Source organism: Apium graveolens, chromosome 1, assembly GCF_009905375.1.
Source record: "Apium graveolens cultivar Ventura chromosome 1, ASM990537v1, whole genome shotgun sequence".
Classification (NCBI taxonomy): Eukaryota; Viridiplantae; Streptophyta; class Magnoliopsida; order Apiales; family Apiaceae; genus Apium; species Apium graveolens.
In genome coordinates, this window is record NC_133647.1 from 184,620,475 (window position 1) to 184,692,563 (window position 72,089).

General features: G+C 34.5%; 3 protein-coding genes across 4 annotated transcripts; 1 reads left to right on the forward strand and 2 right to left on the reverse strand.

Moving 5' to 3' along the window:
• Window positions 1-10,312: 10,312 nt before the first annotated feature.
• On the reverse strand, window positions 10,313-13,408 carry LOC141673252 (26S proteasome non-ATPase regulatory subunit 11 homolog). Of its 2 annotated transcripts, none has more exons than XM_074479982.1 (2): window positions 13,271-13,408; window positions 10,313-11,742 (listed from the first exon to the last, which is right to left on the reverse strand). In XM_074479982.1, the coding sequence occupies exon 2, from the start codon at window positions 11,716-11,718 to the stop codon at window positions 10,447-10,449; it is 1,272 nt and encodes a 423-aa protein (XP_074336083.1). In that variant the 5' UTR covers window positions 11,719-11,742; window positions 13,271-13,408; the 3' UTR covers window positions 10,313-10,446. The 2 variants fall into 2 exon arrangements, with proteins under 2 accessions (XP_074336083.1, XP_074336085.1); XM_074479984.1 differs by lacking the exon at window positions 13,271-13,408 and adding an exon at window positions 12,540-12,739.
• Window positions 13,409-19,879: 6,471 nt separating this feature from the next.
• On the forward strand, window positions 19,880-24,218 carry LOC141673260 (protein argonaute 7). The gene is made up of 3 exons (XM_074479993.1): window positions 19,880-20,504; window positions 21,209-22,427; window positions 22,525-24,218. The coding sequence occupies exons 1-3, from the start codon at window positions 20,123-20,125 to the stop codon at window positions 23,978-23,980; spliced, it is 3,057 nt and encodes a 1,018-aa protein (XP_074336094.1). The 5' UTR covers window positions 19,880-20,122; the 3' UTR covers window positions 23,981-24,218.
• Window positions 24,219-36,981: 12,763 nt separating this feature from the next.
• LOC141673265 (putative protein S-acyltransferase 22) lies at window positions 36,982-42,407 on the reverse strand. The gene is made up of 9 exons (XM_074479997.1): window positions 41,951-42,407; window positions 41,752-41,865; window positions 40,530-40,943; window positions 40,114-40,182; window positions 39,959-40,030; window positions 39,543-39,671; window positions 39,298-39,378; window positions 38,867-39,046; window positions 36,982-38,018 (listed from the first exon to the last, which is right to left on the reverse strand). The coding sequence occupies exons 1-9, from the start codon at window positions 41,990-41,992 to the stop codon at window positions 37,236-37,238; spliced, it is 1,884 nt and encodes a 627-aa protein (XP_074336098.1). The 5' UTR covers window positions 41,993-42,407; the 3' UTR covers window positions 36,982-37,235.
• Window positions 42,408-72,089: the final 29,682 nt, after the last annotated feature.

Consider the following 72,089-nt stretch of genomic DNA (forward strand, 5'->3'; position numbering starts at 1 on the left):
CTCCTTCTTCAAAGTGGATATATTCATATTGTTGAATGAGAAGCTGTATTTTGTTTTCTCTAACTTGCTCAGTGCCTTCACAGATAAGCTGCACAGTATCCCAAATTTCCTTAGCAGTTTGGCTATTGATGACATTGTCAAACATATCTTGATCCAGGCCATTAAACAAAATGTTCATGGCTTTCTTGTCCTTGTGGACCTCTTCAATATCTTCAACAGTCCATTCTGCCTTTGGCTTGGGAATAGACTGTCCAACAGCAACTGTAGCAGTAGCAGCTGTGGCCACCTTGTGTGGGATGTGAGGACCATTCTCAATGCAGTTGATGTAGCTTTCATCTTGAGAGAGAAGATGTAAATGCATCTTCACCTTCCAGTGATGATAGTTATCTCTTTCCAGGATTGGAATCTTTACACCAATATCCTTCTTACTCATGATGTTAGCAGAATAGGTCTTTAAACTCTTTGTATGTTAAGAGCTTACTCTGATACCAATTGTTATTCCCAGTGGACTAACAATGAGATTTACAGAAGGGGGGGGGGGTTGAATGTAAATCTCAAAACTTTTTCAAGTTTTGAGCAATTTGTAAGACTAAGTGTTTGAGTGATCAAATATGTGTGAATTGCTTGGAGCTGATGCAGACAGATATATATTTAAACACAAATGTAATGAACACAAAGAACTTAAAAACTTTTCTGGTGGATTTGTTGTTCCACCAGAGATGTGTTATTTCAGAAAATCTGTGATTCAAAATTAAATCACAGTTGCTTCCTAGTACAAACTAGATGATTTTCTCTCTTGATATTTCTAAACAGCTCAGGGAAAATTCACACCTAATTACTAGCTACTACTTGGTTTATATAACACCAAGTTTACAAGTGAAGACAAAGATAAAGTACAATAAGACAATAGTTATCCACTTGTTTCTGTTCCATTTTTATCCAGTGTAATATGGAATTATCTGTTGACTTTCCATTATGAACCAGACTAAAACGGCTGCTTTTTCTGCTATTCCTGAAATAGGCTACCACATCTCTGTCAATCCATGTGCCTCTGTCAGCTTTGTTAACTGTCACTATCAACTGCTATGAGACTGAGGATCCGTTGAAGCTTTCATCCGTTGATGGCTTTATCCGTTGATGCTCTAGCAGTTGAAGCTTTATCCGTTGAAACACTTATCCGTTGATGGATATTATCCGTTGAAGCATTAGAGATATCCGTTGAAGCTTAGTTTCTTATCCGTTGAAGGTCTTCAACATCCGTTGACACTTCTTCACTTATACAAAATTACAAGGCATGAAATATTTACAATTAGCCCTCCTATTTGTACATCCATTAGCAGTCAACATGACTGATTATCTCCTAACAACATCTAAGAATTACAGCTTGAAATCAGAAAGTGAGATGTGCTACAATACCAAACTTATTGCTAAGTAAGGCTACTCCTTCAACGGATAGACAAGATGGTCTTATCCGTTGAGGCTACAAACACTAGATTTCTACTTAAGTGTTTTGCTGAACTTATCATCAAACTAATACACATATTCCTAACAATCTCCCCCTATTTATGTCTATTAGAACTGTAGGCATAAATTTGGGTTTAGCTTGATGATAACAAAACACTTAACAAATATATAAACTGTAACAAAGCAGAAATTCAAAAGTGCTGCAAAAGTATATATGCTGAGATGAAATTGAAGAAATACATTGTTTCCAAGGGTGCTCCTTTAGCCTGAGCAAATTACTTTCTTTTCCTTTGATCCCTGGTTTTCTTTCCTAGCCTCCTGTCATTCTCCTCTATTTGAAGTTGAAGTTGTCTGTAGAATTCAGCTTCATCTTCTTCATTGATATCTAACTTAGATTGCATATCCTTGAGAGTTTCATTACTGGCAATCTTTAAATGATCTTCAATTCTGAAAAATCTTCTGACTCCTTTGTTGTCTCTGAACTCCATCAACCAATGAGGTGATTTGTGAATTGTAATACCTCTCTCTTGAATGAGTAAAGTTCTAGGCAAGGCATTGGGCTCCCTCCAAGTTTTCCTTATGATGGCAATCTTGTTGAGAATCTCAGTCCTGGCAGTTCTGGTAAAGCCAGAATCCTTATGTATGGCTGAGTAGACTCTAATCAAGGTAGAGTAGCCTTCATTCAGAATTCTGTGAAGAAGCCATGTTCTTTCCCCAGCTCCTTTGTATTTGAACACTAGTCTTTCTGGTAGCTGTCTGTAGGCAGGTATTCCCCTTACATCCTCCAGCTCATCCAGATAGAGTTTAATGTCTGAAAATTCTTTTATGTCACAGATGTGAACATAATCATCTTTAGAGGTTTGAGGTTTAGGCTTAGGTTTCTGTGTGAATTTGATTGAGGCTTTAGAGGGTGTTGATTTGATTCTTCTTTTCTGCTTCTTTGATGGTGGAGAAGAGGTTAGGAAGGTGGGCAATTTGATGGTGTCCCAATCAATTGGTTCCTCCTTGGGAATGATTGTTTCACCATGAATGTTCATGAAGTGGTCAGGTACAATGGGTTCAGGAATAGAGGGTAGCGGTTTGGATATTGATTGGGTTTCTTCAGTCTTATCTACCTTCTTTCTCTTTGCATTGACCTTCTTTCTTTTCCCTTTCTGCCATTCTTCCTTACTTCTTTCCTCCATCTCAGTACCAACCATATCCCCCATAGCTTCATCTTCACCTTTGTCTTCAATTTCTTTCTGTTCTTCAGCCTGACTTGACTTTAGCTATTTTTCAAGCTTTGCTTGTGCTCTTTTGTCAGCCTTTAGCTGTTTGGCTTCTTCCTTCAACCTTTTGGTTTCTTCCCTCTTGGCTATTGAGAATTTAGGATGTCCTTGCATCACACATATGCTCTTTCCCTCTCTAAAGATAATAGCCATGTTTCTCCTTACAGCCTCATCCATGGTCTCTTTGAGATATGCAATACTTCTACCTAAAAGCTTGTCCTCATCAGCTTTTGGAAGAGGAAAATCCACCTCTTTTAGAGGATTCTTTGTAGAGTCCTTATTGGATCTGTTGTTGGGCTTGAGAACCATAGGTTGCAGATCTTTGGAAGAAGTTTCTCCATCCTTATGCCTCCCTACTGGCTTGAGTTCCATAATAATTGATTCCACTTTTGTGCTATGCTTCACAGATTGTGATTGAGAAGTTGTAGAACCAAATATTAGTTGCATCTTTTCATCAATCTTCTTCCTTTGCTCTTTGACTTGCAATTCAGCTGCTGCTATCTGGATTAGATCAATTCCATCTAGCTTTCCTTTGACTTGAATTGGTGGAGAAGTTGTGATGACAGGAACTAGCACTTGAGAAATCTGAACTGTTGTAGCATCTTCTTCTTCCACATGATGTAATTTTCTTTATCAAATAGTGGAATTTTAACGGTTCCAACTTTTTGTGAAGTCATTATGAATTTTTGAATAAATAAAAATTCAAGGAGTTGAAAAATCATAAAAGTCTAGGATCTTGATTTGTTCGTTAATCAGAAGGCTCTGATACCAATTGTTAGGTCCCAATGTGTTTGTAGAAGGGGGGGTTGAATACAAACAGTACCGAATAATCGAATTAAATGCGGAATAAAAAATGTGAAACAAAATTCAAGTTAAATAATAATATTATTAAACTTGAAAGGTGTTACAACAACTGTATCGATTACAAGGAATTAATCTCAAATTAATTATCACAAATTTAGAATAAATTCGACATGAACTTTTTCTATTTTTGCAATAATTAGAATCAAATGCTAAACGCGATTTGAGATTAAGTTCTAGGGATTTTGATCCGCTAGATTGTTACACAAGAGCAAGATAAAGATTTCTAGTGGTTTGGATTTAACAATAAAAACTAGAAATATGATCTTGAAATATGCAGATGAAAAGATGAAATATTGCTGCTTGTTTTTCTTTTCTGCTTTGTTCTTGACTTCTGTGTTCTGGATAATTTTTTTTGTTGAATGGCTGCTTCTGTCTTTAAGTAATCAACCGAATAGAATAGAGCTGGCATGACAATCCTTTTGAACTAGCAAGACTTTCGGTGAGACAATCAGTTCAGCTAGTATGACTTTCGGTATGACTATCAAATGAACTAGCAAGACTATCTGATTGAACTAGCAAGACAATCCTCTTCCAGTGTAACTTTCGGCAAGACAATTATTTGTACTAGCATGACTTTCGGTATGACTATTGATTGTCATACCGATTGTCATATTAGTTCAATCAGATTTGTCTTGTTGAATTTAAATAGATTTTAATCCAATTTAAATTCTGAAAATCCTTAATATTAATTCTGAATTAATTAATCAATTAATTCAATTAATCAATAAATTAATCTTTACAGATATAATTTATTTTCTTAATTAAATTATATGACTTAATTAATTAATAGTGAATTAATACTAATCTTGAGCAGCAACCATTCTTCTGAAAATCTTCTGATAATCACAGTCAATTATGAATCAATTCCACCACTTCAATGTTGGCACTCGATGTACTGTCTGGTTCATGAGTGACTAACTTCCATGACGTTTCTTCATGTCTTGACTTTGATACTTGATTTTCTTCAGATTAAATCCTTGTAATTCTCTGATACCCTGACGAGATCTCTGTCACTTGATTAAATCCACAACCTTGATTATATTACTGAGTCATGATCAATTTCTTGAACTTCTTCCAGTGAATAAATTCCTCAAGTCTGTAGATGAACCTTGTTTCTGAATCCTTTGACATATATTACTTTGCGAGATCTCTTTGACGGTAGATCCATTATTTACTTATTACATTCTTATTTGAGTTGAGTTAAATCCTCGAATATACAAATAGGCTATGACATATGCCTTACAGGTCAGGAACAAAGCTGGATTGGTTGTTAAGGGCTATTGTCAACAAGAAAGAATAGATTTTGATGAAACTTTTGCTCCTGTTACAAGACTTGAAGCCATCAGAATTTTCTTAGCCTATGCAGGCCATGCCAATTTCAAGGTCTATCAAATGGATGTCAAGAGTGCTTTTCTGAATGGAGATTTGGAGGAGGAAGTCTATGTTAGTCAGCCTCCTGGTTTTGAAGATCCAAATTTTCCGAATCATGTCTACTATCTTTTGAAAGAACTCTATGGACTGAAGTAAGCACCTAGAGCCTGGTATGATACTTTATCAACGTTCCTTTTGGAAAATTACTTCACAAGAGGTACTGTGGATAAAACTTTATTCTTTAGAAATGTTAATGGCTCTAGTATACTTATTCAAATTTAGGTAGATGATATTATATTTGGCTCTACAGATGAAAAACTTCGTAAAAAGTTTGCCAAATTGATGCAAAGTAAGTATAAAATGAGCATGATGGGAGAACTAACTTACTTTCTTGGTTTACAAGTTAAGCAAGTTAGTGATGGAATATGCATTAGTCAAACTAAATACATTCATGATCTTTTAAAGAAGTTTGATCTAATGGATTGCACATCAGCAAAAACTCTAATGGCCACTGCAACTAAGCTTGAATTAAACACTACTGAAAAGTCTGTGGATATTTCAAGTTATAAGGGCATGGTTGGTTCATTTCTGTACTTAACAGCTAGTAGGCCAGATATAATATTTGCTACCTGTCTTTGTGCTAGATTTCAGGCTGATCGTAGATAATCTCATTTAGTAGCTATTAAGAGAATTTTCAGATATCTCAAGGGAACACCAAAACTTGGCAGGCTGATCGTAGAGAATCTCATTTAGTAGCTATTAAGAGAATTTTCAGATATCTCAAGGGAACACCAAAACTTGGCATTTGGTACCCTAGAGATTCTGGTCTTGATCTAACTGGTTACTCAGATGCAGACTATGCAGGTTGTAAAATAGACAGGAAAAGTACAACAGGAACCTGTCAATTTATAGGAAACAAGCTTGTGTCCTGTTTCAGTAAAAAACAAAATTTTGTTTCTACTTATATTGCTGCTGGTAGTTGCTGTGCACAGATTTTGTGGATGAAAAACCAATTGTTGGACTATGGTCTACAAGTGGATAGGATTCCTATTTTCTGTGATAACACAAGTGCAATTGCCATCACTGAAAATCCAGTACAACACTCACGAACAAAGCACATAGACATCAAGTACCGCTTCATAAGGGAACATGTGATGAATGGTATTGTGGAACTGCATTTTGTTCTAAGTGAAAAACAGCTTGCAGATATATTTACCAAGCCACTGGATGAATCCACCTTTTCAAGGTTGGTAAGTGAATTAGGTATGCTAAATTTTTCTTGAATCATTTCAGATATTGTGCAAGTTGTTATGTAGCCAGAAATTTAATTAATTTTTCTGTTTTGGATGAAATTTTGGCTAAGTCAAAATTTGCATCCCGATGGATGATCATTATCCATTGAGTTTGATCATCCGTCGGAATACAATTTGTCAATAAAATCAATTATTTTTCTGGAATATTTTATAACTCGACGGATAACTGATTTATCCTCATCCGTCGAATTGTCTCAATCCTAGCCGTTAATTCCCTGAACATTATCCATTGAGTATACTTATAGCTTGTAAGCATGACACGACGAATAAGTGACAAAATTTTTACAGTTTATTTATTTTTAAACGGCTATTTTGGGCAATTTTTATTGGCTACTTTATTTTACTTTATTATTTTTGTCAGTTAATTTCTGAGATAGTATAAAAGCAAATTCATTTTTATTCATTTCTTTTATCATTCTCAAGATTCAATTGCTCTAATTTCTTTCTTCTGAAAAGCAAACTCTCTCTCTGCAAATTCCAAATCTCTCACAATGGTACCTATAGTGAAAATCATGGCTCAAACCGGTTATATCTATGAGAAAAAAACTTCTCATCCTTGGTGAACAAGGAGATTCAACAGTCTGGTGACTACCACACAATGATGGATTTTGTGAAGAACTACAAACTCAACTATGCCATGCTGGAATCACCCACCATTTACTGTGAGGTTGTTGAAGAGATATGGACAACTGTAGTGTACAACTCGACAAACAAGACCATCACATTCACTCTGAAAGGTAAGCAGTTTTGCATAAATAGTGATATTATTAAAGCATGCTTCAAGATTCCTGATAATATTGTAACTGCTCCACACACAGACACTGACATTGTCTATATTCTTAATTCCATGGGCTATGCACTCACTACTTCTAAATTAAGTGAAATTAGGAGGTTGAGTCTTAGGAAAAAATGGAGTTATCTGTGTGATGTAGTAACTAATGTGTTTTCTGGTAAAATTAGTAACTTTGACTCTATAAACATTTCTATGCTTAACATGCTTTACATGCTAGTTACTTATAAGTACTTTAATTTCAGTGATTTAGTTTTGTTTGAGTTAGGCTTTAAGTTAGGTGAGATCAATAAGAGAGGTAAAAGTGTTTATTATGCTAGATTCTTTATGATGCTTGCTAACTATCTTATTGAAGATATTGTGATTGAGAACCCAACCAACAAGTTAAATTGTTGGGTTCAAGAAAAAAGGATAATTGCAGATTTAAACAGAACAAACCATCACAAGGAGGTTCCCTTATACTACTTTCCAGTAATAGAGGGACCTTAGATAAGTGAGGTAATTTCTTCTGTCTCCACTCTTCCAACCTCACAAATTTCTTTGCTTTCTAGTGTAACTATGGAAACTGTGTCAATGACCCAACAGTTGACTACCCAAGCTACCAAACCAACAAAAGTTCCTAAATCCAAAGCTAAGAAAGCGCCCTCTGATTTCTTTCAAAAGAAATCAGTTGTAAAAACCACCAAACCTAAAGAGGGGAGTGTGAAGGTGGGCAAGAAAGGTGAGGGACAGGGTGAAAATCAAAGAAGCCCTAAGGATAAGGTTGGAGAGGTGAGTGTTTTCCAGCCTAGCCACACTGCAGTTTTTCAACAAACTGAAGTGCTTAATAAGGATATTAGCTCATTACTGGTTTCATCCTCCCAAAAGGATGTTACCATTGAAACAAGCTCCCAACTAGGAGCACAGGCCAAGAGGGTAAGGGACACAAGTTCACCCCAAACTTATACCAGAAAGAAGAAACCAAAAACCCTTGGGGATGCACAGGGCTCACACACTGTGCAAACTGGTGCAAAAGACCCAGTCACTGCACCTTCTTAAAGTCAGGTTGATGTGGCTCCAATAAATGTGGAGTCACAACCAAAATCTCTAATAATTGAAGCACCTGATACACCAAACTCTCCCACACACTCATTGGATGTTGACATGATCAATACATCAGTTCCAAATTCTCCATCTTTAACTCTCTTGGAGAAGCTAGAAATCCATGCAAGTGAGCATCATCTTTTAGATGATTTGTTGGCTTACTTACCATTTCTTTCTGAGACTGTTGAGACATATGTGCCAAAATTTTCATCAATCTGCACAGAGTCTACAATAGTCTCCACTCCAAACTCAATTATTTCTTCTATCCTGATGGATATTTATCATCCTTCGAGTAGTGATTGTATCCCGACGGATAAGCTTAACAGCAGTCATCCGTCGGATAGTCAAACTGCTAACCCGATGAATATTCCTCATCCGTCGGGTGTCTTTGCACAACTTCAAATTTCTTCAATTCTTACAAGTACAGAAGACTTAGCAGTAGTGCAATCACTCTTAGGACTGAGGGAAGTGAGTAATTTGAGTGAGAGTCTGGGTTGCTCCCAGGAAAAAGGAGAGGAAAAGAGTGATCTAATGCATACATATCTCTCTAGTGGATACATTCAAATCCACCACAAAGTTTTAAAGACCCGAGTTTTTATTACTGTATATTTGATTAACTTGAATGAGTATTCCGCACTTTGCAAATCAAACAATTAGATATAAATTGAGTTAGAACCATTTTTCATAAATCTCAAAAAGAAACCAGAATTACATTCAACCCCCCTTCTGTAATTCTTGTTATATTGTTAAGGAATAACACTTTCCTCTAACAATGTGACGACTTAGATCTTATTCTCTCCATCCCATTTAATTCTTTTAAATTGGGTGAGTTAAGTACGAAGATTAAGTAAAAAATTATCATTTCAACCGATTCTTTACATTGGATGAGTTTAAGTATAAAGGTTAAGTAAAAATATAAATTAGTATTAAAAACTAAGAAAAATAAATGAAGTGATGTAGACAATCAATATTTAATGTATAAAATAAGTAAGATCGAGTAAAGTAGGGGATTTGGTTGATTTTTAAAAAGAAAAATTTCCTTAAGTACGTACTTAGAAATGGTACGTACTTAGGAATGGTACGTACTTAGGAGTGTTATATGAGTACATAGCGTCTTTATAAATATAGAGTGCGGTGCTTCTTAAACCCTAGCCCCTTGCTCTCTCCATTGATTATAGTGTCTTTATAAATATAGAGTGCGGTGCTTCTTAAACCCTAGCCCCTTCTCTCTCTCCATTGATTAGCCTCAAAAAAATTCTAAGGGACTTCCATCGATTTTCTTTGTTCGAAAGCCTCAATACTTTATTCCTTGTTCGTTTTTCTTGATTAAGTTTTCATTTTTTTAATAAGTTCCCAATTTATTTGGGTTCTGTTCGATCTCCACTTAATTATGAGAGACTCTGCTGTAAACGAACCGAGCTGTTCGTTAAACTCGTTCGGTTCGTTCGAGTTCGAGTTCGATAAACTCGTCCAATAAGCTTATCGAACTCGAGTTCGAACAACATTTTTTGTCCGATTATCTTAACGAGTTCGGTTCGTTAAGATTTTGTCCGAGTTCGTTAAAAGTTCGTCCGAGTTCGATTCGTTTACAGCTCTAGTGAGAGTTTAGTTTTTATTTTGATTTATCTTGTTGTTCATCATGTCTGGGATTACAAATATGCGGAATTTTCATGGTATTGATTCAGTGATAAGAATTTTTAAGGTCTCCGTCACATTTAAAAGTTTGAATTATTTTCGTAAATGCAAAGTATATTTGAAAATAATTGAGGTAAATTTAGTTTGTATTTGCTCATTTTTTATTATATTTGAAATATATTTCAACCGGACTAGTTATTATATTTGAAATATATTTTAACCGGACTAGTTCTGTTCTCTCTCAGACTCTCTCTGAAATCTAAGCAGTCAAGAGATTGTATTTTGTAATTAGTAGATGAACATAGAAGGTCTCATTACTTGGCATAAATTTTTAAATGACGTCACCTATTATGGAATAGGTATGCTAGTATAATCTATTGCCTATCTTCAACTGTTCTATCTTCAATTGTTCTAGACTTCATGTAAACACAGTTTGTAAATTGTAATGCTTTGTTAGGGTAGCAGATGATGACATCAGAATATTTGTAAGGTCTAGACTCCGGAGTAACAAAATCGCCAACAAGTAAATAATAAATATAACATAGCAATAATTGTTATAGGTTCACTACGCTGGAATTTGGCAGCAAGCCTGAGGCAGGAATCCAGTGAAGAACAAACATTAAACCAAAAGATGGAAGGAAGACTATGCAGTATATTTTTATGCCATAATTTTGGCAGACCTTGTGAAGAGGCTGTCAACAACCTTCCCAATGTTTGAAATGGTCTCTAATGTTGCGGGGTATATTGCATCTGATTTAGGATCATCAAATATCACGAGGCATCCAGCGCCCTGATCTAAAGTCCCTGCAAATTTCTTATCCAGAATCATCTGCGACAGTTTCTTCTCCACATGGTCTTCAGGTAATTCAATTAATTCTGCAATATGAGTGATCTCCACTCTCGAGAAGGGCTCAATCAACCTACAGAGGTTCTGTTCCAGCAGCGTGTCATAGAGGGAAGATAAGTGCCTATGCACAATAGGGTCTTCCTCTAGTTGTGCCTTAAAGTCCCGAAGAGCAGACTCAAAGAGTTTTAGAGATCGCTTTGAATGAGCATCTGCAACAGCCTTCATTGCATCAAGTTCTGGTCCTTGATAGTGCAATCCCACTTTCTGTGATGATATTATTCCTGCCACATCATCAGCCTGATTCACCATAATTTTGCACAACAGCATATACTTGAGACTATAAACTGCTTGCGGATCTTCAAGAGCATTGAAAGCTTCGAAAGCTTCAAAGAAATAGCTGTATCCGGTTTTGTAGTCTTTCTCCTCTGCATGAAGAATCCCGCTCTGCAAATCAATAGTTCCCTGTTGAGCTGGAGGCACATAAATAGCATTAGCAGCTGTTCTTGCGGCTGTGAGGGCAGCTTTGGCCTTCGGAAGATTTCTCAGAGAGAAATGAAGCTTGCTCTCCAGCAGATCAATCTCCACGAGTAAAAGCTTGTCATCTAACCTTCTCACCTCCTTAATTAGGCCTGAAAGGAGGCTTAACGCCTCTGCATACTCCTTGTTCTCCATCAAAAGAGCTGCAAGCCTTGCTTCAATTCGCTGACGAAGGAAAGTACGCTTCTCAGAACGGGTCCACTCAACAATTTCTTTACAGAGGGAAACCTGGAGATGAGACGTCCCTGGTATTTTAGCAACTGAATCAACAATCCCACGCACAATTTTAGCAGTTTTTGCTTTCGGGATCTTGGCAAAGAAGGACCTCAATTGGGTCAAAAGGTTACGAAGTTCCTCTGCCCTACATTGCTCTCTAAGAATATCTGAGAGGCTGGAAACTGCCTGCTCCTTGATTCGTAAAGCTTCAGAAGTGGAAGAAGGATCCTCAAGAACACGATAAAGAATGGAGATTGACTCCTGCGCATCTTTAGCTTCTGTAGCCTGAATCAGTGATTCAGTAGTTGCAGGAAGATATGATGAAGACATGACCCTAGTGTTAAGACTCAAAGTCTGACAAGTAAGAAATCAAGTGATCAGATACTATAATCAGAAATTCCTACAAGTCAGCTAAATGCAGTACCACAGTTTCATGTTCAAAAAGAAATGATAATACATTACAACAGTATCATACAATTCCATTCCAGGGATTACCAATCACAACGGTATTGACAACCAAAATTCACATTGATTCACATTAATTACAACAGTATTAATGCTTTCAACAAAACTGATACAAAAAAACGAGAAAATCACGGACTGCTAATAGCACAAGCATACAATTTCTGCCTACAAGTTTCTCCACAAAAGGTGACGATTATAAATTACAACCAAAGAAGTAATAAGTTTTGGCTACAGCAAAACCACATTATCATAGTCATACTAATGCTCCACTCCAAATATTAAAAATTGCAACAGTGCAAAAAAAATAACATCAAATTCCTAAGTAACTTGATGCGTCTACAAAATATGCAAGAAAATGAAAAAACATCGTTGACTGCTAATGGCACAAGTATAGTACTTAATTTACCATCACATGTTTCACACACGACGATTTAAATAGTGCACGATTTGAAAAATGATCCCTCTCTAGATCCTATTAACAAAACAGACCTAATATTCCTAGCATGAAGTGTATTGTATACCCCTTGTCTCTTTATTTAACAAGAGGTCGAGGGTTTGAGTAATATCTGCTAGTGCTAGATATGAAGAAGACATGGCCCTAGTGTTAAAGTTCAAAGTCTGTGAAGCATGAAAATGAAGTAATTACATTCAACACTTAAAAATTCCTACAAGGTCAAATGAAGTACCGCAATTTTATCCTCAAGAGGTAAACAAGTGACTGGCCAAAGCAAAACCACTTGTATCACACAGTTCCACTCCGAGGACTACAAATCACGCCAGTATTAACCAACATAATTCACATAAAGTTCTTACTAACATAATTATGAAACTAAAATACACGAAAAAAATCACTGATTGCAGATAGCATAACCATACGATCTTTGCCCACAAGTTTCACCACAAAAGGCAACATAAATTACAATCAAATAAGCAATATACGTATCTAGCCAGCGTAAAACCCCTTTTATAACAAAATTCCATTCCGAATATTACAAATCACAATAGTACATAAATCAGTCAAATCAAAGTCCTAACTCTGAATTAACTTAACGCTTCTATCAACCGTCAAAATATAAGAAAACGAAAAAAATATTGTGGACAGCTAATAGCATAGCAATTAAAAAAATAACAAAACAAATCTAATATTCATAGCATTGTAGCCCAACGGATACCTTGGCAAGAGGTCAAGGGTTCGAGTTTTAGTGGAAGCATGTTTGTGCGAGTACTTAAATTTCCGTAAACTATACATTACCCAAATAAGACAAACATCTACATCACTAAGCTCAATTCAAGTTGAATCACACAGATGAACATCGATCGCATTTCAAAATTTACAACTATATGAATTTAAACATGTACACATATATTATAAATGAAATTTAAGCATTAAAATCAAAGAACCAACACTAGAAATTACCTAGCTTTGAAATTTGATCGGTGAAATGCTTTATCTTCCTCTGCAAGCTTTGAACAATCCCTTCTAATTAAAATGACCTTTAAACCCTAACTCTGAAGTTAATTATCCCAATTTGAAAGGCCCCTGGTGTTGGGCCGTTTGAAAGTGAAGTGATGCATTTTTTGTTGGGCTTGGATTAGGCTAGTGAAACAATTTGGGTTGGGCCGAAAAAGTATTTACAAAAAAATGTGTGATTGGAAGTTACAATAATTCAGTAAAATCTTGATATATATAAATATTCGAGAGTTGAATATTTCGATTACTGGGGAAAAAATATTATGATAGAACATAAATAATATATTTTCTAACTGGCAAAAATTCAGTGGAGTCCGTTTTTTATTTCCGTTTATATAGACCGTTAGATGGGTTGAAATGGAGGTCTCACATTACATTATATGTGTATAAAATAAAACCTAAAACTAAGGACACGCAGTACTTTACATACATCAACTACTCTCTCAGTCCCAATTTATCTGTGCAGTTTGACTTTTGTACGTAGTTTAAGATGTATTCACAGCATAGTTCCGTTAATTATTTTTAATTTTTTTTTTGTGAATAATTATTCAAATCTTAAATTTTTATTAAAAAAATAAATTTGAAAAATAATTAACGAAACTATGCGGTCAATGCATCTTTAACTACGTGCAGAAGTCAAACTGGAGAGATAAATTGTGACGTAAGGAGTAGTTTTTTCTACCTTATTCCACCTAAATTTAGGCTAAGTTATGTATTAGAATTTTATTTTTGAATATAATTTTCATATATTATTTATTTATTTTAAATTATACATTTTTATTTATATTTTAAGGTACTACACTTTATTATGTTATGCACCCTATTTTTTAAATATATTTTTCACATAATATTTTATTTTACAAGTTGCATTATATTTATATATTTAGATTTAAAAGTAATATATTTTATAATTTTAAGTACACTCTATTTATAAAGTTCTACGATATGTTTTTGCACTCTATTTTTTAATATGTTTTTTTCACATAAAATTTTATTTAGCAAGTTGCATTACATTTTTTATTTAGGTTTAAAAGTACTACATTTTTATTTATGCATAAATACTTTTTTTTTCATTTACTCCACATCAAGCATATTACACTATAATTTATATTAGACTAAATTATGCTCTACAAATCTATTTTTGAATATATTTTTCACATAATATATGTTTTGCATTTAAATCATATTTTTATTTAGATTTTAAATTACTACACTTTATTTATTAAAAAAATCTACATTATGTTCTTCACTTTATTTTATACACTTTATTTTATTTTAGATTTTGAATTATATTTTTTATTAATATTTAAAAATAAAAAATTTTATAATTTGAAGTAACTCTATTTATAAAATTGTACAATATGCACTCTATTTTAACTTAGCTTTATAAATATTAATATGTCTCTATTTGTATTCATCTAACTGCACAATGTACAAAATCTAACATCTCCAGGTTTTCAAAATAATATAGATCTCCAGGTCTTCAAAATAATATACATTTCCACTGAATCCAACTCATTCTCAACTTATATTATTACTATGAAAATTGCATAATTTTACTATGTATAGACTATACTAGGAAAATAAATTGTGAAAATAACGTGTGTTCTTAGGGCTGTAATTTGAGTTGGGCGGGCCAACTCAGTTTACACCAAATATTCGTATGCTAATGAGCTGTTGATATTACGATAGAATGCAGCGTCATGATTTTGATCAGGTCGGATGAATTAGATGAGTATAGGAGACTGATTTCCCAGAAGATCATAACCTTGATCCATTTTACACGTACACTGGTAAACTCCACAACATTTTAGCTATCAAAATTTGACATCTTGGACTAAATATTGTCGCCTATACAGTTATTAACCTCTCATCATTGAACACTCCAAACATAAAATACATAGTACTCATCTAAAATTCAGTATGCATCGCAGAAAATAATCTATATATATATATCACTAGTATTATTATAAATTTATATAAATAACATCGCAGGAAAACAACTATAATACATCTCATCGTTTGTCAAAGTATAGCTATCATGCATATATTATATGCAACTATCATAATTTATATCGGCCATTTGGCCTCTCTGTACTGTACTACCATTGCAACATATCTCTACTTCTCTGCTTCTTAACATTAGAATTATATCAATTTGATTCTGACTACGTTCATGAAATATGACCTGACGACAAAATTTGTAATTTATTTTTAAAATTTAATAAACACGATAAGATATAAGTATATCCATATCCGCAATGTATGTATTTTGATTACGCTGCATGCACATATATATTACATGAGATATGATTTCCTCAGGTAAGTGAGTTAGTGTGTCATGCTACCTTAGATTAGTGATTAAACAAATAAAAAAGGTGAGCATAACTGTATTATGATATGAGACACTACTGTAGTTGCCTTGTGAGCAAATTATCACACACACAACACGAAGATGCAAGTATGGGGAATTATTATGAGGAAAAAACAAGACAAGGCACTGTTAAATCTCATTGACTTGTATGATTTGTAAACAGTTTGGGGGGTGAATAAATAAGTATTGGTTTCTATAGTTGTATACATTTCGGATGAAATAAAAAACTGAGGATGAAGCCTAGTTAAGGGCCACACACAATTATGAAAGTGAGAAGTTTGATGGCGAACATCTGGGAACACACCCACTGACAGTCCTTGCATTTTTTTATATACCCTCCATGTTCTCTTTGATTTTCACCAACATTTTTTTTTACCAACACAGTAGTATGTCAATATACTACTACTTATCAATCTATGCTTTCAGACTAGGTGGTGAAGAAAAAAATTGATATGAAAGCAAAACAGCGCAAAAATCGACAAATGGTAACATTAGTATGATTCGATTTAGATGCCTGATCGAATCCAAAGTAAATCGGACCGAACCGAGCCGAAATAAACCCTAATATTAGCTTGTGTTGTCTTTAAGAGTTCATATAATAATCAGGCTGGACATCTGCAGTTCATCATACTGTAGAAGTAGGACATATGCATATTGATTTATTTACATCCCTGGAACATGAAACACTTATGTCCATGCCAACTTGGGCATAATTACTGTTTAGCAACTTCCTTTGGTGATGCCAACTCATCACTACTCAGGCACAATGACTGTTTAGCAACTTTCCCGCTCCATTCCAAGCTAAGCTTGCATCTTTCATATAATTCTCCCCAGGTGATAAAATTATATATTAATTCTTTTTTACACCATAAACCGAATCATTGGTGAGACTACCAAAATTCTTTTTACTGGAATTAGACCTTTGATTCGGTTGCATTTACGATTTTTAATTACAGTATATTTACTGCAACAATTATCTGACGAGAATGCTACATATGAATATAGGTTTGTTAGTGCTTGTACCGATATATCTGCCTGCATATATAGACATTATTTGTAAGAATATCAACAATACTCCTATTATATGTGTTCGAAATGGAATCTTGTATGATACTATAATACACATGTTTGACACAGAAACATGGATCGAGGAGAGAGATTCCCCATGCCTTAGCAGGCACTTAGCTGTATGGCTGGTACCATGTATTTATATTCAACAGTAATTTTGCCTGTTTTGGGATTATATATGGCCTTGAAACCAATATGGGGGGCTGGTTTTATATACAGATATATGCTAGCACTATGAATAATGCATTTGGCACAAGGCCCTGTGATAATTCTTCATGTACTGCTCTTTGCTGAATAGTCACTCATCTTTTTAAAAATCATGATCCAGCCGTGTGTGTGCTTTTACCTTGAATCAAGACCAAACACATTTTATTTCATCATGTATACACTCCTTTCCTCAATATAGTAACCATGTTTGTCCTGTAAATAAAGTTTTTGTTTCCCTTGTTTATGTTTCTTTAGTACAGGGATGGGTGGCCGTAACCATAGGCGATCAAGACCCGCGTTTAGGGCCTCAACGGTTTCGGCTCTAGGCCGAAAATAATTATTGTTCATATAGGTTAGGATCCATGCAAAGCTTCTCCTTGAGATCTAAATCTAGTCAAGAAACCATTGTTGTGGGTAAAACAAAGTATGGAGAGTGCCATATATGCACTGATATACACATACCTAGTGGTGTGAATACTACATATTACACATTCACTTGTCACAACTTTGAAATTAGGCAGGCATGGATTTTTCCTTACCATTGCCCTTTTTTAATTTGTCCTCTTTTAATTGTTAAAACTTCATTTTCAATCATATCAATCTAGGAAAGGAAAGAAAAGGAACATGTACATTATTACAACTCCTTGACCAGTTGTATGTGTGGGGTTAAAAGCTCTCAAATTTATGATGATTATAGATTATATGACAACCTAAATGACTACTTTTAGGGTTTTATGGGTCCTTATGACTTTGGTAACACACTAATTATCAATTCAAAATTATTAATCTTAATCCTAATCTCTTTCCAAATGGCTATATGAGTGAATGATAAACAAAAAAAGAGAAATTAAAGTCTAAAATGGAAATGATATGGTCCAAGTACTCTATTATGATTTCAATCACTTTGCCTCTTACAATCATATTGTCCCATCAAGCTATCAACACATTCTTACAAAGTTTTAGATAGGTAGTAATTCAAAAAGATATAAACAAACCCATCTTTTTTTAGGTGCATGAATATGACCCCCTATATGCTTCTTATCCTCCCTATTTTCTATTTGAGCATGTTGACAAAAGATGGGGCAAAAGAGAGGCTAAAAGCCTAAAAGTAGATTATATGTATGTATAGATGAAGGAGAAAGGTTTAACTTGACACAAAGAAGATTAGATGCTTATGTTTTGTTTGTGAAGATGATTGTTATGATCTTCAAGAATCTTTTGAGTAATCTATACCAATATCTTCAGTTGGCATTGGGCATTGAGCTAAAAAAAAGTGGACTGAGACTGCTAGTATGAAATATAAATTCCTTTTGATTACTACCAAAAGTCTAATATACTTTGGAGTCAGAAAGCTAATGCTCCCTCAAAGTCTCTGTAATGTGCAAATTGCAGGTTCACACTTCACTACATAGTGTGTAATAGTTGATTGAATACAGTTAAAAAAATTGTTCAAAACCGGATTTAACCGAATTATTTCGGTCGGTTCGATCCGGAGCATAATATAGCTTTGCTTTTGTTCGGTTCCATTCAATCGAAGAAAAAATGATTATTCGGTTTTTCAGTCTATTCAGTTCGGTGACCGAACCGACCAAATGTTCGGCCCTAGTCTTGGTTGATGCCCATAATCCATTACTTTAACTATTTGTTAGTGAAATTTTTTGGATGATAAGTTTAAAATCAAAACTGGATTAAGGTAAGAGATCACGTTATTTTATTCGCACTTATTTTTTTTATTTATAAAAGTTTTCATGTTACAAAAATTATCTGGAAATAGATAATTTGTCTTATATAAATTTGGCTTCCAAGAGTTTTTCCCCTGAACTGTACACAACTATTGTTCATATCACATACTAACTATAAATTCACTACTTGTTTAGGAACTAATTTTAAAATTATATTCATTTACAATATAAAAACTAATTAGAAACTTGAGAAAAACACAATGCAATGACACTTAATGCAACAAATAAGTATGCCATTTAAATGAAACAAACAAGCAATCCAAAGTTAATATAACACCTTTAAACTAAAATAAATGTGGTGCAGTCCAAATATTCTATGGATATTGACTATCCTACTAATGATTTATCCTAGGCAAAACTTAATTAATCTGCAAGATGTTAAATGACAGATTTTCAATCCCCTAATCTATCATTATAATTATATAAGTGGCCCATCAACTCGTTAATTTTTTTCTTCCTCACTTGTCATGTAGTGAATAATCTAATAATTTATTTGCCGCAATGCATTTCAAAGCTTTAGAAATTGATGATAACATCGCCGTTTAGCACGATGATGTGCAATGTTAAATATAAAATTGTAAAAACTCGCAATGTGAAATAATATAAAATAGGCACAATGTGATTTTCTCAGTTTGTCTTTTGATATGAGGATTATAGTTCCTTGTAAGCATCGTTTAAGGGTCAATTCAAAGTAATTAATTTAAAATAGTCCAATCACTGTCTAGATTAGTACTAATATTTTATTGATTCTAAAGGTAAATTGAGCACTTTCTTATTTGACTTCAGCATTAGTGTCACTAATCAGAGGAAGAAAAGCCCAAAGAAGGATTCTGTGTTTAGCATTTTGTAAAAGAAACAAAAGGGCATCAGTGCTCACTTTACATATGCATGTATGTGATAATATTATGTTTTATTTTCTTAATATATAACTTAAGATTTAAAAAATTAAAAAACATCCTAAAATTATTGTGTTTTGTTATCAATTCTCAGTTCTCTCTCTAAACAAACTCCTAATGTGCAAATTACTCGGGCATGTTGTGATTCAAATCCTATTTGTCTCCTCATGGGTACATTTTCTACATAACTCAGGCTGCACAAATCCACTATTGTATATTACAAGCACCATTTTTTAAGTCCAGCTTTCTTACCATTTTGTCTGAGCTTTCCCCCAGCCAAACTCTCCTTTAAACAAACAGCTTCTTCAAAACCTCCCCTAAAGTTTCAGGCTTCAGCCCCACCTCTCTCTCTCTCTCTCCAAAATCTCTCTCTCTCTCTCTCTCTCTCTCTCTCTCCACTAACTACAGTTGCAGCTAATATATACACACACACAGACATCTTCACATCCTCATTATTTTCTCTCATGCAAACAAACATTTTTTCCCATTTCCTTTGTCTATCAATCAAGTGATGGAAGAATCAGAACACTCAAAAACAACCAAGAAATGCATACCCCAAACACCAAGTTTTAGAGCTAAAAATTGTAATCCTCATAACTATCAGTATCACTATCATCACCAGTTATATCATCATCATCATCACCACTCAAATACTACAAGATTTAATGGATTTTATTACCAAAATCAGTACCAAAACTACCCTGCTCTTCTTCCTTCACCTCAAACTATACCTTTTCAACTAGCTCCACCACCTCTTTTATCTCAAGTTCAAAACTTTAGAACAAAACCCCATTTGCAAAAGCCTTTGTTTAACCACTCTAATGGTTCTAATGCTAACCCTCCTTTGTCAACTTCCTCTGTAAACAAGGCTTCTAATTTGGCTATTACAACAGGTAAAATTTGCATTTTTAACCCTTTTGTTTATAAAGCTTGCTTCTTTTTCTTGTTTTCAATGTTAAAGCTTTTGTCTTGATGCATGCTTAGCTTGTAGAGTTTAGGTTTAGTTAAGTGCTTATGTTTGTTTGGTAGGTAAGAAATGCTAAATGAAATGTAACACCTTTCTTTACACTGTAAAGATATTTTCTTGACATTGTAGCCGTATCTCTCTCGTTCCCTTTACGGGATGTGTGAGGGTTCGAAACAAAAAAAAAAGATCTTTTCTTGATACTGAATGTGTGTGTGACGTAGTGTAAATTTTCATAGCAAACTATAGAGTAATAGTAGTCTTCAAGAATCAAGACATGAGTATACTTTGAATTTTCAATGACATCCCTGGGCCATCAGAAGTGTCTTTGGGGGGAGAGGTATTTTTAGTCTTTACTGTAAGTATATAATTTTTATGTATTCTAGTGTTTTTTTTACATATAGAATAGACTTGTTTCTGTTGATTCTTACTTATTAAGATGCTTAAGTTCTTGCAATTCTAGTGTTACCTTACAGGGTTTTTTAGGCATTGTGTTTTGTATTCACCGTTATTTAGATTTCAAATAAGCTGGTAGGGAGAGCGAAGAATCAAACCCGTGACCGATGAATCTTTTACGATATATATGTTTTGATTACTCTAATCAAATTATAGTTTTTGTTTGTCGTTAATCAGCTCCTGCAGCGCTTGACCAACAATCTTCTTTACCCCCAAGGAGAAAGAAAGAAGGGAGAAGAGTTACATTAGCTTTACCACAAACATTAGTGGTGGCAAGGAGACCAGATTCCGGTGGAATTGAAGGGCCGGTTATTTCTCTCCTGGCCAACCATTTTCTAGTCAAATTTGACCCTTCACAGCGTATCTTTCAGTATGATGTTGAAATCTCTCCAACTCCTTCAAAGGATGTCGCTCGATTGCTTAAGCAAAAGCTCGTGCAGGACAACTTAAATTTGCTCTCAGGTGCTCGTCCAGCTTATGATGGACGGAAAAATCTATATAGCCCGGTGGAATTCCAAGCTAACAAGCTTGAATTTTACATTGGCCTCCCTATCTCAACTGGCAAGCCGACTGGAAAGAATGCCAATGTAAAAGAAAAGAACAAGCTTTTTAGGATTAACATTAAGCTTGTATCAGATCTCGACGGAAAAGCCCTGACAAAGTATTTGAGTAAGGAAGGAGATGACTGGGTCCCTATTCCTCAGGATTATCTGCATGCTTTGGATGTTGTTTTACGCGAAAGCTCAACTGAGAAATGTATACCTGTGGGGCGGTCGCTTTACTCAAGTTCAATGGGAGGAACTACAGATATAGGTGGAGGAGCTATTGGACTAAGAGGGTTCTTTCAAAGTCTAAGACCAACTCAACAAGGACTAGCTCTCAATTTGGATTTTTCTGTGACTGCTTTCCATGAGAGTATTGGTGTAATCCCTTACTTACAAAAGCGAATAGAGTCTTTATCCGATCTTACTCAGAGAAAGACAAGAGGTTTGACAGAAGAAGAGAAGAAGGAAGTGGAGAAAGATCTAAGAAACATAAGAATCTTTGTTTGCCACCGAGAAACTGTCCAGAGATACCGAGTATTTGGCTTGACCAAAGATACTACAGACAACCTCTGGTTTCCAGATAGGGATGGCAAAATTCTGAGGGTAGTGAACTACTTTAAAGATCAGTATAATTATGATATTCAATTCAGAAACCTTCCTTGCCTGCAAATTAGTAGGAGCAAACCATGTTATCTACCGATGGAACTTTGTGTGGTTTGTGAAGGACAGAAGTTTCTTGGAAAGCTCTCTGATGATCAAACGGCAAAGTTACTTAAGATGAGTTGCCAAAGACCAAGAGAAAGAAAGGCAATTATAGATGAAGTGATGACAGGGCCAGTTGGTCCTACAAGGTTCATTTCAAATTCTCTTCTATTGTTGCTAAAAACTTTTTTATATGATCTTTAAAATTATTTGTAATACTTGGACTTGACTTTGTTATATTGACAGTGGCAATCAGGCAAAAGAATTTGATCTTCAAGTTTCTACAGAAATGACACACTTGAGTGGGAGAATTCTTCAGCCTCCCAAATTGAAACTCGGTGATGGAGGCCATGTCAGAGATTTAACTCCTACTCGCCGTGATCGCCACTGGAACCTAATGGATAGCCATGTCTTTGAAGGCACTCGAATTGGGAGGTGGGCATTGATAAGTTTTGGTGGAACTGCTGATCAGAAGACCAACATTCCAAAATTTATAAACCAGCTAACTCAAAGGTGTGAGCAATTGGGGATTTTTATTAACAAGAACACGGTTATTAGCCCCCAGTTTGAACCGATGCACGTGCTCAACAATGTTACTATATTGGAATCGAAACTTAAGTCAATCCACAGAGCTGCTTCCAATAATCTCCAGCTACTTATTTGTGTAATGGAGAAGAAGCACAGAGGATATGGAGATTTCAAGCGAATTGCGGAGACAAGTGTGGGGGTTGTGAGTCAATGCTGCTTGTACTCAAATCTTGCCAAGTTAAGCTCACAGTTTCTTGCAAATCTAGCTCTCAAGATCAATGCCAAAGTCGGGGGTTGCACTGTTGCTTTGTTCAATTCACTACCATCTCAAATGCCCCAGATTTTTCACCTTGATGAACCAGTGATCTTTATGGGTGCTGATGTAACTCATCCTCACCCGCTTGATGATTCCAGCCCCTCCATTGCAGCTGTGGTGGGTAGTGTTAACTGGCCAGCAGCGAACAAGTATGTCTCAAGAATGAGGTCTCAAACTCATCGCCAGGAAATCATCCATGATCTAGCTGAAATGACGGCGGAGATACTAGAGGATTTCCGCTGCAGGCTATCTGAACTGCCCAAAAGAATAATTTTTTTCCGAGATGGAGTGAGTGAAACCCAATTCTACAAAGTGCTTGAAGAAGAGTTACAAGCTATTAAACTGGCTTGCTCACGGTTTCCAAATTATAAACCTCCCATTACTTTTGCAGTAGTGCAGAAAAGGCACCATACAAGGTTGTTTCCAAATGATACTATTCCTTCCACTCGAAATCAATCCAATGACGAAAATGTTCCTCCAGGAACCGTAGTTGACACCGTGATAACTCACCCCAAGGAATTTGACTTCTATCTTTGTAGTCATTGGGGTGTGAAAGGAACAAGTCGACCAACACACTATCATGTTTTATGGGACGAAAATCGTTTCACTTCTGATGAATTTCAGAAGTTGGTTTACAATCTTTGCTACACATTTGTGAGGTGTACCAAGCCTGTATCCTTGGTACCGCCAGCTTACTACGCCCACCTTGCCGCATACAGAGGCAGATTATACCTGGAACGTTTCGACTCCACTATTTCCAACAGAAATAGCTCTACCATATCCCGAGCCGCCCCACCTAAGGCAGCACCTCTACCTAATCTTAGTGAAAATGTTAAGAACCTCATGTTTTACTGCTGATAATATATTTTTTTAGCAGTTGCATGTACATAATTCTCAATGCCAGTTGTGCATATTCTAGTTTAACATTGATGTAGGCTTTAATATGTTATTCAATAAGCCATTTTCCATGGCCATGGGTTCAGTCTATGTAGTTTCACTAATATGATCTTTTTTCATGATTGTTCTATTACAATGTTGAAGAGAGCCTGAAATTAACATCAATGGTAAGCCAAGTAGAAAAGATGATTTATGTTTTCTAATATTAGGTATGTTGTTAATATTTTAAATTAAAATTTTCAGACTTGTATCACATTCAAGTAGAGATCATTTATGTGGTTGTTATGGTAGTTAGAAGCTTTGTCAACTTAATGTTTTTACAGCAGGCCTATATTATTGTAATGTCAATTCCATCATGTATATTTATAAAAGGCTACAAAGAAATAGCTGGAACTTTGGGCAAAAAAGAAGAGATGCTATAGGCTTGTACTAGAGATAGAGTATTAAATGCATTGGACACAAAAGATTTGTTAACAGTTGCAATGGATCAAAGGAAAAGTATAGATCAATAGACAAAATAGTGTATGGTAGTATTGTTAGTGTCTGGTAAAGCATGACAGGTCAATTCTAGCAGAATGAAAGATACTACAAGTCTAGAATACAGGGTATGTATATTAATCTCAGGATCATATTGAAGGACTAAATATTTAAGTCAGACTTATATGTCATACACACACATGGTGAGAGTCTGAGAGATAGAGACTTGTGTTAAGTGTATTAATGTGAGGGTATAATTAATAATACAGCAGCTAGCACTAATATTTTGCCATGCATGCAACGTAAGAGTCAGAGAGCGTGAAGAGATGCAGAGTTTTTTTGCAGAAATAAAAGGATATATACAGTCATACAGATACATACTTACATACTGCTATCAGCTACTTGGTACTAGTCATCTTAATTATCTATCCACTGGACCTGGTACACTCCTATGATCCACTGGTTGCATCACTGCCCTTTACTAAAACATTTAATAAAACTCACACTATTTTACAGATGTGATTTAGACTTAGTCCATGGCTCCATGCAGAAATAAAATAGTTAGTGAGTTCAAGTATTCACGTAAAAATTAAGTGTAATACATTTTCGTTGTTAAATAAATGTGCTGCAATAGTGGTCTGTCATGTTCCTAGAACACTACATATGTGGTTATATATATGTTATGGGTCAGTAGTTGTAATTATTTATCCGCAAATAGGTTTAACACCTGAAATTTTTGTGAACACTGGGGTCACGTTACTCTATCCGCAATAAATTTTTGATTTTAAAGTTCTTCCCCATATGTTATGTTGGAGTACTAGTTCACATAGTGAGATTGTACAAGAACAATTATAAAGGAGGTAGAGAACAAAAGAAAAGGGCAAGAGATGAAGGGGGGGTGAGTGAGATATCTGACTTTCGACTTGCCCTTTTGTCTCTTCACATCTCTCTCTCTCTCTCCCCTCTCCATCCATACTCTCTACTCAATAAATGAACCCTCCCTGTTTCTGTCCTTTTGTTTATCTGAATATACACAGAAGATGAAATGGATGACAGGCTTTATTTTTATGGAGTATTCAGTAGTTGTAGTAGTAGTGTTGTGTGTTAAAGAAAATTAGTACAACACCCTGCTCCAGTTTGGTACAACACGGGCTGCAGAAAGGGGACACAAAGAGTGGCAGCTAAAAAGAAAGCTCAGGTCCCCCCCACCTCTGGTCCTAATCTCAGCCATTTCTACTTTTTGTACTCTACATTTCTTGGATTGCAAATATTACACTTCTCTTCTATCTCCTTTTATTTTCACTAAATTATAACCAAATTCATCCAAAACTTGTGCACGGGTCTGATATTGCCTCTTGTGTGTGGGGAACTAACATGGTTTCATTAAAATAACAACTAGTAATATTCACGAGGACCATTCTTTTCTTCTTTCTATATTTTTTTAACTAATTAAAGACAATTCCAGTTTTAACTTGTAGCTCCTATCATTTTATTCAATCAAAAGTCATTGACAGAATCTATCAAAGTGAGCAATAATAAACTGCACTGTGCCAAACTATACGGTATTGTTATATGTACATAGAAACATGAAAATAATATATTTTGCAAAACATTTTTTTAAGCATGTACTGTTTTTTTATAGAATTAATTATACACATGCCATGAGTCCAACTCGTGACCTCCAGCCGGGCGTTTGACACCTTCTTAAAAATATATATAACTTATAACTTAAAGTGGAAAAGTGATATAAACATCGTAAACTTAAAGTGGAAAAGTGATATAAACATCTTAACATTTAGGTGTTTGAATAATTTTATATATAAGTTACTCATATCAAAGTGTGTTTTTATACTTGTGCACATATTTTAAAATTCACGGACCACGTATTTAATTTTTAAAAAAATATTATAATTTACAAAAGAAATTTTAAAAACTTAAGACCCTCAGAAATGGAGGATTGAGTGAATATTTTGGGCTAATTGAAATATATAGGTGGATATTTTGGGCCATATTTATTAATTTAAATAAAATAATAATAATGATAGCTTTAAAAAATAAACATAATAATATTATATCGCTAATGTAAAATTAAAGAAAAATGAAATTATATATCCATATATTAAAATTTGAAAGGAAAGAAACAAAACGAAATGAAGTAGAGAAAGTACTGGGCGCCTGGTACCTCAACTTTCAAATTTGAGCATATAAGTTATTAAAAACTAGTTTTGATTTTTTGAAATATTTTTTTATATAATTTATCTTTTGAAATATTTATTATTTATTTAACTAATTTATAATAATATAATTTTATTTATTAAATAAATTTTATGTTTTTCATGAATAATGTATATTTCAAAAAATTATAATTTTTATACTTATATATTTAGTTATTATTCTATTGATATTGATAATCCAAATATAACATATATGTTATAATTTATTTTATTTCTTTCATTGTTTAATTTTTTTTCACATTATAAATTTGTAAATAGAATATTTTAATCATATAATATAATATGTTTACATAATTATATTTTTATTTATATATATATTTTCTTAATATTGTAGAATTTGATCAAAATTTAAAAAGTTGTTTGGATTTGTATCTTACGGCGTTTGTAATAATATTTTATAATTGTCGGTTCTAGTAATGATTTTGAAAAAAATAATTTACACTTAATTGTCATATTACTTTTAAATATATTTTATTAGATTGCTATTTCAATTTTGAATTGTAATAATTTTATTATTATTATTATATTTTACCTAATTTTTATGTTTTATAGGATTGATGTGCTATAAAATTTTTAAAAGACAAACTATAATTTTTCTTTGAATTTTATAAGATTCATGTGCTCCAAATTTTTTAAAAGATAAATTTATACATTCCATTTTTTAAAAAAATTGATCTAATTTGAACTGATTAATAAATACATTATTAATTTCACTTAGATTTATTTTTATTAAGATATATTTTATTATATTTGTATTTTAATTTTAAATTGTAATAATTTTAGTATTAATAATATTATTATTATTATATTTTTTCCTTGTTTTTATGTTTTATTGGATTGATGTACTCTGAATTTTTCAAAACAAATAAAACACATGTAATATTCATACTTAAATATTATCTAAATGTGTTTCTTATTTTATAAGATGAAAATAAAATTATCTATTCGAAAATATATTAAATCAAACTAGCATATTTCAATTTTTTATAAAAAATGATTCTACTTTAACTTGATTAATAGATGATTTCTTAATTGTTACTTATATTTATTTTTATTAAGATAATTATTTCTTATATTAGATATTTATATATAGTATAATACTTTTATTATTATTTTATATCATTTAAGAATATATATTTATAGTTCAAGTTGTTAATTAGTTATTTATTTTGTTTGTTATACAAATTATTAGCTATTATAATGATATATAATAAAAACTCTTCATCGCCTACACTTTAGCACCAACAATACCAAAACTCTCTTACTCTAATTATATATAGGATATAATTTGGAACTTTGTAAAATGCACGTGATATTTTATAAATATTTTATATGAACTTTTAATATTGAATTAAATTAATTTATTTTTTGGAAAAATTATAAAATAACATCTCTAACTCTATTTAATTGCTAAAACTTCTTCTATTGATATTAATTTTTTTAATTTATTTGTCGTTCATTTTTTGCTTAAAATGTTTATATCTTTCTTATTTTAAATTTATTAAATTTATACATATTCACCTATAAATTTATTAAAAATATACAATTAAATTATTATTTTTGTATTTTAGGCCAATTATGCACATGATATAATACAATATTAAGATAGTGATAGAAAATATGAGAATTTATAATTATCATAAATAAGTTTATAATATTATTTTTATTAGTATTAATTTGAATTTATTTACTTTACTTGATTTACTCATAAAATTTATGTTTTTTGTAATTTTTGATTTATTAAAATTTTATATTTTTGACTATAATTTTCAGATGGTGAATATTGTAAATTTTAATTTAATTTGTCTAATTTTTTATTTTAAAAAATTTTTAAGAAAAAAAAAATTTGGGTAAATTTTGGTGTGACTTCCGGTTAAACGTGATTTCTTATTTTATAGAGAATGTCTACTAATTTTATTATATAAATTATCATTTTTATTAATTTTTTATTTTAATGACTCCTGTGTATATAAAACATTTAAAATTTTGCTTATACTATTTTCACACCTAATATGTTTTTTGATTTGTTTTTTCGCTTTTTAGTTATTTTTTAATGTAATGTTTGTTTGTTGTAATATTTGGTGTATTAATTAATATAATTTATTTGTACATTTTTAAGTTTTTTTGTTATGTATTTGTTCTTCTTATTTGTTTGTTTATTTTTTTAATTTTTTTAAAATCTGTTTGCAATGCACGGTGATAGAGATAAATAAATCCTGATTGTGTAATTAAATATTACAGTAATTATACATGATTTGGGCTGTTAGGCCCAATAAGAAGATGTATGACATTCAGACCAAAAAGGTTAACACATTGATCAGGCCTGAAGGATCAGATCAGACCTGATGGAACAAAGAAGGTCCAAAAACCCTGAATATTAATTAATTTCGTAATTAATTAATAAGAGAAAAATCGGTTATTGAAAAGAGTCCCAAGAGGACATAAATCCTTGCAGATTAGCCTCTAAACAAGTCTCCTATACCAAGTCTAATTCAAAGACTACCAGCATCTATATAAGGGGTCTCACCCCACAAATCAGAACTACGTTTTTTGGCTTGATTCTCTAATTCACAAAGATACGTAGGCATCTCGTAAAGGCAGAATTAAGCTATGAAACACGAGAGCAGCCATTAAAGGCCTTGAGCTCCCGAACCTTAGCAATAAATACAACGAATAGTAACCTTAGCTTTTTATCCATAACATTTGGCGCCGTCTGTGGGAAAGCACAACAACAACCATGGCGAAAATACGGAGAACAGTTAGAGCCCTCGAAGGAGGAACATCAACGGGGACAACCCAAGTGATTTCGTCAACTGTGGAGGTACCTCCTCATTCAACCTATGCAACCACGCAAGGAGAAGCCCGGATAGGGGCAGCTGAACCTCAGCCACAAGGGACGATTCCCTCGGCTACTCAAGGTACGAATCCCCAAGTTCAACAACTACATGCACCTGTGAATTCTCGACCCATCGGGTACGAATATTCAACTGTTGTGACTACTAACCCCCCTTATGGGATGCCCCTTTACCCCGAGGTTGGAGGAAGTGGACATGCTGGACGGAGTGAAGCATGGGGGCGATCCCCCCTACCTACGAGGTTTGGCTCCTATCCTTGAGGATCAAGAATTTTATGGTCCTTACACTGAGAGAGACTCTGAATCTTCGGATGATGAAGTAGCCCCAAGAAGGAGATGTGCTGGCAAAGAGCCGATAGCTGATGATAGCCAACGTTCGAAGAGCACCCAAGGGACGAATCCCCAAGAAGTGCAGGAAAGGATCAGGGCTCACGAGGCTGAGATTCAAAGGCTGAGGCGCGGCTTGGAGGCGCACCAGTCCCCCAGACCCCCATTACCTCCTAGGGGGAGAAATCTTCCTCCTGTCATAGACCTGGATGGTCCAGTACAGAGAAGGGTTGTTGTCCCAAGGGCTGATCCAAGCAATCTTCTTCCTCTTGGAGATCCTGATGATCCTACTCCACCCTTCACTGAAGAAATAATGAATGCCCATATATCAAGGAAGTTCAAGATGCCAACAATCAAAGCTTATGATGGCACGGGAGATCCCTCTAATCATGTTAAGATATTCTCTAATGCACTGATGTTGCAGCCCGTGAATGATGCTATTAAGTGTCGGGCCTTTCCTCAAACCCTGTCGGGTATGGCTCAAAGGTGGTATAGTCGTTTGCCCCCAAACTCTATTGGGTCATTTAGAGAATTAAGTCAGGCTTTCATTAAACAGTTTATTAGTGGGAAAGTGCATGAGAAAAGTTCAGTATCCCTCATGAGCATTGTACAGGGAGCAAATGAATCCTTGAGAGAATACCTGAATCGTTTCACAAAGGAGGCTTTGAAAGTCCCGGACCTTGATGACAAGGTATCCATGATAGCACTACAGCAGGGAACTAGGGATGAATTCTTCAAGATGTCTTTGGCGAAACGCCCCCCTGAAAGCATGTTGCAGCTCCAAGATAGAGCCGGGAAGTACATCAAGGTGGAAGAGAGCATGAGGAAGACCGTAGTGAGTAATGAGCCCAGTGGAGGCAAGAAACGAAAAACTGACCTGGAATATATCGCTAAGGACAAGTATCCTAGAACCGAGCCAAACCCTGATTCAACCCCCAAGAAGGGAGGACCTGGGCAAAAGTTCACTGAATACGCTAAGCTGAATGCTCCTAAAAGCCAGATCTTGCTGGAAATCGAGAAAGATCGAGATATTCGTTGGCCTAAGCCCTTGAAGGCTGATCCTGCCAAGCTAGATAAGAGCAAGTATTGCAGATTTCACAAATATGTCGGTCATGACACCGATGAGTGTAGACAACTGAAAGATGAAATTGAGTTCCTCATTTGAAAAGGAAGATTGAATAAATACACTGGAGATGGAGGGGATAGGAATAACAATGGAAGAAAGAACTTTAAAGATCGTAGGAGGGACCAAGTCGATCAGGGGGGGAATCCCCAGCCTAGGGGACCTGTGATAAATACAATCTTCGGAGGACCACGACCCCGAGGGTCTGTGATAAACACAATCTTTGGAGGACCAACCGCTGCTGGGTTATCCAAGAACTCCAGGAAAGCGTATGCCCGAGAAGTTATGCATATTATTGGGGAAGCCCCGAAGAGGGCCAGGACAGGAGTAACAATGTCTTTTGATGATTCTGATCTGGAGGGTGTGAAATTTCCCCATGATGACCCGTTGGTTATAACCCCGATAATAGGGAACAACCCAGTGAGAAGGGTCCTTGTGGATAATGGTGCTTCAGTGGATATCTTGCTCCATGACACCTTTTTAAGGATGGCATATAATGACTCCCAATTGACCCCAACCGACATGCCAATATATGGGTTTGCGGGAGTGGAGTGCCCCGTAGAGGGGATAATTAAGTTGCCAACAACCATAGGGCAGGAACCAAGGCAAGCAACTCAGATGTTGGACTTTGTGGTGGTGAAGGCTAGTTCGACTTACAACGCTATCATGGGAAGAACAGGGATACACGCCTTCAAGGCAGTCCCTTCTTCCTATCATTCAGTTATGAAGTTTCCAACCCGGGATGGGATCGGAGAAGAGGAGACCAAAAAATGGCTAGAAGCTGTTATGTGGCCTCTTTGAGGGCAGATGGAGTTGGGGGGCAGGTTCTTCCTATTGAAGATCTGAATATCCGAGAGAATGATGAGAAAAGATGAAAGCCAGCAGAAGACTTGGATTTCAATTCCTTTAGCCCCCGAAGATCCTGAGAAGGTAACTTTTATTGGAGCAACACTCGAGGAGCCCCTTAGAGGGAAGTTGGTGAAATTTTTACAAGAAAATAGTGACGTTTTTGCATGGTCAGCAGCTGATATGTCAGGCATAGACCCAGAACTGATTACTCACAAGCTGAATGTGGACCCAAATCGGAAGACAGTGAAACAAAAGAAAAGAAGTTTTGCTCCAGAAAGGCAAGAAGCTATAAAATAGGAAGTGGATAAGCTCTTAGAAGCTGGTTTCATTGAGGAGATTCAATTTCCAGAATGGTTAGAAAATCCTGTAATGGTGAAGAAGGCCAATGGAAAATGGAGGATGTGTGTGGACTTCACTGATATCAATGATGCATGTCTTAAGGACTGTTTCCCGTTACCAAGGATCGATACTTTGATAGATGCCACTGCTGGGCACGAAATGCTGAGCTTCATGGATGGATTTAGTGGATACAATAAGATTAAGATGCACAAGGATGACATTTCAAAGGTATCATTCATCACTGACTTTGGTGTTTATTGTTATCTTGTTATGGCATTTGGTCTGAAGAATGCTGGAGCCACCTATCAAAGGTTGGTAAATAAAAATTTTATAGATCTTATTGGCAAGACGATGGAAGTCTATGTTGATGACATGTTAGTCAAGAGTCTAGTAAAGACTGGTCATATAACCCATTTGAGGGAAGTTTTTGAGGTCCTGAGGTACCACAAAATGATGTTAAATCCTACAAAGTGTGCTTTCGGAGTAGGATCTGGAAAAATTTTGGGATTGATGGTCTCCAAGAGAGGGATCGAGGCCAACCCTGATAAAATAAAGGCAATCCTGGACATGGAACCACAAAAAAATGTCAAGGATGTTCAGAAGCTCACATGAAGGGTTGCTGCGCCGGGACGATTCATCTCCAAGTCAGGAGACAAGTGCTTATCATTCTTCAAGTCACTAAAAAACATTAAGGACTTTGTATGGAGTGAGGAAAACCAGAAGGCTTTCGAGGAGTTAGAGAAATATATGGCCCAGGCCCCGTTGTTGGCCAAGCCAGCTTTGAATGAAGTTCTATTCTTGTACTTAGCTGTTTCAGAGAGTGCCTTGAGCGCTGTATTGGTTAAGGAGGAATTGAAAATCCAGAATCCCGTATACTATGTCAGCAAAATTCTGTATGGTGCTGAGTTGAATTATTCAACTATTGAGAAATTTGCTCTAGCCTTGGTAATGGCTTCAAGAAAATTACGTCCTTACTTTCAGGCTCATCAAATTGAGGGACTAACAAATCAACCCCTGAGAAATATCATTCATAGTTCTAAGGCTAGTGGGAGGTTGATCAAATGGGCAATAGAGCTGGGAGAGTTCGACATATAAGCCACGGACGGCAATAAAAGCCCAGACATTAGCAGACTTCGTGGTGGAATGTACCATACCCAACCAAGAAGTCGGGGGGCAGGAAGATAACATACCTCAAGACAAGGAAGATAAGGGGGATAAATAGAAGGTTAATAAGGAAAAAAAATATTGGGTTCTCTATTTTGATGGAGCATCAAAAATGAATTCAAGTGGAGCAGGTTTGGTTTTACAAAGCCCTGATGGGTTCTTAATTGAGTATGTCATGAAGTTAGACTTCCCAACCACAAATAATGAGGCAGAATATGAAGCTCTGATAGCTGGTCTTGGCTTAGCAGGGACACTTAGAGTCAAGAACTTGAAAGTCTGTGGAGACTCGAAGTTGGTCATATCCCAGGTGAAGGGAGAGTTTGAGGCAAGGGATGATACGATGGCTAAGTATGTCCGCCTAGTAAGGGCCGTGATGACCCAATTTGATGAATGCCATGTTGAGCACATTCCAAGGGAGGAAAATGCTAAGGCAGATGCATTGTCAAAGTTTGCTTCATCTGAGATGGAAGAAAGTTCTGGAAGTGTATACTATCGCGTTTTGAAAACACGGAGCATTGATGTTAAGCTTGTGGCTCCTATAGGCCTGGGGACATCATGGATTGATCCCATTAAGGCTCACATTCAAACCAGTTGGTTACCAAATGATGCTACTGAAGCACGAAAATTGGTTGTTCGAGCACTAGGATACTCTTTGATAGATGAAATTCTGTATAAAAGATCTTTTGTGGTTCCCTACTTAAGATGTCTCCGGCCCGATGAGGCTCGCTTGGCTCTTGAAGAAGTACATGAAGGCATATGTGGGCAACACTTGGGGGGCAGGGCCTTAGCTCATAAGATAACCCGTTTAGGCTTCTACTGTCCAGAAATGATGGCTGATGCCAAAGAATATGTGAAGAAGTGTGACCGCTGTCAGAAGCATGCACCAGTCGTTAGACAACCCCCCGAGATGCTGACCTCCATCAACTCGCCCATCCCCTTTGCTATGTGGGGAATGAATATATTGGGGCCTTTTTCCATGGCCATGGCACAAAGGAAGTTTCTAATTGTAACCATTGATTATTTCACCAAGTGGATTGAAGCCAAACCCTTGGCCAAGATCACAACTAAGCATGTTGCACAATTCCTGTGGGAAAGTATTATGTGTCGGTATGAAATTCCCCGCATCCTAGTCACTGACAATGGAACACAGTTCAATAACGAGGAAAGTGAAATTGAGCTATGAATCAAGTGAAATTGAGGAAAGTCTCCTATACCAAGTCCAATTCAAAGACTACCAGCATCTATATAAGGGGTCTCACCCCACAAATCAGAACTACGTTTTTTGGCTTGATTCTCTAATTCACAGAAATACGTAAGCATCTCGTAAAGACAGAATTAAGTTACGAAACACGAGAGCAGCCATTAAAGGCCTTGAGCTCCCGAACCTTAGCAATAAATACAGCGAATAGTAACCTTAGTTTTTTATCCATAACACACAGATATCTTATAAATAATTTATATGAACTTTTAATATTGAATTAAATTAATTTATTTTTTTGGAAAAATTATAAAATGACACCTCTAACTCATTTTAGTTGCAAAAACTTATTTTATTAAAATAATTATTTTTATTCTAGTTGTTGTATTGTTTTTTGAAAATTTCATATTTTTCTAATTTTAAGATTATTAAATTTATACATATTCACTTAATAAATTTATTATACCATATACAAATAAATTTTTATTTTTGAACTTTACGTCAATTATGTATAGGATATAATACAATATTAAGATAATGATAGTAAATATTAGAATTTATAAATTATCATAAATAAGTTGATAATATTATTTTCATTAGTATTAATTTGGATTTATTTACTTTACTTGCTTTACTCATGAAATTTATGTTTTTTGTAATTTTTAATTTACTAAAATTTTATATTGTCGACTCTATAATTTTCAGATGGTGAGTATAGTAAATTTTAATTTAGTTTGTCTACTTTTTATATTAAAAACTTTTTTTTAAAAAAAAGATTTTGGGTGAATTTTGGTATAACTTTTTTATTTTTTTTTACAACTTAATGTTTATTATGATTTTTGTATTTCTTTCTTTTAAGGTTGATAAGTATTATGATTTTTTTGCAAATCTAGTACATATGGTTTTTTGGTAGTGTTTGTTTTTTTGGTGTTTGTTTGTTTCTTTTTTCAATAGATAAGTATTAGGAATTTACAATCTTTGATCTTGACGACCATACCATATTACGGTAAACCTGAACTCCCTTACTCCAATTATATATAGAATATAATGATGATTTGTTCTTTTACCCAAACGGTCTGTGAAAATTTAAAAGGGCATCAATAATTATTTAAGTTGAAATGGGCAGATGTTTATTTACCCAAACAGTCCGTAAAAATCTAAAAGGCCATCAATAACTATTTAAGTTGAAATGGGCGGATAATTAGTAATCGCTATAAAAAAACATATATAATATTTACCAACTAATATTTTCGTTCTAACGGTGTAATTTCTGTCACTCGTTCTATCTATCGACGATGTAAATGATTTTGTACAAAATTTGTTCACATGTAACTATGACCGTATCTCCGAATTTTGTTGATATACAACTATGCCAATAGAACGGAAGCAAGTACACATTTTCCGTAATATACTTGTAAATTACGGAATAATATTAGTGATTTCCTAAAGTGAACCGATTGAGATGTCATTCGGTTCTAACGGTGTAATTTCTGTCATTCGTTCTATCTATCGACGGTATAAATGATTTTGTACGAAATTTGTTCACATGTAACTATGACCGTATCTCCGAATTTTGTTGATATACAACTATGCCAATAGAACGGAAGCAAGTACCCATTTTCCATAATATACTTGCAAATTACGGAATAATATTAGTGATTTACTAAAGTGAACCGATTGAGATGTCCATCAACACAACAGAAGAAAACAGAAAACAAGACAAAAGGGGGAGGGACATGTAGTATTTGTTTTTATTAACGTTTGCATATGCTAGTGAGCTGTCTTTCTCCTCCAAAATCCCTACTTTAATTTCAAAGTATTGTTTGTGTTTTCTCACACTGAGAGTTGCACAGTTTTGTCATCTTATTACATCACCTCTCATCATTTCAGATCACAAATAATTCCCTCTGCTACCAATCTTACTTCATTATTTTCAACTTCATTGTCTTATTTTATGGTAAACATACTATGCTTAAATTCAGGTATCCTGTTCAACATGGGCTGGCCCAAATGAAAATCTAGTACAGTTCTTACAGCTAACTTCTGGCTATGAAGCCCAGCCCAACTAAAGTCCCATCCCTTGAATAATTTACTCTCAACAAGGTCATTAAAATATTGATGCAAAACTGGTTGATGTTGCTTTTACCTCTGTAGAACTGTTAAATCCTTATGTTTTCAAGGAAATTTTTTTGAGCAAAAATTGTGTAAAAGTCATGCAAGTTGAACTGAAATGCACCATCTTTCTTCGTGGGCTTTGGTCTTTTAGCTTTTGTTCAGAACACTAGAATAGATACCACAAGTGAAAGTCTGCAAAATATAACAATAAGATGATTTCTAGCATTTCTCGCTTCATGATTAGAACTTAGAAGGTACCTCTACAATGGTGGAACACTCCAATCGACGAAAAGCAAGTTATCATCCATTTAATGCAATTTTACCGTTTATCTGTCTAGCGATGGTAACCATAAACCAAATAATGTTCTCCTAACAAAAAGTCTATGGCCTTGGTCATTTGGCTCTGATAGGCAATGGAATATTGCCATGAAGATGCCTATTGAAATTTTCTGAAGTGAACAAATCAAGACATGTGAAGAAAAAGAAAATTCACTTTTCAAAACAATGAGACTCTAGTTTTGTTAAACTTCCCATGTTCAGAGCTTTCTGCTGCTTCCGTAACCAGATGAACCTGGTCCCTTAACCCTAGCGATCCTCTCATCCTGAACGGAGTCAAAGAGAACGTTGCTCCAGTTTGTGGGCCTTTGAACAATCCTCGAAGGAACCCGGTCACTATCTTCTCCCCCAGATGCATCATATCCATCACTAGCTGAAGCTGATCTCGATAGAGGGAAACCAGGCTGAGCAAGAGCAGCAGATGATGGTCCTGTTAGTCTCCTTGCCTCGTCAAGTCCTGAAGATGAAATTCCAAATGGATGAAGATCTGGTGAGTCTAAACTGCTCTCAGGGGAAGAAGCAACAATTGCAGATGCATTTGGCATTGCTAGGCTTGTTCTGAATGCACTTCGTGCTTCATGCTGAAGAGGAGCCATACTTGTAGATGTCTCAGTAATGCTGCTTTCAGCAGTATCAGTTGAAACTTTGGTCAAGGTTTCTATGGGAAACTCAGCAGGGAGTCGAACTCGCGTACTACCTCGTTTTCTATTGTAGTCCTGTCTACCATACATGTGGCGGTCGTTGCTACCAAAGCTGTTATCCCTATCAAGCCTGTAAGGGCTGTCTCTTCTAGTGACAGGCTGTAGGATTTTAGATTTTCTTCTTGCCTCTGCAGCAGCTCTTGAAACATCTTCTGCATTTAAGCGAGCTAACGCCCATGGGCTTATCTTTACAGGTGCACTGCTCCTTTTCTTCGTCTCTTCTCCGAATGTCTTCTTTCCTAAGGAACTTACAGATCTCGTATCGGAAGGAACTACATCAAACTGGACAAACAAAAACAGGCATCACTATTACTACATACACCATTTCATTGACGTAAATTTGTGATCATGCTGTCAGTTCTTAATCAAGATACTGCTTAGAAATGCGAATAAATATTACTCTAATCTTACACAGTATTAACATGTTTGAGGCAGCTGTTGCTTTTCATAATATTCATAGGTGACAGAAGAATTTAAATGTAAAACCGATGATATCCGATGTGACTAGTAATCTCATAGTAGTTGACCAGTGAGTTAACCAAGCTTAACATATAAGATCCCATCTCAATACTTTGACTATCTGTTAGAAGTGACTGCTCTATTGTTCAACTAGCTTGCTAAATACCTCATATTGTTTGACTTGGCAGGAGGGTCTGAGCCTTTTGTTTTCTAATTAGGAGGGCCTGAGCTTAAATTTGCTAGATACATTTAATTTAACTGGTCTTTCCGTTGACTGCTGGGTTCAAAATTAATTGGTATGGTTTGCTAAAAGCTAGAGCAACAAAGCTTTTGCTAATTCAGAAAATGCAGAACAAGACTAACAGAATATTCAACATATGAATCACTTGGAATTATTGCCACCACGCAAAGTTTGTGCATGAGCTTATAGCGTGGATCGAGGAGATGAACTTCCCTACAGACCTTGTGATAGTGATCGTGGGTGACAAAATCTACAAGTATTTTAGGTCAGAAGAAATGTTCTCAAAATCAAAGGGTTAGCAGCAAGCATAAGACGGCCTTTTAACATCTTCACTATCCAATATTTAAAATAAATTCACAAGATTGCTAGCAGAAAAGCATGTGCAATTGTGCACAGTTCACTCTCGGGTAGATTTCTTATGATCTCATACCTGGTCTTCGACAAATAGCGGTGGTGGTGTACACCAGGCTCTTTGTTGAAAGGATCTAAAGGAGCTTGCACTGCTTAATCCTGTGAGGGAGCTGGCTTGCGACATCTGCGGACTTTGTTGACCTTCAACTCCTTGTTCTTGCTCTCTCAAAGCTATAATGTAATCATACGTGCTAATACCCTGTTAGCCAATAATCATACAGAAACTCGTTAGATATAATTACAGAGCTTTCTTAGCCTGTCACAGTTATTAGTGGATAAGTACAATTTTGAAGCTGCACCAGCCTTTCTAACATAATCAATAACTGTTAGTTATGCAAGACATATCAGCCAAAATTGTATTCAAAAGACTTACAAAGGCCGGGGATCTCGAATAAGTTCAGAGAAATGAAAATTTAACAATTTAAGAACCCAAAATATCAGAACACATACCTTCTTTATGAGAAGAATGTGAAAGAAGAACAGCTGCACAACCGGCAGAGTAGCAACCATTGCCAAAATGGTGCACATTGCCTATAATTTAGAAAACTCGCTTAAAACAGCTACAAATGAAAGTAAATTATTGTAACCTGTCTCACATAATGAGGCCCAAAAAATCTAATAACACTTATATTTCTGGACTATAACCAGACTCGTGTTATGGATAAAAAAGAAAAGAAAATCAAAATGATTCTCACCACCACAATAACATAGGGCACAATAGAGAAACTGCTTCCTAGGTTGGTGGCAATATCTACAGAGAATCTCTTGTGGTCAAGGAAACAGCGAATCAGTACCAGAATTCCAGTTGACCACTGAAGTATAAGCTGCAATCCCAAGTCCAAGTAGCATAAAACTTACTATTAGTCTTTTAGGTTATAGAAGACTATATTGCTCCACAATGTATTCATTTATACTGTAAGTAGTGCATAAGGCCCAGGAACCCGAAATAATACAAGTAACAGGATAACCCGTAATTTTAAACAATGTGCCAGTAACGTTGACACATAAGCAACATGAACTTTGTGATATAGAATTCTAGAATCATTTATCAAATTTATGTAGCTGACTACTGTTAGTGCTACAGGTTAGGCGTTTGTAAAGTAGTCCTTACCAGCAGAAGGGCAGAGACCATAAGTGAGAAAAACTTCCGATAGTTTCTTTTCCCTATACAGTTGTTCAGCCACTAACAAAAGCCAGAATAAACAGTCAAACAGATTTCTTGTCAAACTATGAGAAATTCTTCATTAGAAATGGATTTTAAAATACCCTGCAATGGTGATCAAATCGATCCACACATTTGTCACAAACTCTACAATGTTTGCTGTACTTGAAAACCTGCAAGTAGGCAATAATAAGAAATATACTATGAACATGTGTGTGGTATGAACCAAAGTATAAAAATAAGTAAGAGAGTCCAAATTATTCTTATCTAAATTACTTTTTAGTGTACCACAGTTGAATGTGCAGGAAGATATGTATTCCCTTTTCGGACTTAATTGTAATGCTTTTTAAATTTTGGAAACTGTGTCCTCTTGCTAAATTCCCAATATATATTTTTTCTTATTTAAATGTTTACATTCCAAAGCTTCTACAGATGCCTCTATGGTCACAATCAGAAAACATCATAAAAACAGAGATAACAATGTGGACATCAGGACATATTGCAAAACATAAAAACAGACCTCAACTTCACACAGACTGCAATAGAACATGCCGTCTTCACTAGCTTGCTCTCCAGAAGATTCATCATGTGGATTTGAACAGTTGCACACATAAGCGCAAGGAGTCAACAAAGCCAACAGAACTTTAAAACAAAATGACTGTTGAGATGCAGAAGCAATCTCTTCCATCTCAGTTGTCCGATCTTCTGTTGCTGTATCCATGTCTTTTACTTCTTTGTTCAAGGCTTTCACTCCAACTGTTGCAGCATTGGCATCGTGTATTGAGGAAGTTGATTCACCATGAAGTTTAGATTCCTGGAGCCGATCATGTTTTTTGTGCTCCGGAACGTTGACATATTTTTTTGACTTGAAAACTCCTGGATCAGCAGGATCAGCTGCTGCACACCATATATAGAGTCCAAAAGCACATACGATCTGGAATAGGAGTATGTTACATCTTATCCCATTGAACAAGATTAAATAGAACATTATGGGGGAGGGGTAAGCAACATAACTTTTAAGTGAGATTGCAGAGAATTACGTGGGCTACCAGCTAAAATTGGTTCTTGAACAACAAATTTGCATTATTATATACGAATTCCAAACATTTATAACTGGTCACTTAGGTAATAAAATATAAAGTGCATTACAATATACACTTTGTTTGGTAATAAAATTTATATATTCCATGGGAATTTATTGAAAAATTTCATTCCTTCTTCAATTTATTAGAAAATGCTCATCCGTACCTCCTACTCATAGTATTCACAAACTTATCATACAAAATTTGCATTTCCTTATTCTTTTCACCGTTAGTCCTATTCGCAATTGTTCATTATGTTCCTACCTCATGCCATTCCTTCCAACCTAATGGGACGTCATGAAATTGGGCATACTAACTTATCATTCTCCCGGAAGGATGGAAGGAGAGAAATTTTTTTCTCATATGTGCTACAAATCAATCTTACACTTTATCCCTTCAAAAATGGATAATGCATCACATTCTTGAAATGGTAATGCAAGTGACAACCACAATACCATCAAAAACAATATTAGGTACAGGCCATTTCAACTGAACTAACAAGTACATTAATCATGTTCAACTAATGAACAAAAACAATTTTTTTAAGAGTACAAACACAAAAGAATGGATCCAGATCTTCATCTATTACAAGAAAACATATAGTACAAGTAGCAATACAGTACAAAAGTAAAACAGAGATGAAGAGCACAAAAGGCTTACTAGAGGAGTGTAGATCCCAATCACAATATACTGATACAATTGCTTCCCAACAAAAGGAGCAAAGAACACATAGAAAGCAAATCCCAATGCCAAGAACACAGCAACAGCAACTACCTACACAAACACACATACACACAAAACAAGTTAAAATGTAGCACCAAGAAAATGAAAAATTCAAAAATGTTGAGCTAAAAGATACCTGGAGAGGATGGTAAGGAAGCTGCCATCCATGTTTCCTCATTATACTGTATGTATATATTCTTGCAAGCCCACAAGAATATAAACTCTCTCTCTCTCTCTCTCTCTCTCTCTCTCTCTCTCTCCCTCTCTCTCTCTCCACAAAAATATGTAAAAACTGATAAATTTGATAACTTGGAAGCTTGTTTACTACAATCTTCCTATTCTCCCTGATTTGACTTATTTTCTTTCACTCACCCTCATTTTCAGAGGCAAATGTAATCAATTGCTTCACTGTACAACCAAGATAATAAATGGGCATGCCCCAGATGAAAAAGTATCAAAATATCATCTCATTGGTGACAGACAAGAAGATGTATAAGTATAAGTACTTCAACAGGTCTTTTTAAGTCATAAACTACACTGTTTTAGTTAAGAAAAGAACTGATCTTTTGTCTGAAATGCAGTTGATTATTTTTTATGTTTCTTAAAAATTTTAAATTTTCAAGAATCAAAGATGTATAACTAAGAAAAATGAGTCACTGTTTTATTTTGACTGGTGGTTTACAAGATTTATTTTTTCTTTTCAATCATGTAATTTACTTACAATTCAGCTTTTACTTTTTCCTTGTTTCAAGAATCACCTTTTTTCCATGGACAAATCATGTGTCACAGGTCAGGACACAACCAATTGTTTGCTTTATCTTTATTAATTTCCAACAACCATAATCTCATTAAATTCTTGTTTTTTCTTAAAACCAGACAACTACTGTAGTACAATTCCATTTTGGTTAGTAAAAGTGCAGAACTAGAATGTCTTTAAACTTTACTAAGATCTTGAATTAGATTTTCGTAGTCGTATTTATAAACAGGTCAATTTTACGTCTCGCTGAAATTTTAATAAGTACATATAGTCTTGCTTCTAGTTGAATTTTAGTAGTGCAATTGTGTTGTGAATACCAAAAAGTTAAAAAAAATCATGAAAAAGAAGTCCACCATTTAAATGTACAGATGTAACATTGTTCCTTTTTATCATGACTGTATGGCATGGCACTGAGGTGATGAATTGCTCATAAAAGACTAAAATTTAAATAGAATCTTGTCCATTCATTTAGTTCTTGCCAACATTAACCAACTTGGGGTTGTTGATGGCTGGCTATTTTGGTGTGAATTTTGGAATTTGTGGTTTAGCCATGTGTGTATAGACCATGCTTTTTGTTTTCCTTGTTTTCTTGCCCAAAAATACAAATTGTACAGATAAGATAGTATTGCAATTCCACAATTCTACAACATGTGTGATATTATAAATAAATAGTGGGTTACTACAATTTAAATGTAGGTATGTTCATTTTCCCTCTTCTACAGTAACCTATTGCATATGCTCCCCGCCTCCAACTCAAGGAAATGGGAGCCATAAAATAGCAGAAAAATGTTAGAAAAGTCAACTTAAATACATTTTTCTTCCTTATTTAGTTGCTAGGAACTTGGTTAAATTTTAGTTATAAAGTTTGAAGTACGAAGTAAAGCAAATTGTCAAGAATTCTATTGTTTGTTCAAGGGCACGTGAACATTTATAATTTTATGCTATTTTGATAGGTACAGTGAAAATTTATAATTTTGGGTCATTTTAATTGATGAAATTGTTATAAATACAGTAATTCATTACTATTACAAAAAATATTAATTAAAATGATTTAAATTTACAATTTTTTATATTTATTATATGCTCATGAGCACCTAATAAAAAAATTGATAAAAAAATTAGGATAACATTAGTAAAAGGCAAAAATTATATTGGGACCGGATGAATTGTGTTGTATCTAAAGTCTAAACTATTATTAGTCACTTTCTTTATTTTCCATTGTAGATTTTATTATTCCAGTCATACTCCCTAAGTACTCTCTCTATCCCAATCATTTCTTTATTATTTTATTTTTGGGTGTGTCATCTAATTCTTTACATTTCAAAACTTACAAAAAATAGTTAATGGGTCTCGCCATTTTCTCACTTTTTCTTCCTTTTCACACTACTTTTACTCCACTACCTCCTTTTTATACGTTAGAAATCAATGGGTCACACACCCTTTCACCCAATTTTCTTTCTATTTTTCACTACTATATACATATTTCTTAACATCCGTGTCCAAACCAAACGTAAAAAATTGGTTGGGACGGAGGGAGTAACAAGTTAGGATTCTAATTATTGTCCGGAAAAAAACGTGAATAGATTTAACATTCATAATCGAGAGGGTCGGTCGTGCGTAAATCTATTCGTGTTTCATTTGCTGTTTTGAGGATTTTTGCTATCGGAGAAATTTTTTCAATAACGACTAATTCGACTACAATCGTTTGTTGTATATTAATATAGATAGAGTAATTTTAATAAATGAATTATAAATATAGAAGGCGTTTGAATGTGTCGTGAGAATAAGAATCATAAATGTAAATGAATGGTATGTGAATGGAGATTAACGAGAATATGAATGAAATGAAAATCAAAGGGGTGTGATGGCTTTGATTTACCCAGAGGGAGCAGAGTTTTCAAGAGGGAGCGGAGTTTCATTTCCGTCACTAAATTAATCCAAATATTATCACCTGAGTTTAAGTTTTAAGGTTTTGATTTCCATTAACCGAGCACATTAACTAATAACCATCAACCAAACACCCACATAATAAATATATAATGTCATAGTGATTCCTTATATTTTTGTTTTATTATTAAATAATAATATATTTGAATTATTATGAGAAGGTGAAGTAAATGATGCGAGAAGAGATATATATAAAATGTGAGGAAAATAAAATTTTTAATTGAAAAAAGTGAAATATTACGTACTTAGTGGTGCCTTGAAAACTAGACACATTATAAATGTTCTAATATTTTAAGACAGGATATTGTCGGAGCACTTTTTTATCCAACATATCTTAAATTTTAATTTGTGACAAGTTTTTATGTTCCTCTTCAACTTGCTCTTCCCTTAGTACATTGTAAACTTCTTATCGTGTGAGTCTCTAAGGTGTACCAAAGATACATCATTATTTAAAATAATACTTTCTCCGTTATAAATTAGACATTTATTTTAAAAAAATCACACAATTTAAGATAAATTAATGTTGATAAGTTAATTATATTAAATAATCGTAATATGTGAAATGAGATTGATCTAAAATATATAAAAAGGAAATATATGAAATAAAGTTGGATTTAAAAATTTATATTTATATTAAAAGTCGAAATAATAACTAATTAAAATAAAATTATTTTAAATATTAACATATAATTTGAAGCGGAAGAAATATCGAAATCTACTATAAATAAATTGGGGGAGAATAAAAAATGAGACATAAACATTGGGGGAAGAAGTGGGCAGGGGTTTTAAGACAAAGAAAGAGCGGGGCATGTATGTTTTTGTGAGTAGTAACCTTTATTGGGGTTGGGTTATTATTGGTTATTGGGTTTGTCCCGCAAAGCCTGTCTACTTTTGGCACTTTATTGTCAGTCTTCTCGACATCAACGATTATTATTGCATAAAGTCAAACAGTTCTTCAGTCGTCGTAAATTGTTTAATTTGCATATTAAAATTAATTACTTTAGGACATGATTGTTTAAAATAGTTGTTGTTATATTATTTTTCTTTTAATGTTTTATTAATTATGTTTGTAAAAAGAGTAAATATATCTGAATAAGTATAGCTCAATATTTTTTCATTATATTATAATAGTTATTTATAATTAATAGGTTTTAAAAATAAATAAGTTAATAAACTCACCCAATATATATGTATTCTAAAAATATATACACGGCCAGTTAAATAGGTTATTTAGGTTGTTGATAATTGCACGAATAATTTATATTGTTTTGTTTTGGTACGATACTACTATAAAAACTAATAAATTATATATAATTTCATTTTAGTAAAATAATATAAATATTATAGAAGCGTGTTATATCAACGTAATCCAAGCAAATGTATTTAGTTTATTTTTTTAGTTGAATATACGTGTGTTTTAACCTTAATGAGTAGTATATATTATTTTATTTTAACCCGATATTATTATATCGATCAGAGAATCGCCTTTCAATTTTAATTTTTTAGACTGATTCAATATTGTAATTTTCGTATATGTGTATGTAGTATTTATTGTTTTGTTTTAACACGATGCAACATGTCCACCTAATTTCAATATATCATCGTAAATATAACTAACTATATTTCGTTTATTTTTAATTTTATTTTAATCCTAGTCAATAGTATAATTTTGTTTAAGTGCAGTAAAATAGTGTCAATAAATTATTATTTTATTTGTATTTACATAATTATATTTTGAATATTAATCCATTGACAGAGTGTTTATAGCGAATATGATTAAAGTGAGCATAGGATTACCCATAATATTTTCAATGTTTCTTATTTAATATAATAGTATAGATAGATAAATATTATCTTTATTTTGTCAACGAAAGGAAGAAAGAAGAATATCTTCAACGAATAAGGATACACAAACTAAAAAATAAGCTAATTGATAAATGAATAAGAATAACGTGGGTTCCTGGTGGCGGTGTTATATGCTAATAGATTCTATCTTCGTTTTAAATTAATTAAAGAAGAAGCACATGTCGATTCCAATATGAATTAGTTTTATTATTGTTGTAGTAGTAGTTGTTGTTGTTATTATTATTATTATTTGTTAGATATTGATTGCAATACAGAGGGGAATGAATGTGTTTCTTGGATTTTTAGCATTTTTAAGCTTGTTTGGATTGTTAGTGAGCAAAGCAGTTTATATTTATAGAGATAATGTGTTTAAAGAAATAAATCAACAAGCACGGTATTTCAAAACTCAGTTAATTTGTATTAATTAAGTTTGTCTTGCTACAAATTATGTGTTCTTAAAAATATAAGAACTTAGCTTCATCCTTGAGAGAATACAAGAAAATTTGATATATTTTTGTTACATGTGAACTAAGAACCAGTGCATGTTTTATAGACTAGCAGCACGGGTTTACAAGACTTGCGCTAAAATGTACTAAACTACTTTCTAAAACAACCTTTTTCTATTTTCATTTCTAGCTTAGCAAATATGTGTAGTATCTTGCAGGTCTGTTACCATCCTTTGTCCATTTAATCTTGGCCCTTGATCTTGTATTCTCCCAGCTGCTTTGTAGATTGTTTAATCTAATTGAGAGATTGTTTGTTGACTGATAATCTTGAATCTTGAACTTGTCCGCATTCTGTACTTGAGAGGCATGTCGAGATCTCCAGTTTGTTATATAAAGAAGTGACATCTCGATAAGTATAATGACTTAACGAGATCTCTGAGTTCTCTATAAATATACTTCACTTGTCGAGGTCTCTAGATCCTTACATGTAAAATGACTTGTCGATATATCTGAGATCTCTACATGTAAGAATGACTAGTCGATATCTCTGAGATCTCTATATACATTTTGACTTGTCGATATCTCTGAGGTCTCTGTATGAGAATTTGACTTGTCGATATCTCCAATTTTTCACATCTTCATTGGACTTCTCAATATCTCTGAGTTCTCTACATGCAGAAATGACTTGTTGATATTTTCCAGTTCTCTACATCTTCATTTGACTTGTCGATATCTCCGAGACTTCTCTATAAGCCATTCCGGACTTCTTGATAAGTCATTCTGGACTTCTCGATATAACTTGATCTGTGACTTTTTGATATCTTGACTTATAACATTTTTCATAGAACAGTTTTTATTCAACTCCAAGCTTCTACACTTTTCTCTGAGGCATGATCATGGTTTGATCTTCTTCCATAGTTTATTCCTCAGCTTGAATCTGTTCACACAAAAATCCTCCAGTCTAATCTTCTAACCATTTTACAAACTCAAGTAATATAATTCATAATACAAAATTGATTATCAAACAACTAAATTTTAGGGCTGTCAATGTGACTTAATCTTGTTATTATACAGGCATATCTTGCACAACAATCTCCCCCAATTTATGAGAAGATTGCTTATCATAAATTCATGCCTGATAACAAGACTAACCCAAGCTAAAATCAAATACATAAAAATTGACATATTAACAAATATAACTTTATACATTGAGTAGTTACATCAATTCAAACATTACAACACTAAGTGAATTTCTCATAGCCTGATTTTTTCCTAATGAGGTCCTTGAGATTTACTAGCACTTGAAGTTCTTCAATAATTTATGTCCCTCTCAAGGCTTCTACCAGTCTGAGCCAATCATCTAGTTTGTAATTGTTGAGATAGTTTACTCCAAATCTTGAATATCTGCCCATTTGAATGTTCATGAATATCCATCTTTTGAGATTCTACTCAGCCCCCTTGCCTTGAGTTCATTTGGCCTTTGTTCAAACATCTCTATCTCCTTGGCATACTTCCTATCCCTTTCCTCCTTTTCAGCCTTTAATCTTGCATGTCTTTCATTTCTTTCTCTCAACCTATCAGATATCACAACCTTCCATATCCTTGAACTTGTATCCTTGTCCTTCATCAAGATAATCACCCTCTTCAATTTTGTGGTTGAAAATATTTCCATTACTTCCCTGCTAAGAAAAATGAAGGAGCCGTCCAAATAGTAGATTTTGACTTCTGCTAAAGGTACAACACAAACTTTGACAATTTTTTCAGATAATTGTTGAAAATAGTCATCATCTATTATGCTCATGTTTAGAGGCAGAAAATCATCTTGATTGAAACAGTTCCAAATGACACCAACATTAGCTTGCATTTTATTTGGTTTTCTCCCAACAGTCTTGAAATGAGTTTTGGTTGGAGGCTTGAATGAATGTAGGTTTGTGATTTTCTTTAATGTGACTTGGCTGGATTTGATTGGTATCTTGATTAAAGTATTGGCAGTTTGTTTGTACAAGAACTTTGGCTTTTGAGATAGGATTGGATGATATTGTGTTTGGGTTGGCTTGGAGGTTTGAGTAGGTTTCATTTGTAAAATTTCGGCTTCCTGGACATTCTGTTTCTTTGACTCCCATTCACCACCTCTTCAACTTTTCTTTCCATCTTCCTTTTTCTCTTATCTTCCATTTTTCTTCTCATACACCTTGTTGTCTGTTGCCTTAGAATATTGGTTTGGATTTTAGCCAGAAGATTTGTGTTCATCCTTCTTCTGCTCATCATCATCCAAATCATCTTTGGTATTGAATTGTGTAATTGATAACATGGTTTCAGCACTCTGTAGATATCTTCCTAAAATCCTTATTACTTTCTCATCATTACCTTTCTTATTCTTCCTGGAATTTAGATCTGTTTCCAATGTCATGATTAGACTGAGATTACCCCTAACACAGTTTTTGGGGATTGTGAAATATTTGTATTTCCTGGTTTAAGATTAGATGTAGGCAACCTCCTTGCTTGGATAAATATAGGCTTCATAAAAAGCAATTATCCGAGCATTTTTTAGTTATATAAGCAATTGAGTGTCTTCTGGAAATATTGGATTGACCCTGTCAATGATGACATCCAGCTCATATGCTCTTTTGGATTTAAGATTTGAGAACATTGATAACTATTCCTTTCTCCATGAAGTTCCCACTTTTTATGAGCACCACTCTCAAAAAGTTGATATTGTTGGCCAAAGCTCTTTTGTAGGTGATGTAGTTGTTATAAAGAGAGACTTTCAGCACAGTGAGTAGCTCATTGAACTCTTTATCTTGACAAGGTCCTTCTGCAGCTTTTTGGAGTCTGTCATAACTAACATCTTGAGTAAGTTTAATTTAAGTGGAGCTTTGGCCAGAGTGTGATGTTGATTTTTGCAGTCCAACTTATTTTGATTATTGTAGTTTAGCTTCTATATCCCTCTTAGTCTTCGTAGCAGGCAGGAGTAGAGGACTAGGAATTTTTGGCCTAACAGCTTCTGGCAAGGCAGGTAGAGGAATGTTCAAGAAACCCATAATAGCTCCCAAAGGGACAGAATTCTGCATTTAGAGATGTTTATGGGAGTCTACAGTTTCTTGATATCATTTTGTTGATTCTGCACCAAAGATGTTAGTTGGGAAACTTGAGTTGTCAAGGATGCATTTGAAGACTGTAAAGATGAGATTTGAGTTTGAAGGTTTTGGATTTGGAGATTTATTGATGTAGACAAGGGTTATTGTGAACTTGATGCTGCCAAAGAACCAACAGAATTCTGCACAACATTCTTCACCTCCTCTATGACCAAGGCTGGAGGTTCAAATATTCCCTTTTAAAGTTGATCCACTTTGATCTTGGTGTCATTATGTTGAGTAATTTTATTTTGGATCACTTCATGCAGAACTTTGAAAGATTCCCTTAGCTTGGCCACATTTTCTTCAACAGGAGTGAGTGAGAGAGAGAGAGAGAGCTTGAAGTCTGTCTGAGAATCTGTTAAACTTGGACTTGATTTGCTGAAAGGCTGGCATCAACTCATCAATCCTGTCATTGACCAACTTCTATATTTCATTTTGATGCTAGACCAGAGTGATTTCCATGGCTCTTCCAACATGATGAAATGCCTTCAATTGAGCTTTATACACCTCTGTCACAGCATCATACACCTCATGAGAAGTGAGAACCTTAGCATTACTACTCAAAATTGTGACATATTCATCCCTGAATTTTTGCTAAGGCCTCCTCCATGGTTGTTGTGAAGTCTTTTGAGAGCCATGCATCCACATTACCATATGCTTCATCTACAATCTTTTCCTACTGCTCCTCAACATCCTCCTTGTAGGAAAGTAGTATTGTTTGATAGTCTTGGTTTGATATATCTGTTGTAAGGAGTTGTTGGGTAATATTGGTTAGGCCTGGAAGCTCCTCAACCAAAAGATCATTGACTGTTGTTGGTTGGGCTTGAACATCTTGCAACCATTGAGATATTAGGTGAGAAGGTTGTGGTGTAGTGTTTGAGGTGGAAGGGATATCTATTTGGTTCGAGGTGGAGGGTATTGAAGTAGTAGGTAACCCTGTGACTGGAGTCACAGTTGAACTCACAGTTGGAACTGTGGTTGTGACAGTGTGTTGTTCACCAAGAATGGGAACTTTCATTTGAATCAGAGGGAATTTGACCAGTTACTGTCATGTACCATGGCCTCAAACCCTTGTTCTTCTTGCAAAGAACTGGCACTTGAAAGTGCTATACTTGCCTCCCCAATAGCGGGATCATTGGCAATTTTACTCCCAGCTTTTATTGATAATGCAATTTCAGCCAGGGTTTTGAGGGGGGTTGTCCCTACATGAGGAACCTCCAATTGAATTGGAGAGGATTTAGATGCTCCCCATCATGAGTACTACCCTCAAACATGTCAATTTGTGAATATTTATTAGCACATGAAGGTGCTTGTATAACATCCACAGGGTCTTCAGTAAAAACTAATGAAACCCCTGTATTTTTTATGGTGCCATGAAGGTATATCCCATCTAGTAGCCTCTTACCATCTAAGAGTGGTTCATGGGTGGTGATCACAGTTTCATGAACCGTGTCACTTGATTTTGACAATACTTGAGAAGTAGATTCAAGTGTTTCATTATATGAAGAAGAAATTTCAGAGATAAAATTAGTGATATTAGCATTGAGTGATGGCAGCTCCCCCTGAATGGATGAGGGAGCTTCAATAGATGTGCTCTCAATGTGTGTGCCTTATTTCTTCTTTCAACAACTTGAGAGTGCTCAAGTTGAGGTGCAGACTCTTTACAAATTGCACTAGGGAGAGTGCTTTGTTCAATAGAGACACCTTGGTGAGAAGGTTCCCCTAGAGTCTGTTTAAGTCCCTCTATTACAACTGAATTCTATTGGAAAGATGCAGATGTGGCTAATTGAGTGGTCAACTCAGCTTTCTTAGTATTCTTTGGTTTCTTGACTAGGTCAGACTCTATTGGGATTTGGTCCTCACCACTCTCATTTACAGTAGTTAAACGTGCCTGCTTTTTCTTTTTTTTACTCACTCCACCCTATTGAGAGGATGAAGTGGTTGGTTATCTAGATTCTAATGGAAATGAAGGAAGGGTCTCAGTTGTGGAAGGCCCTGTTGGTGTTCCTGTATTTGTACTTCCACAGGCACATGAGCCATAACTGTACTAGATGCGACATTATACCTCATGTCAGGTATAGGGTAAGGGTAAGTCCTGAATCTTTCCAACATAAAGTTAGTGATTCTCATACTTACAAGTACCTTATTCTCTGTAATTAGTGAACCGAATAGTATTTTGGACATTTGTTTACAATTTCCTATTTTGGTCCTTTAAATAACATTACGTAAATGTATTTCTGTAACTTTATGATTTAAAGTAGACATAATAAACCTAGGAAAGAAAATTTCCTTAACTCTTGTGGCCAAAGGCATTGTCAGCCTTGTGTTGAGTTCCTCCAGGATAAATAGCCTCACATTAATGTGACTGTTGTGAGCCAACGAGAACACCAGCTTTTGAACCACACTGGATATGTTGTCATACCCAGTTTTCCTATAGATGAAGGCTCTCACTATTGAGTCAAACAGGAATGACCATTCCCTCCTTAGATGTTTCTTGTTCAGGCTGGCAAGGTTGATCCTTTCACTGTAATTTATGAAGTCCATAAATTTAACTAGCTCATGTTGAGTTGGTACCTCCACCATGCTATCAGTAGGAATTCCCAGTGCTTTGTTGACATCATTTTCATCAAATTCCACTTAGTGGCCTTGGATTGAGTAGTTCACCACCAAAGATATAGCCCGAGTCTCATGCACAACTGTCCTAAACACAACTAAATTTCAGAAGTCATTGAGAACATTCGGGTACATAACAGTATTAGCAATCAAAGCACCTGCAAAGTATGTCTTAGACAAAAACTTGACAAAGCTCGTGAAACTGTCAGGAGCTTGGTTAGCATATGTGAAAGCTAGGTAGTTGGTACCATCCTTATGGATAACAACTCTAACAGTGTTTGAAGCCATTGAATGTGTTTGAATTTGAGTGGTAAGAAATTTGAAAGAGAAAGGGCTAGAAATGAGAGAGAACAGTTAAGGTTTGCCAAAAATAGGTCAATTGAGATCTCGAAAGCGTAAAGAGGGGTTATGTCGAGATGTTTGGGTATTAATAGAAAAAATTAAGTGACTTGTCAATAAGTATAAATAAACGTTTGGGATTTGCTTATCGAGAAGTCACGTGAACGAATAGATACATATCGATATATCTTTTTCCTGACTCTTATCGAGAACTAGACAGTGACTTATCGAGATGTCAAATATATACCCAGTTTGTCCTGAATGTACTGAGTTTTTCCATTTTTTATTTGAAAAAATCAAAATAAAATTAGAATGATTTATATCAAAAGTATTTTACTAAAATAATTTATTAAATTAAATTATTTCAGTTCTAAGTTATCGAGAAGTCTAAGATGTATACTTGTAGAGAACTCTATGAATCAACATATATCGAGATCTCTACAAGACTCATCGAGAAATCATAATGAGTCTTGTCGAGAAGTTCTTCGAGAAGTCGTGAAAAAGAATTATCGAGAACTCTATCAAAAAGTCTCAAAATGACTTGTTGAGAAGTCACTTAGACTTATCAAGAACTCAGTTCACTATATACTTTTGTTCTTATTAGTTTTGTCATATGTTAATTGCACATATTGAGAATGCAAATTAACATTTAGACAGTTTTTCTCATAATTTGGAAAATTTCAAGTTGAATTTTGAATGTTGAAAAATAAATATAAAAAGATTTCTGAAATATTTATAAATCATATTCCAGTTAATTTCCAATTAAATCAAATTAATTTTGATTTATTAGAAATTAGTCTGCTGCAACATATTAGCCGAGTTCTTACCTTTTGGATGAAGAATTTAACATTCCAATTTCACCAACAAGTCTAGTGAAAGTTATTTCATCCAAAGGTTTAATGAAAATGTCAGCCAATTGTTTTGTAGTTGGAACAAAATGGAGCTCAATGGTAATATTTGCAGCATTTTCTCTAATAAAATGGTACCTTACATCAATGTGCTTAGTTCTAGAATAATTAATTGGATTAGCAACAATAGATATAACACTAGTATTATCACACATAATTGGAATTTTGTGTAACACCAGGCCATAATCCATTAGCTGATTTCTATTCCAAAGCACTTGAGCACAACTGTAACATCCGGGACATAGCGTTTAATTATTTTATCAATAAATGATTATTATGTGATTATAATGTGAATTTTTTGTGAATTATCTGATGATTGATAATAATATTTGGATGTATATATATATATAATAAAATGTGAGTATGTCAATTTTAATATGTCCATAATAAGATATAGATAATTAAGCTATTTTCTGGTAATTTTTGGAGTGTTATATGATTTTATAATGATTTATGAATTTATTAATTATTTTCTGAATAATTACGAAACTATTTTATAAAGCCTGAAATCGTCCAACTTCAACCGTTTTTACGTTTTTACAACCCGAAACTCTTCCGAAAATCCTACTTAACCTAATCTGATAATTCCAGACATTTTCCGTATTTTGACTTTTTCGATCCGGATTACGGTTTGACCCGTACGCGTCCCGGCGCAAAATTTTCGATACGATACAAATCAACAAAATCCGTATTCTCGAAAGACGGGATAATATTACATTATTTTTGTATAAAGTGTTTTATAGAAAGCCCGGTTTTGATAATTATCCAATACGGGTATCAAATCAGATCGTTTTTGCAGTTACTTGGCGACTAAGTAACCTATTTTTCGATCCAATATGATCCAACATGTATTATTTTTTTATAACTATAAATACCATTTATTTATTAGTTAAATATTATTTTATTATATAAAAATCAGAATATATAAATAAAAATCAGAAAATTCATTGGAAATTGTTCTTGATGTTCTTGAGATCAAACACAGATTTGAAGATGATTCCCGGCTCCAAATCTCATGTATGAGTAACCGAATTGAAGGACTTGGAGAGTACTATCTAATCATGCTATCAAATCGTTCAACCAATTGGTAAATTTATAAACCCGATTTTAGGGTTCTTGACTTGAATTGGGGCTTTTGTTTCTGGGGGTTAGTGATTGAAATTGATGATGGATATAGCTTTATCTAATCATTTACAATCGATTCATATATTTATGTGGACCAAATGATAACCGAATAGTATAAGTTGAGTTCATGAGTTTTATTAATTTTTAATTTCGATTTTCTTGATTATCAAAGACATGGGTGTTTATTTTGATTATATGAGTAGATTGTATGTTGAATTATCTTTGTTTTGATATATGTATGGTTAATTTTGGTTTCGAATTTATGGTGGTCGGGTTTTCGCCGGTTTTTGGCCCGGAAACTCTTGAATGTCGTCGGAGAAGACGACTGAGTGGTGGGGTGTAAGTGTGATTGGTTTGAATGAATTCTTGGTAGATTTTAGGATGAAAACAGATTGAAAACCCAGTTGTTTGGCCGTGTTTTGGGGCTGGCCGACGTTTCGCCGGAACTTCCGACGCCGCCGAATTCTGGTGAATTATCCGGTGGGTCTGGGTTGTTCTTGGCAACCCGACTTGACCCATTCCTGACCCGTTTTATTATTATTCGACCCGGGTTTAATCCCCATAACCCTAATCCCCCAAACCGATTTTTGTTTCTTAGGAATTATTTTTAAAAATAATTCAAAAAATTCTGTTTTTAATTCATTTTTATTCTAAAAATCATTATTTTTAAATACTTAAAATTATTTTTATTTAAAAATAAATCCAAATTATTTAATTAATTAATTTTAGTTGATAATTAATTATTTAATTAGTCAATTAATTTAAATATTAATTGATTAATTAATTTAATTAGTTATTAATTAATTTTAATTAATTAGATTTAATTATTTATTTTGATTTAAAAATTCTAAAAAATAGTTTCGAGCTTTAAAACATTATTTTAAATTATTTTCAAGGCTCGATAATTATTATAAAATTATTTTAAAGGCATATTCGGGTATTCGAACCCTATTATTTAATTATAAAATGATTCAGAGGCCCGTTTTAATCCCGTAAAATATTTAAAAATACGCGTCTAGACTCAGAAAAATATTTTGCTCTTATTAAAAATACTTTCGAGACTTAAAATCTTTCGTTTCGAAAGGTCGCTTAATTTTGTAAACGTTTCTGAGTAGCGTAATTATCGTAAAGTTGTATTTCAACTCGATTTTAGTTTTGAACATACCGAGTCAAATGTTTTAACGAACTGAGTTATATGTTATATGAAATATGTGATACGTGCCTTATGTGTTTATGTGTTATGTGAACTATGAGTCCACGTGTCTATTAAACTTTATATGTTTGAAGATGATCCTTATCTGTTATCACTACACCATATATGGCCTCTCCCTACACTTTTTTTGGTGTTACAAGCAAAAATGTTACCTTATATCCTCCAAAATTGATCTAAGCTAACATTTTGATTTTGCGTTGCAGTAGAGATGAGAAAGTGTTACCATAGATAGGAGCAAATCTCTATTGTAACATAAAAAAAATTGTAACCATTGATATCAAAAAATATGTTACCATAGAACTGAAATTTTAGGCGGTTCTTTTTTTAGTCTTTAGAGAGCATTTAGGCGGTAGTTTTTTGGACCAAAATTTTGGGCGGCCCAAAACTAAATTACACCCCGCTCATTTATTTTGTCCAAAAACACATCTGACTCAAATACATCTCACTCAAAAACTCTCACAAACACATTTCACAAACACATCTCACAAACACTCTCGTCAATAACTGGAGCTGAAGATGAATTAGGGTTTGAGGTAATCAGTTGGGTTTGAGCTTTTCAGAGCTAATCAGTTGGGTTCAGAGCTAATCAGTCGGGTTTAGGGTTTCTTTTCTTTTCTCAGTCGAAAATTGGGTTTATTCAATCAGGTTTAGGATTCAAAGCTTTCTTTTCTTTTCAATCGAGCTTTTCAATCGGGTTTATTCATGTATGCCCTTATTTTCTTCTCTTATTTGCTTGTAATTAGGTATTTAGGGTTTGATTTTCTCTTGTATGCCCCTATTTTCAGAGCTAATTTCTTCTCTTATTTGCTTATTTTTTCTTTTTGTAAGCATGCATCTTTGCCTGGTCGATTTGTGATTTTGCCTGGTCGGTTTGTGATTTTGCCTGGTCGACATGATGCAAAATCCATCTTGTCTTTTTTTTTTTGAGAATACAAGGGGTATTGTAGATAATAGATATTAGTGAAGTGATGATGTGTGTGTTTTGCTTATTTCTTCTCTTGTATGTTTGTGTTTTATTATAAAACAAATAACCTGTTACTTGTCTTATTCTTCACTGTAATTATTATTTTTGCTTGGTTTGTATTTGGGTTTGTTATTTTTGTTCTTCACTGTAATATTCAGATGCATTATCTGAATATTAGTTCTTCGAATCATTAGTTCAAAATAATTTAGAGTTTGCTTATAAGTGCTTGAATTTGCGCTTGTTTGTTTTATTTACGGAATTGATTTAGAGTTTGCTTATAAGTGTAGAATCTTTGAGTTTTTTGCATAGTTGTGAATTGATTTAGAGTTTGCTTATAGGTAGTTTACAACAGGTTGGTTCGTAAATTAAATTAATGTTTCCATATGCTGCGAGTGGAAATTAGGTATGTAATTAGGTATGTAATTAAAATGTTTAACAAACTTTAATATGGTAATCCAAATAAATACAGTGCTTATATAGATTCGGCAGATCAGATTGTTATAAGACAGGGTGAATAATGGTAAAGCGAATGTGTTTTTAATTTATTAAATAAGATTGAAGTTATAATTTTGGTCCATATATGAACCTGGTAAGAACTTTAATAGATGAAACAAAAAGTAATGACTTATATGTACTAGCTAATTAGAAAATAAGGAGTCATTATTGGTGAACATCGACTAAAGTGGATTGAAGAATAACTGCCCTGACCCTGATGAGAAAATAATAAGGCAGGGGCCGACTAATAATTTTGTAACATGAATAATACTCTGAAGTGTATGCTTGTTTATAAATGTTAGTGGTCAGTTTCAAATAATTACGAATTCACTGTCTAAAATAATTGGTATCATGTAATAAAAATATATGCTAGTTTTAGTATATAAATTAATTAGCTTTTAAGGGGCTGGTTATGTTAATTAAGTTTTTAAGGGACTCGTTTAGTGTAACTATAAAAGATGTATGATAATAAATGGATAAAATATAAAACAATAAATGTGGTGCTAATATTATAGAAATTTAGCGGTATTATAAATTTGATAATTGTTTTCTTTTTATGTAGACATGACTGATCAGGATAGTAATTGGTTAAATCATCCTAAGTATAGTGAAGTATATAGGAATGGAGTACAAGATTTTGTGAGAAACTCGATGTCTAAATTCGGTGTTGGAAATGAAATGAAGTGTCCTTGTCGTCCATGTGATAATCGTCTATGGTGGTCTCAAAAGGATGTTTATGATCACCTTGTATGCAATGGACCTCATGAGAGATTAGTACACTTTATATACGAGGTTTCAATATCGACGATGGAGCGCGAAGAAAATAACGGTTTCAGGATAATATTGATGAGATGTTGAACGCTGCCTATGGTAATGTGGGACCGAATGCAGATGCAAAAAATTTCTACGTCTTGTCGAGGAAGGAAGACAACCATTATATCCAGGTTGTAAGAAATTTTCGCGTTTAAGTTTCTTAATTAGGCTTTATAACTGGAAGTGTCTTAATGGCATAACCGAGACGGCTTTTGGTGAAATAATAGTTATTAAAAGAGGCTGTTCCCGAGATTAGGTTGCCTAAATCTTTTAATTCTGCTAAAACTACCATCAAGGATTTAGGTCTTAACTAAGTGAAAATACATACATGTCCGAACGACTGCATGTTATATTGGGGTGAAAATAAAATAGAAGTTAAGTGCAAAAATTGTGGTGTTTCAAGGTGGAAGGCTGTGGCACAAGGGTAATAAAATAATAAAATTGCAGCCAAAGTTATGAGATACTTTCTACTAAAACCAAGGCTGCAACGAATGTTTTTGTGCAAAGACTTCTCTAAACTAACGAGCTGGCATGCAGTAGACCGAAAGAAGGACGAGAAGTTACGACATCCGGCTGACGGGGAAGCCTGGAAGATGATGGATGCCACATATTCCCATTTTTCTTCAGATAATCGGAATATCAGATTAGGTGTAGCTTCTAACGACTTTAATCCATATGGCAAGATGAGTTCCACTCGCAGTATATGGCCAATTGTTATCGTTAACTACAACCTCCCTCCCTGGTTGAACATGAAACCCGAAAATTTAATCCTCTAAAAAATAATACCTGGTCCCAACGATCCCGGAAATAATATCGATGTCTACATGCAGCCGTTGATCACGGAATTGAAAGAGTTATGGAATGTAGGGGTGGAAACTTATAATTCTTTGACGGATCAGAACTTTATGTTACATGCAAGCGTCTTGTGGACCATTAGTGACTTTCCCGGATACGCAATGTTGTCGGGTTGGAGCACAAAAGGAAAATTAGCATGTCCTATATGTAATTATGAGACGTCGTCGAAGTATTTGAAATATAGCAAGAAGGTCTGCTATATGAATCATCGAAAATTCCTAGACCCCAACCACAAGTGGAGGTCTGATAAGAGACGATTCAATGGCGATGTTGAGACTGGAGAAACTCCTGCAATGCTATCTGGGAGGGAAATTGAAGTTTTTTTGGATGGTTATGTGAACATATTTGAAAGGGAAGTAAACGGAAAGTTAGTTGCGAAACTAACCCTTGGAATAAGAGGTCAATATTTTTTGACTTACCTGATTGGAGAGACAACTTAATTCGACATAACTTGGATGTAATGCATATCGAGAAGAACATCTGTGATAGTGTTCTAGGCACATTGTTAAATATGGGAGGCAAGACAAAGGATCATATGAATGCTCGATTAGATTTGCAAGAATCTGGTATAAGGAAGGTCCTTCATCCTATCACCACTGTTGATGGAAAATCTGTAATTAGGGCAGCAAACTTTGACCTGACCAACAAAGAAAAGGATATATTCTGTTCAGTATTCCAAAATACAAAGCTGCCACATGGGTTTGGTTCTAATATCAGCATATGCGTGCAAGATAGGAAAATTGTGGGATACAAGAGTCATGATGCACATATTTTTATGCAGTATTTATTACAAATTGCAGTCAAAAAAACATTAAAGCCTGAGGTCGCAATACCTTTAATCAGACTTGGAAATTTTTTGAGAGATATATGTGCGAAAGTGATTGAGGTAGGTGATTTAAAAAGGTTGCAGCAGGAGATTGTCGAAATACTTTCTCAGCTTGAGATGATTTTTCCGGATCCGTTCTTTGACATAATGGTTCACCTGCCTGTACATTTGTGCAAGGAAATCGAATATGGTGGACCAGTCCATCAAAGATGGATGTATTCGACTGAGAGATACCTAGGAGTATTAAAATGATACATTCACAATAAGAGTAAACCAGAGGGATCGATTGCAGAGCGGTACTTGGCAGATGAGTGTTTGACGTTCTGCTCAAGATTTCTAAATGATGGTCAGACTACATCATCGAATCAATTTGAAATTCCTGGTGCAGAGACTGAAGGGTACTCTATCGGCTCAAGGAAGAACAAAGAAGGGAAATATATTCATTTGTCACATGATACGTGGATCACAGCTCACCGATATGTATTATTTAACTATAATGACAAGGAGGTTGAGGACCTAATTGATTAAGTCCTAGTTTAATATTCTACAGTCAAGTAAATAAAAATTAATGCCTTTATGTATATTCACTTGCCAACAACGAAAATTCTAAACGGTATAAAAGGGAAAGAATACACGCTGATGAAATTTGTGACTGGTTCAAGGATGAAGTTGGTAAAAAAGTCGAAGTTTCCAGGGAAGTGGCATCATTAGCAAAGGGTCCAAGACGATCAGCTAAGCAGTTTAGTGGTTATGTCGTAAATGAATTTAGGTTCCATACAAGAGAAATAGATCATAAATGTACAACGCAAAATAGTGGAGTGTATTTGACAGCCTTGACAACTAGCTTCGCAAGTTCGAAGGATCAAAATCCAATAGTTGGGGATGTAGGTTACTATGGATCGATTGAAGAGATATTTGAAGTTGACTACTGGGGTGCATTTAATGTTGTCATGTTTAGGTGCACCTGGTACCAAGATGATAAAGATTCATTTGGTTTTACTCGAGTTAACTTTAACTGAGTTTGTCAAAAGCATGATTCTTTCGTTATGTCAACTCAAGTGCAACAGGTTTTTTATATTGAAAATCCTGTTGAAAAGAATTTTTATTATCCTGTTAAGAGGATATCATCAGAATTTTCGGAAATAGGCGTTGGAAATACAATTGAAGATGACATGCTTGGGAAGTTTTCACATGACACTAGCTTTCGTACCATAATAGAAAATCATGAAAATGAAGTTACATGGTTCAGAAATGATGTCCCTGCGAAGGAAATTGCAAAGGAAGTTCCAGATGGAGCGAATGATTAAGTCAGGTGTTCTTTGTTATTGCTTAAGGCCTAAGTGTTTGAATAATTATTTAAAAGGAAAGGGTAGATAAATTATATAAAAATAAAAACTATAATTAAACTTTAACAACAATTTAATTTGGCTTGAATTACAGACGGTGATTATATGATAAATATTCATTTTATGCCTTGAATTCTATAGTCTGTTTAATTTGGTTTAGTTTATTAAATGTAAGTGTTAAAGATAATATTTAGATTAAAATTAGAAATGTAAGATGAAGTAGCTGTTATACTTGGTTTGAGTTGAAATTATTGTATTTGTAGCCGGCTTTGAATAATCTGTATATTGTGTGGCTTTGTTTTCTATGCATGTAGTTGGTTAACCTGTTTTATATATTTAACATGGTAGTTTTAGATCATTTTTTAAATTTACATTATTGTAGTTTTTATTTCTCTCCACCTTGTTACCTGGTAGTTTCAGATTATTGTAGTTATTTTTATATCTCTAACATGTCTTTATATTTTTATAGGATGAATGATTCAAGATATACCATCCACTTGCACCATACCGGAGATTTCAAAAGGACTAAATACACATGTGGCTCACATGTCACATATGACATGGATGCTGACAGATTTTCATATTCTGTACTCATGGATTGGATTAAAGAAGATCTCAAGTATGATGAAATTGGGGGAGTATATGTCAAAAAAGGGAAGGGAGGTGGCTGGATATTGATAAGAGATGATAGCAGCCTGTTTCGGTATATTGAATTTTTTTGTTGACTGCATTGTTGACAAAAGAATAGCCCCAATGGCGTAGATGCAGCTGTTTGTGATTGTAAGGCCAAGAGCATGTATTGTAGAGAATAATGCAGAACAGCGTAAATTTGTGACCTTGAAAGACATCACTGATAAGAAGGAACGAAGGTTAACTTCAAGAAAGAAACTACAATTTAGTTCTACTATTCCAAGTGTTGTTCCAAGTGCTACAAAAAGGGGAACAAGGTCAAAAGCTCTGCTGGAGGATGTAGAAATAGGGAAGGTGGTAGAAACAGAGATGTTGGTAGAAACAGAGAAGGCGGTGGAAACAGAGAAGGCGGTGGAGACAGAGGACAATAGTGAGCTGATAGGGTTGGGAGAATATTTGAGGAGATGGGAAATACCTGCAGAAGATACAGTAGACAATGTTGGGAAGCAAACACTAGCAAAGATTACAGTTGAAGATGAAGGATGTACCGAATATGAAATTAATCGAAACAAGAATGTTGCGGAACTTCAGAAAAAGGTTGATGAACTCAGACTAAAGTAGATGGCAGCTGACATGTTTAAAAAGAACCCTCAGCAGAAAAAGAAAAAGCTACTGAGTGCTCGAAGTGGAAGTGAATCATGTTTTCCAAATTCAGAGGTCGGACCAGAAAATGATGAAGCTGGCATTGTCACATCAAAGGTAGAAATTCTTGCTTTATTTCTAATTCTTCTAGCATCGTATAATTTATTATAGTCACCTGCTCATTAGCTGACTTCTACATTTTTAGAGATAAAAAAGGTGCATATACCTGAGGTCGGAGCTGGCCCAAGAACTCGTTCCCGCGCTAATAAAATTGCAAATGTTCCTGAGAAGAACGTAGTTGGTGGTTCAGTTGCTGCTGAGGTATTATTATTTTTTTGTCTTTAGTTTTTTAAAAACATTGTATTAAATCTTGATTCCAAGACTGCAATATTGTAGGTTAATTATTTTAGGAAAATAATTGGGAAAAAAAAATATTGCTAAGTAGTTGAAATATTTATATACACGTGGTAATTTCTCTTTAGGAAAACGAAGAATCACCAGTTCCTCTTGGAGAAAAGCTGAGGCAGCTGAAAACTGCAACTCCTGGTTCAATGGAAGCATACAACGTTCTCAAAAAACGTCAAAAAGCTCAAGAGGAAATTGAGACTATCCAGTCACAATCCCAGCCGGAGAATTTGCAAACACAAACTACTGGTTTTCTTGTTTTCTTCTTACATATCAATTTCTGTTTTAATTTTACACCAAGGACATTAGATTTATGTATCGTTTGGTTGGACAAATGCGCCTCAAGAGTTGACTGAGAAAAAAAGGAAGAGGGGAAAGACAAGAATGGATCATGTCTATACAAGAAAGGAGAAAAAAAAATGATTACAGTGAACAACAAGTTCCAACCTATATCAACTGATGACAAGTTATTATCTGAGTTCAGCCACTTTCTAGGGATAATGGTAAGGGATTATGTCTCACTAACTTGTGTTAGTTGGACTAAAGTTCCTAACAAAGAACTCATGTGGGAGTATATCAAGGTAATTTGTATAATCATTTGTTGTATTTTTGAAGTAGTTCATAAATGTTAATTTATAAGAATTTAATTTAAGAATCGTATATTTTCCTTAGGATAAATATGTTGTTCCTGAACATTGTAAGAAGTGGGTATTTAGAGGAATGGCTGACCAGTTTAGGACGTACAAAATTCGCGTCAAGGCTACCCATTACACTGCTTATGCATCAGATGAAGAGAGATTGAAAAATAGGCCTAGGGAAATTCCTCTTGCTGACTTCAAGATACTTTTAAATTATTGGGCTGATGAGAAAGTGCAGGTAATAATATTATTGTTAATAATATCGGTTAAATTATTTGACTGATCAACCAACAGTCATTGTTAATGCAGTATGCTTTTAATCATTTTTTGTAGGAAAAGGCTGAAAAAAATAGAAAAGCGCGAAGCAAGGTTGAAGACACACATACTACCGGTCCTAGGAGTTTCGCCCAAATTCGAAACAAAATGGTAATAAAATGCTATAACATGTATTTTATTTTGTAATTCTGGTATACTTTTACATTATCAATGTCATTATTTATGCAAGGTACTTGAAAAGGAGGCGGTTGAACCTCCGAATCTGGTTGATTCTGAGAATACTGATGAGGAACCTCCAGCGCCGATATCTGATGCTCACCTTTTTATAGAAACCCGCAAACGGAACCCCAAGCGTGAGTACAAGGTCCCCGCTGAGGCGGTTTTGAAAAAAATTGTAAGTAAAAATTTTAATTTTGGTTAAGCCCTTTGAAATGTGGATATATATTGGTCTGGTGACTAATTAATATTATTGCAACATAATTGGGATGGGATTATAATATATGTATTTAAAGATAAATAAATAAAAAGGTTATGTAAGTAAAGTGCATGTTTGTGAATTGTTGTGGTAAAAAAATTTATTTAAGCGATTAAGGCACTGAATTGTTGGTTAATATTCGACTGCTTGGCCGTAATATTTTGAACTGACTTGTTGGTTAATGCACTGAATTGTTGGTTAAGGCACTGAGTTTCACATTTGTTTGGCCGTAATATTTTGCATAAACGTGACTGGGGCAACGCTACTTAGATTTAAAAGTTTATGTGCACAGGATGACATTGGCAATATTCTCAAAACCGGAGGAGATGTTGAAGCTGCGAATAAGCTTGTTTATGGTAGCAAGGAACACGGCCCGTCCTTTCTTATTGGGAGGGTTTGTAAAAAAAAGATGTTAAGGGAAAGTCTTCTGCTTCAGCTCTTCAGGATGACCAGTATGAGGCGCAGCTTACAGCAAAGATCCGTGCTCAGTTAGAAAGAGAGATGGAAGAGAAATTTGACAGAAAAATTTAAGAGACAATGAGAAAGTTAGCGGAGAAGAATCCAGAACTGAAAGTCTTTGACGAGGGAAACTCCGGTGGAAATGGTACTAACACAGGAGATGGCGACTCTGGTGGAAATGATGAATCTGGTGGTGAATCTGGTGGAAATGAGGGCGACTCTAGTGGTAATCATGATTATGGCGACTCCAGTGGAGAAGATGACAATACTGATGCATATTAGTAAACTCTTCTGGGAAACTCTGTGGTAATCATGATTATGTTTCTTAAGCAAACTCTGTTTAATTTAAGTAAACGCGTAATCTTCTGGGAACTTTATGCATATTAGTAACTAGTTGGTGCTCGTGGCGGTTAGACTTTTTATCTGGATTAGTTAAACTAGTACTTGGAATTTGGTTATTTTTGTTTGTTGGGAGCTGGAACTTTAAATTTGTTGGATTGTCAGACTTGTGCTTTTGCCAACAGTTATCAAGTTCAGTTAGTATGTATTTAGGTTTTAATCTTGCAAGTTGTTTTATATTTTGTTTACATCTTGAAAATTAACAAAACCAATTGATATTTTAATTTTGGCTAAAACAGGAAAACATGTTACAATAAATATAAAAGTGTAACAACAGAGACCAGGATGTTTATAAAGAAAGTGTTACAGTAAGCTCTAAAAATGTTACCAAACGAATATAATTGTTTTACCATATAGTGTTACAATCGAAAAAATGGTGTTATAAAAGAGTTTAATGCAACATTTTTATTGGTGTTACTAAAGGTTCAGGGGTGTTGCAACAGAACTGTGGTTACACATGAATAGTGTTACCATAGAAACCTAATGTGTAACCATAGGGGGTCTATTGTTACATCTTTATGTGTGTTACCACAGGTTCCAAAAGTGTTACCTTAGACCCCTATTGTAGCACGAGCAAATCCAACACCACTAAAATTTCAAAAAGTGTAACCATAGCCCTATTTTTTGCTTTAGGTAACACTTTTTGGCCATTTTTACACTTTTTTTGGGGTGTTGCTAGAGGTCATATATGGTGTAGTGTATTATCGGGTGGGTAGACAATAAGGATAAACGTATAGACCAGACAATTATATATTGTCAGTTAATTGAATGGTATCTTTTATGATAGATACACATAGTGCGAGGCATTCAAGGCCAAACAGAGATTGTAAAAGTAAAGCCTGATTACGTGTAGTAATGAGACGAGTGGATTCAGAATAGATATAAACCTGAAGTGGTGAATGACAAAAAAGGTCAAGTAGCCTATCAATGGAAATATAGATACATCAGCACTGAGTGATATGGAAGATAGTTAAAGACCAGAGGGTTATCAATTGAGGCAAGTATTCCTAAACTTTCTTCTAAAATACTGCAGATATTTTTTCATTCGTATTCTAAGTTCAGAATAGTTAAATATTTTTATATTTCGCTGCAATTACTCTTATTGATGCAAGCACCTCTTTGATCTTATTCCTGGATTATCGATTGATCTCTTGAGCAAATATCCATTATTTCGGGTTATTTGCGAACCCGGAATCGGGATATTTTGAAATCAAAATGATTTGACATCAAAATACTCCACGGACTAGATGGTTACAATGAGGGCCAGGAATGAGCTGGACCCTAAAGGTCAGAGATAGATGGTCCCTTGATTATTAGGCCATAGTGCCTGGGTACCCCATATGTTGGTGGGTCTATGCAGTTGGGTATAGATCTGCACTATATCCTGACTGATCAGCAAGTTATAGTGCATATATTGGTTTCTAGTGTCCAGTCTAATTTATTGTTGATCGCCATTAACGACATTCCTTCTTGAATAGTTTATGATTACAAGATCAAACAAAGATTGATTCAAAGAGATGAATCGGTGAAACGTTCACTGTTCTTTTACAGAAAAATGTGATTTATGATTAAAGGCCAATGAGGGCCGATGTTTTATTCGCTCAACTATTTTAAATAAATAGAGATGTTTTGAAATCATTCAAAAATCGTTTCCAGAAGTTTCTTTGATCTAATACCTGGACACCATTTATGATACTTGGCCGTATTTTTGGCTCACTCTTACTTTGTGAAATCCTATTTAGTTTAGTATCAAATGAGGGCAAAAATGAATAACTTTCAATAGACAACAAAAGTGAAGAGATTCCAGATGAAGGGGATTTGGAGGTGTCAGGGTGATCAATATGAGGAAATTAGTAAAAAGGTAATGAAATTGTATGTAGATATTATAATTTTAGAAGGTTAGATTCTTGTTTCATACCATAACCTGTAAGCGATCCGGAATAATAATGGGTTATCTATATATTTGTTTTAATATACAAGTTTATATTATTTAAAGTTTTTTTAGTGACACCCAATCCTGACCCCTGATTTAGGGATGTTACAGTTGGCATCAGAGCCACAGGTTATTGGTCCCTGAAATAAGAATAGGTGGAAGTAGGATAGGATTGACAAGTCTTATAAGATGAGAGAGATCCTAGGTATAGTCATTTTAAGTTCAAGTTGAGTGTGAGTTAAGATTAGCATATCCAATATGTATTAGTAAGATAGGATATTGTTAAGATAAGTGGAAGGCGAATATATTGACGATATAGATATATTCAGTTCCCAGATTCTATGGTTGCGAAGAGTCGACAGCTCGACGGAGATTGGGTCAATTACCTTATTTTCATATGGTTTTAAAGGAAAATGCGATTGATTTCTGTGATAATTTTATATAAGGAAAGATAGAAAAGTTGTAGTATGAGCCAATTTAGAATTATGTAATAGGTCAAGCTCCAGGCTGGAGGCAACGAGTTGATTGAAGCTATCGAAGAGCCAACATTGCAAGTTTCGAAGGCACCATCGTTGCAAAAAGTTTCTTATCCCTTTTCGGGCACCGCAGAATAAATGATATTTAACTTATTAGATATACTGAAAATTTACAAGAAGATGCACTTTTATTTACGGATAAAATGTTGAATTGCGTTAACTGGTTGTAAATATGACATCAAGGATGACGATGAAAATATCAAAGATAGTACCAGATGCCAGCACTGGAGTTAGAGTTACGAATAAAATGGTATGCAATGATAAATGAAATTTTTGTCGACTAATGAAGGCGAAATGAACCCAATAAGGGGTAGAAGATATACTGAAGTGGGTGGACCCTTAGGTGGTTGTTTCTTCAATTAGATACCTTGTTGTGGTTGAGGAGAACAACAACCAACTCATATAGTGTGGATGACCAGATATTTGATTTTCAAAATTCTAAAATAAGTTTTAGAAAAAGACTTTCTTAACAGAATTTCTAAAAGATCTTTACACAAAATAAGTTTTAAAATTTTGGTTGTCAAATTAGTACTTGAGTTCTTGTTGCTATAAGTATTAGATTGCTCGGAAGAATACTTGATCAAACTCAGTATTGTAGTTCAGAGGGCCAAGTATAGCCGTTAATACGGAGAAGTTTAAAATTTTCTCGAAAGAAGAGTGCAAACCTTGTTTAATTGTATCAACAATCGAATCAACATGTGGAAATATTATTTATCCAATTTATGAAATAAAACTTTGAATCCTCTATCTATGAATTGACTGACACTCAGGAGATTCACCTCAAGACCAGCTAACAGTGCTACATATTCAATGACAACATTTCCAGAAATTAACTTGCCATATCATATTGTGAATCCTTTGCTGACTTGTTGTTGTCTCCAAAATTCACCAATGGGCCATCCATCTCCTCAAATTGTGATAGCAGGACCTTATCACTTGTCATATATCTGTAGCATCCACTGTCAATGATCCATATGACTCTCTTCATTTTGCCCTGCACATAATAAGAATTAAGTTTATTTAGCTACCCAAGCAGTGTTGGGTAATTTCTTCTTGTTAACATAAGTTGCAGAAGTATAATTTAATGATTCAGAAAGAAGCGTGTTCAATGATTGATTTGCATTTTTCTTTTTTACTGTAGATCTGAAGTTCACTTCTTTGAGATCTACTCTCAGTTTATGACAGCTTTTCATCACTTTCATATTGCAAGAAATGCAATCAAATTTATCACAAAATGAGTAGGGATCTTCAGCCTTTGCTTCATTATATTTGCATGCTCCCACTTTTGACTCACTAACAGCCTTTGCACAAAGGTGAGTTAGATGATTGGTCGAGCCACACTTTTGACATTGTTTTCTGGGAGTATCTGCAATAAATGCAAAGTTATTCCTCTTGCTACTCCAATTTTCCCATTTCTGTTCTTTTTCTTCTTTCCTGCATCCTCAGTCTTGATTTCCTTGATTGGTATCTTAGAACTTTGATTGACTATGTGCTTCTTCTCAATTTCAGCAGTGTTAGTAGCTTCTTCATTTTTCTTTTCATTGTCTTCATCTATAAGTTCTTGCTTGATGACCAACTCAACCTCACTAAAATTGACTTCGCATGCCTTGAACACAGGTGCATCAACTTTCCTCGGTATTACCGGGACATTTTGATCAACAATTGCTTTACCTTTGTCACCTTCACTTTTGTTGTTGTTGTTCAATGCATCATAGTCCAAACCAATAGCTATATTAGCACATGGTTTGTTCTTCTCATGGTATTGTCCAACCAACTGAGATGTATTTTTGAAAGACTTCAATTTCACCTCATTCCTCTCCAACTTTTCCCTCAGCACAACTTCAATCTCACTTGCACACTTAAGCTTATTTTTCATATATTCATTTTCTTGCTTGACTGTTTCAAGCTCAACAAGTTGTAGTTCCAATTCTTGGTTTTTAGTCTCAAGCTTCTCATTTATTTTTAATAGTCTACTAACTTTCTCAGTAGCTGCCACCATGATTGTGTGGAAATGAAACATCTCTACACTCATCTTTTCAACAGTTTCTTTATATTGACTTGCATCTAAATCAATAGTGGTTAGAGTTGGTACCTCTGATTTTGAAGAGGATGATTCCTCATGCTCAAGAGCCATGAGATCATAATTTCCAAATTCTTCTTTTTCATCATCTTCATCAGTGTCATCCCAACTCTTTCCTTCATCTACATCAGCCTTTTCCTGTTGTTTCTTCAAGAGAGCTTCATACTATACTTCCAATTCCATATAGGCTTTATCCTTCTTCACTTTCTTTTGCTTCATGCACTCAGTTGCAAAGTGGCCCAATTCTTCACAGTTAAAGCACCTTATTTTTTATCTCTCAACATATCCAGTTTTGTAGCCACCTTTGCTAGCTGAGTTAAACTGAGTTTTTAATTTGCAGTTGTTACTATTTGAAGATTGTCCCTTGTTCTTGAAAAACTTTGGTTTTTTAACCCTGATGTTAGAGAATTTTCTAGCCAGGTAAGCCATAGATTGATCCATCTCATCTAGCACATCAAGGGTGTAGTATTCATCTTCCTATAGCTCCAAAATAACTTGTTTCTAAGGTCCTTTGTTCTTTTTCTCCACAACATGAATGACTGGAGCCTGAGCATCTTGTTTATCTTCACTTGCTTCACTATCATTGAGAACTAAGGCACTGGATCCATCAACTACATGTCCTTATTTTGCCTTTAATGACTTCCTTTGCAACATCTCAAGTTCATATGTCTTCAAGATCCCGTACAATACTTTCAGTATCATTCTGCTCAAGTCTCTTCCTTCTCTTATGGCTAATATTTTTTGTTCAAGGTGGTCAGGAAGATCTAGAATAAACTTTAGGTTAACCTCCTCGGCTTCATCATATTTATCATGAAGTTGCAAGTCATTTATCAGTTTGTTGAACCTTTCAAAAACTTCAGTAATTTCTTCTTTAGGCTTAGCCATGAAACCCTCATACCGAGACACCAGTATTCTCTTTTAATTAGACCTAACTTTCTATGTACCCTCACACAAAATCTCCAAATTCTCCCAAATCTGTTTGGCTGTGTCACAGTTGACAATATTATTGTACATAACATTATCAATTGATTCTATCAGATTTAGTTGCAGGCCACTATCGAGAGAGACTTTTTCTTTTTCAGGTTCAGTGTATTTTGAGAAGTCTTTAGGGGGGAAAGTGAGTTGGAATGACCATATCTCCATCAGTAGATTCATCAACTCTTTCCATAAGAATAAAAGGGCCATTCTTGAGAATCTGAATGTACATGGGATTGGCCATCCTTATAAACAGTATCATCTTCTTTTTCTACAGTATATAGTTAACTTTATCAAAGGTTGGTATCTTAATGTTACTTAACTTTTGTGCACTCATACTTCCAAGATCTTTATCTGTCTACTTTCAGATTTTGCTCCGATACCACTTGTTAGATATTGAGTGCAACACATAGGGCGAGGGGGTGAATGTGTTTCTTGGATTTTTAGTCTTTTTAAGCTTGTTTGGATTGTTGATGAGCAAAGAAATTTATATTTGTAGAGATAATGTGTTTAAAGAAATAAATCAACAAGCACGGTATTTCAAAACTCGCTTAATTTGTAGTAATTAAGTTTGTCTTGCTACAAATTATGTGTTCTTAAAAATATAAGAACTCAGCTTCTTCCTTGAGAGAATACAAGAAAATTTGATCTGTTTTTGTTACATGTGAACTAAGGACCAGTGCATGCATCATAGACTAGCAGCACGGGTTTACAAGACTTGCACTAAAATATACTAAACTACTTTCTACAACAAACTTTTTTTATTTCCATTTCTGGCTTAGCATATATGTGCAGTATCTTGCAGGTCTGTGACCATCCTTTGTCCAGTTAATATTGGCCCTTGATCTTGTATTCTCCCAGTTGCTTTGTAGACTTTTCAATCGAGTTGATAAATTATTTGTTGACTGATAATTTCAAATCTTGAACTTGTATGCATTCTGTACTTGAGAGGCATGTCGAGATCTCCAATTTGTTCTAGAGAGAAATGACATCTCGATAAGTATAATGACTTATCGAGATCTCTGAGTTCTCTATAGATTTACTTGACTTGTCAAGGTCTCTAGATCCTTACATGTGAAATGACTTGTCGATATGTCTAAAATCTACATATAAGAATGACTCGTCGATATCTCTGAGATCTCTATACACATTTTAACTTGTCGATATCTCTTAGGTTTCTATATGAGAATTTGACTTG

Bases quoted from the DNA above. Each gene is read 5' to 3' on its own strand.
- LOC141673265 (XM_074479997.1), bottom strand. From the start codon at position 41,992: ATGAGGAAACATGGATGGCAGCTTCCTTACCATCCTCTCCAG. The intron at 39,379-39,542 runs GTGAGAATCATT...TCTAAATTATAG, and splicing joins TGCCCTATGTTATTGTGGTG to GCAATGTGCACCATTTTGGC. The intron at 39,047-39,297 runs GTATGTGTTCTG...ATTGGCTAACAG, and splicing joins ACATTCTTCTCATAAAGAAG to GGTATTAGCACGTATGATTA.
- LOC141673260 (XM_074479993.1), top strand. From the start codon at position 20,123: ATGGAAGAATCAGAACACTCAAAAACAACCAAGAAATGCATACCCCAA. The intron at 20,505-21,208 runs GTAAAATTTGCA...GTCGTTAATCAG, and splicing joins TAATTTGGCTATTACAACAG to CTCCTGCAGCGCTTGACCAA. The intron at 22,428-22,524 runs GTTCATTTCAAA...TTATATTGACAG, and splicing joins GGGCCAGTTGGTCCTACAAG to TGGCAATCAGGCAAAAGAAT.
- LOC141673252 (XM_074479982.1), bottom strand. From the start codon at position 11,718: ATGTCTTCATCATATCTTCCTGCAACTACTGAATCACTGATTCAGGCT.